Source organism: Nicotiana sylvestris, chromosome 6 (assembly GCF_000393655.2).
Source record: "Nicotiana sylvestris chromosome 6, ASM39365v2, whole genome shotgun sequence".
NCBI lineage: Eukaryota > Viridiplantae > Streptophyta > Magnoliopsida > Solanales > Solanaceae > Nicotiana > Nicotiana sylvestris.
In genome coordinates, this window is record NC_091062.1 from 36337283 (window position 1) to 36408768 (window position 71486).

Sequence of the window (71486 nt, forward strand, 5' to 3'; positions counted from 1 at the left end):
TTACCTTGTATTGTTTTGTCTCCGCTTTCTATTACTGCATTCCTTATTTATCCTATTTCGATTCTCATTGTAGACTTTATCTATATTGTTCCCTTTATCTTATCATTTATTATATTTATCTCAGTAGGGCCCTGACCTTCCTCGTCACTACCCAACCGAGGTTAGGTTTGACATTTACTGAGTATCGATGTGGTGTACTCATGCCTCTTCTGCGCATGTTTTTCATGTGCAGCTCCAGGTACGCACTATCCTCGTGGCGGAGACATCTGGCAGAGACTTTGAGGTATATCTACCATGTCCGCAGACCAGGAGTCTCCATCTCATTCCAGCCTTAGTATATGATTTTCCTTTCTTTCGGTTGTGTAGACATTCTGGAGTTAGAGCAGTATATTTAATTTCTATTAGCCTGTGTTTCCTGTGAGTTTCCTGGGTTTTAGATTTTGTGATATGAGTTGTATTATGCCAAGTGGCACTTATATACAGTTTTCTCTTGACAGTAAAGTTTTCGGTTGTTTGCTTTTACAAGTTAGTTTTGTTTTCCGCAAGTTGTATAAATTCCGCATTGTTAGGCTTACCTAGTTGTAGGGACTAGGTGCCATCACGACATGTTCACGGAGGGTGAACTGGGGTCGTGACACCACCACTGCAGCACCTATCATACTTCCAACAAAACTCCACTACTCATCCCGGAACTCCAAAACTCCATAAATGACCACTTTCACACCCATCATAACACCCCCATCCACATGGAGACCATGCCACACTCCACCCTACCCATTTCAAGTGCACCTGAGTCTGATGATAAAGACTTTCTCATCAGGAATATGGCTAAAGAACTCAAGAAATTGACTAGCCGGATTCAAGGCGTCGAAGAAAGCAAAGGAATTGAGGGGCTGAACTATGAAGATCTTTGCATACAGCCTAACATCGAACTGCCCGAGGGGTACAAACCTCCTAAGTTCGAGATGTTGGATGGTACAGGGGATTTGAGAGTACATTTGGGAACATATTATGACAAGTTATTCATGAGGAGTCTGAAAGGAGATGCTCTATCTTGGTACATTAGCCAAGATCCGAAAAAGTGGTCAAATTGGGTAGGCATGGCGTCCGATTTTATGGACAGGTTCAGGTTCAACACGGAGAATGCGCCGGATGTAATCTAAATTCAAAATCTAAAGAAGAAACCTACAGAAACGTTTCGCGAGTATGCTACTCGCTGGAGATCAGAAGCCGCTAAGGTCAGACCTGCTTTAGAGGAAGAACAAATAAACAAGTTTTTTGTCCAGGCTTAGGACCTGCAGTATTATGAAAGGCTGATGTTGATTGAGAACTACAAATTTTCTGACATCATCAAGTTGGGAGAAAGGATCGAAGAAGGCATCAAAAGCGGTATGGTTACGAACTTCGAGGCTTGGCAAGCTACCAATAAGGCCTTACAGTCTGGTGGTGCATCCAAGAAAAGGGATGTAGGGGCCGTAATGGTTGCACAGAGAACCAAATCTCCTATCAAATACCAAACCTATCCAATGTCTCCACTCACTTATCAGCCCACTCCAAACTACCAAGCACCCTCACCCTCTTACCAAACCCCATCACCCACTTATCAATCACCTCCACCTCCCACATATCGGCCTACTTCACCCAGATACTCCCAATCTGCACGTGTTTACCAAGCCTACCATGCTCAACCATCCCACTATCAATCACCTCCTACATGCCAAAACTTCCCAAGACCTCGACCAAATTTTGATCGTCGGCCTCCTAAATAGTATACAGCCATCGCTAAACCCATTGACCAGTTTTACGAAAGACTCAAAGTCGCTGGTTATGTCACCCCTATCCCTGCCATAACCCCTGAGAACCCTTCTCAATGGGTCAATCCAAACAAATCATGTGCATACCATTCCGGCATGAAGGGACATACCATCGACGAATGTCGTTCTCTAAAAGACAAGATCCAAGCTTTGATTGATAACAAGATTATTGTGGCAAAGGAGCCCACTCCGAATATTCTCAATAACCCTCTGCCAGACCATAAGAGTGGAGACGTTCACATGATTGAAATAGATAATGATTAGGATCCCGAGGGATTAGTCGGGTTGATTGTAGAAGGTGGACCCAAAGAAGCCAATAGTTACTCTTAATCCAATCATAGTCCAGATTCAGCCATCTGGGGACGCTAAGGTAAATATGTCCGTGCTATTTGAGTTTGAAACAACGTCATCTGCAAAGACACCAGTGCCAATTGAGGTGAAATTCGTGTCTCCAACAAATGCACCTACACCATTCGAAGTTATAGTTTTACCACCCAAGGGACATGCTCCGTTCGGGGTGAAGATAGCCACGCTGATCCCAGTGGAGATGTCGGCCGTGACACCATTCCATACAAAATCTATACCATGGGACTATACAGCCGAGGCAAGGAGGAAAGGCAAGGTTAGGTTCGAGGAAACTATTGTCGCACAAGGTATGACGAGAACGGGTAGGGTCTATACCCCAGAACATCTAGCCAAGTCAAGCAAGCAGGCCTCCAATCAGTCACCCAATATTGAGATAGGTCCAGATGACCTTTGGAGAAAGATACAGGCCAAGGAATACTTGGTCTTCGACCAGTTGAACAAAACACCGGCGCAGATCTCCATACTTGATTTGCTACAAAATTTTGAGGCACACAAAAATGCTCTATTGAAGGTGTTGAATGAGGCATACGTGCCAAGCAACATTACTGGCGGGGAAATGGCCAACATGATCGGACAGGTATTGGAAAGTCACAAAATTACTTTTCATGAAGATGAGCTACCGCCGGAAGGGTTAGGTCACAACAAAGCATTGCACATCACTGTGCAATGCGAAGACTACTTTATCGCCAGGATCCAGATTAATGGGGGTTCCAGCCTCAACATTTGTCCACTGGTAACACTAAAGAAATTGGGTAAAGTATTACACGAGATAAAGGATGGAGCTATCAACGTGAAAGCCTTCGATGGCTCCCAAAGATCCACCACTGGGGAGATTAGTATGTGTTTGCAAATGGGGCCAACTTGGTTCGATGTTGACTTCCAAGTAATAGACGTACCGGCATCTTACAATCTGCTGCTGGGACGACCATGAATTCATGTTGCTGGGGCTATGGTATCGACACTGCATCAGGCACTGAAATTCGAATGGAACCATCAAGAGGTAGTTATTCACGGCTACGGAAGCAGTCCTATATATACAGTCGCCAGACCATTCCGTCAATTAAAGGAAGAAGGAAGCTAGGAGGAGAAACTTACCATCACATCGAAAGGGTGAATACTGTTGACAAAGACAAATGGTGGGATAACAAGATCGTGAGTATACTGAATTGGTTTGGGTACGAACCTGGCAAAGGGCTCGGTAAAAACCTCCAAGGAATCGCTAAGCCCATAAAACTCAAGAAACATGGCACCACCTTCGGTCTGGGATATGAGTACACTTGGGAGAAATTCAACCACTGGTCGCCACCATGGCGCGGTCCTTATTATCCACTAGAGCAGTCGATATCACATTTGGAGCAGACTTTCAAACCGGCCGATGTTATCTACGGATCAGAAGAAGAGGAAGCACTGGTAGCTGTGGGGAACTTGTTCTTAAAGGACAATGACATGGATTGTTGTGTTGTTCTCGAGGAGGAGGGGAGGAAGGCTCTTCCATACAGGCCGTAAGCAGAGAGGCACGCCTCAATAACTGGACCATCAGGACAACCCGAGCCCGACGTGCCTCGGGGTAGCAAGGCTAAAACAAGCATCATGCACTATTTTTATTTACTAAATGATTTTCCTTTCGCATTTTAATTCCCGTAATAAGATCTCCAATAGTCAAAACAATTATGCAATTTCAAAACATTTTTGACTTTCCTTATGAATCGACACTTATTACTATTATTTTCTCTCATTACTTTACTTATATAGCATTACTATTACCTATCTTGATAAACCAATGACTGTGACGTGCAAGGAGACAACGCAACAAAAGGACACAGATTCAGAGGAAGATGAAATACCAGAAGAGGTTGTTAAAGAAGTTGAGAATTTTGAGAACAGGCCTAAGTCCAGCCTGGACGAGACCGAGATTGTTAACCTGGGAGATGCAGAGAACGTCAAAGAAACAAGAATCAGTGGCCACTTATCGCCATCAGAAAAGAAGGAATACACAAAATTTCTAAGGGAATACGAGGACATATTCACCTGGTCATATGACGATATGACTGGTCTGAGTACATCTATTGTGGCTCACAAACTGCCAACCAATCTAACATGTCCACCAATAAAGCAGAAGCTCAGAAAGTTCAAGCCTGATATGAGTCTGAAATCAAAAAAGAAGTTATTAAGCAGGTCAAAGCTAAAGTTCTCAGGGTAGTAAAATATCCAACATGGTTAGCCAACATCGTGACAGTACCAAAGAAGGACGGGAAGGTCAGAGTCTGTGTCAACTACCGGGATCTCAATCGGGCTAGTTCGAAAGACGACTTCCCCTTTCCAAACATACACATCCTGATCGACAATTGCGCTAAGCATGAATTGTAGTCATTTGTGGATTGTTTGGCTGGGTATCATCAGATCTAGATGGATGAAGAAGATGTTGATAAAACAGCTTTCATTATGCTGTGGGTAATGTATTGTTACAAGATGATGACGTTCGGCCTGAAGAATGCAGGGGCCACCTACATGAGGGCCATGACTACCATCTTCCACGATATGATACACAAAGAGATAGAGGTGTCCTTAGATGATGTTATTATCAAGTCCAAGAAAGCCACTGACCACATGGAAGATTTGAGGAAGTTCTTCAACAGATTATGGAGGTACAACCTGAAATTGAATCTCGCGAAGTGTGCATTTGAGGTTCCTGCAGGAAAACTACTTGGGTTTATTGTGAGTCGCCGAGGAATAGAACTGGATCCATCAAAGGTTAAATCTATTCAAGAATTGTTGCCGCCAAAGAACAAGAAGGACGTGATTAGTTTCTTGGGGAGACTTAACTACATTAGCCGGTTCATAGCACAATCTACAGTTATTTGTGAGCTGATCTATAAGATGCTAAATAAGGATGTCGCTACCAAATGGACTGATGATTGTCAAAGAGCTTTCGACAGAATCAAGGAATACCTGTCAACACCGCCAGTCTTAGTTATTACTTTAGTAAGAAATTCACCCCGTACGAGGCCCGGTATTCTCTGTTAGAGCGCACCTGCTATGCTTTGACTTGGGTAGCTCAGAAGCTAAGGCACTACTTCTATGCCTATACTACATACCTCATATCGAGGATGGATCCCTTAAAGTACATCTTTCAGAAGCCCAGGCCCACTGGCAAGCTAGCCAAGTGGTAGATCCTGTTAAGTGAGTTCGACATTGTTTACGTCACTCAGAAGGCAATCAAGGGACAGGCACTAGCAGATCACCTTGCTGAAAACCTCGTGGACAGAGAATACGAACCCCTAAAAATGTATTTTCTTGATGAAGAGGTATCATTCATAGGAGAAGACATTGTGGAATCCTATGACGGTTGGAGAATATTTTCCGATAGAGCAGCAAATTTCAAAGGAGTTGGCATAGGAGCAGTCCTAGTATCAGAAACAGGTCAACATTATCTGATGTCCGCCAAGCTCAGGTTTCCCTGCACCAACAACATGGCTGAGTATGAAGCCTGCATCCTAGGGCTCAAAATGGCCATTGACATGAACATTCAAGAGTTTCTAGTGATCGGAGATTCAGACCTACTTATACATCAGGTACGGGAATAATGGGCAACCAAGAACTCCAAGGTACTCTCGTATCTGCACTATGTACAGGAATTGAGAAAGAGGTTCACGAAGACGGAATTCCAACATGTTCCCAGAGTCCAGAATGAGTTCGCCAATGCATTGGCAACCCTGTCCTCTATGATACAACATCTAGATAAAAACTTCATTGATCCTATTCCGGTCAAGGTCCATGATCAGCCAGCCTATTGTGCTCAGGTTGAAGAAGAAGCAGACGGAAAGCCTTGGTTTCATGATATCAAGGAATACTTGGCAAAAGGAGAATACCCAGAACTTGCAAATCCTACCCAGAAACACACACTTAGGAGGTTATCCAATAATTTCTTTCATAGCGGAGGAATCCTGTATAGGAGGACTCCTGATTTGGGATTACCAAGGTGTGTTGACGCGAAAGAAGCATCCAAGCTATTAGAGGAGATTCATGAAGGGACCTGCTGTCCACATATGAACGGTTTCGTCTTAGCAAAAAAGATACTCTGCGCTGGTTACTTTTGGATGACTATGGAAACGGACTACATCCAGTATGTCCGTAAATGCCACCGCTGTCAGATACACGCATACATGATAAATTTACCACCAAACGAGCTTAATGCAACAAGTTCACCATGGTCGTTCGCCGCCTGGGGAATGGATATTATTGGACCAATCGAACCTGCCGCATCAAACGGGCACAGGTTTATCTTGGTAGAAATTGACTATTTTACCAAATGGATTGAAGCAGCATCTTATAGAGCAGTAACCAAGAAGGTCGTGGCAAACTTTGTCCGCGACGGCATTGTTTGTCGATTCGGGATTCCAGAGTCAATCATTACCGACAACGACTCCAACCTCAACAGTGACTTGATGAAAGCCATGTGTGAAACCTTCAAGATCAGACACAAGAATTCCAAAGCCTATAGACCTCAAATAAACGGAGCAGTAGAAGTCGCCAATAAGAATATCAAGAAGATGTTGATGAAAATAATAGAGAAGCATAAATAGTGGCATGAGAAATTATCGTTTGCTTTACTGGGATATCGCACCACAGTCCGCACATCAACCGGGGCAACCCCCTATATGATAGTTTACGGTACATTGGCCGTCATTCCTGCTGAGGTAGAAATTCCCTCCCTAAGGATCATACAGGAAGCTGAGCTCGACGATGCAGAGTGGGTAAAGAGTCGTTACAATCAACTGGCTCTTATCGATGGAAAAAGAATGAATGCAGTTTGCCATGGTCAACTTTATCAGAACAGGATGTCCAGAGCCTTCAATGAAAGAGTCAAGCCAAGACAGTTCACACCGGGGCAGCTAGTGTTAAAGAAAATCTTACCACATCAAGATGAAGCCAAAGGGAAATTCTCTCCCAACTAGCAAGGTCCGTACATGGTTCACCGGGTTCTAACAGGAGGAGCCCTCATACTTGCAGAAATGGACGGAGAAGTCTGGCCAAAGCCGATCAATTCAGATGTAGTCAATCATTGCTATGTGTAATCTTTATGCTTTCCTATATGATGTAAATTGAACTACGCCTGACCTGATTCCCATTTAAGAGGGGATACGTAGGCAGCCCTATGGGTTCGGTCACAATTCAATAAAACTTTTATTTCCCTCGCAATTGGAAACTGGGCAGAATTTTGAGAAGGACCCTTAAAATTCCGAAGCCAATTCCAGCCAATCATCGCTAGTAGCAGTCGAAAGCATCAATCCATTAAACTAGGGCAGAATTTTGAGGAGGACCCTCAAAATTCCGTAAGAAGAAGGGTTGCAATGTCTTGAACCACGTCGTAGTCGTTGGTTCATCAAAAGAAAACTATTCTTAATTATGTTTTATGTATGCCTTTACTAATCATGCATGTTTATTACCAAAATTGTCTTGTTTGGCAATGCTACACCAATGATACATGCAGTATCACCGGATCAAAGCCGAACAGGTCAAGTAGAGCCAGCGGGGATACGAACTAACCTCTCCCTTTACAAAACTCACAATTTTTTCTTTGGATGCAGGCACTTGAGTTGCAAAATCATCAAATATACTATACACTCACGAGACTCACATTGCATAGAAATACAACTCACAGAATCGTTGCACTTACTCATAGCTGCTATCCGCACGCAGTGTCCCCAACAGACACAGTATCCCCAGTGATCGCAATATCACAATCCGCTATCAGCTAAGAAAATTCTATTATCATTTGCCCTTTTTACTTCTTGCATAAGGCCATCATTCTGCCTTCCGCGGTTAAGCTCTACTTCCATCTGCATTTCTGCATTCTATAAGGCTACCATTTTGCCTTCCGAGGTTAAGCTCTACCTCCATATGCATTTCTGCATTGCATTAGGCTATCATTCTACCTTCTGAGGTTAAACTCTACCTCCATCTGCATTTCTGCATTGCATAAGGCTACCATTCTGCCTTCTGAGGTTAAGCTCTACCTCCATATGCATGGCTAAAAGATCGCCACCTTATTTACATTTGCTTGGCTGAAAGATCGCCACATACTGCATTTGTATGGTTGAAAGATCGCCACTTTATTATTTGTATGGCTGAAAGATCGCCACATTTACATTTGCATGGCTGAAAGATTGCCACCTTATTTACATTCGCATGGCTGAAAGATTGCCACATACTGCATTTGCATGGCTGAAAGATCGCCACTTTATTATTTGCATGGCTGAAAGATTGCCACCTTTACATTTGCATGGTTAAAAGATCACCACCTTATTTACATTTGCATGGCTGAAAGACCGCCACATACTGCTTTTGCATGGCTGAAAGATCGCCACTTTATTTTTGCATCGGTTGAAAGATCGCCACCTCTACATTTGCATGGCTGAAAGAGCACCATCTTTTGCATTGCATAGGCTGAAAGATCACCAAATACTGTATCTCATGGGCTGAAAGATCGCCAATCATCCAAAGGCATCATCGTTCGGAGGCACCATTTTCATAGCCTGAGGACCCCTTTTAATCTTTTGTATATCATTATTCAAAGGCATCATAGTTCGAAGGCATCATTATCATATCCCGATAGCATCATTTCACGGCCTGCAAATCCTCTATCATACGCATCATGGCCCAGGATGTCATGGTCTGAGGACATCATCCTAACCGTCTAAAGACAGCATTCATGGTCCTACGGAAACTTGCATCATGTTTAAATTTCCGCACAATGTAAGCTTGTATTGTTTATTTGCAGGTAAACCGGCGAGCAATGGCCATCTCAGCAGGAGAGATCCCGCTCTGGTTCCCGCAGCCCTATTAGACCTTAACCATTCATCCCAACCTGAATATTGCGTCCTTTCTTGAAAGCTCTCCATCGGCGTACTCCGTCGACGGATCCTGAACTACATATGTCGGCGTACTCCCTATTTTATCAAGAAAAGCCCAATAATTATTCCCAAAATTGTCATTTTGGCAATTCACTTATTATATTCCCGTATTTATATTAAAATATAGCTAACATAATTTTTGCATATTTTTACAAATTTATTTAGTATTTTTTAAGCTAAATTGCATATAATTGTAATATTAGCCTATTTTAAGATTTAATTGTGTTTATAATTATAAAATTGACTCCAGTATTTTTATTTTCATAATTATATATTATTAATAAATTTAGTACCTTTAATTTCCTCCCATAAATTATTTTACTATTTTTTATAAATTAAACAAGGGAAAAAGTGGCTATTTAAATGTTAGTCCATTTCATTTCAATTCTGGCTGGATTTGGCACCCCAATTAAATCCAATTTCAGATCTCATTATCCGACCCAATTCCTAAAATTACCCAACCCACGACCCTTTAAAATAACCCACCCGGCCACCCTTTTGATACGGCTCACACTCTTCCTTTCCTTTTTAATTCCCAATACCCCCCCCAAACCCTATTCATTTTCTCACCGGTAGCCGCCCCTGGATTCCCCCTCTCCCAAATTCTCTCTCAAAAACCCTAGTCGCCTCCCTCTATTTCCACCCTAAAACCACCGGAATCTATGGCTTCCAAGGCAACAGAAGTCTTATACCGACCTCCTATAACTCCTACACGCCAGGTTATTGAAGATTCAAGGCCTGACCGTGAAGAAGCTTGGTCCAGGCTTCATTTGATTCGAGTTCTATGGCCGTCTCTGGCCTTGCTCCGGCAAGCCATGGCTGTTCGAACCTGATCTCGACTTCTCCTGCTTAGATCAACGACTTTCCAAGCCTTTCTCTCCATTTGGGTTCCTCTAAAACCCTAGCTTTTGAGGTTTTTCTGATATTTTTAGATCTGTTCTAGATCCGTGTTTTCCCTGAGCTTTTAAATGGTTTCTCGAGATTTCTTTCAAAAACTATGCTTTCAAACCTTTATCTTTCCGATTAAGGGTTTTGTTGAGATGCTTCTCTGATTTTTGTTAAGTTTCTTGTGTGTTTCTTCTACTATTAGTTTCTTCTACTATGTTTCTCTCCTACTGTGTTCTTACGAGTTCTTCTACTGTGTTTCCCATGTGTTTCTTCTACCATGCTCTTATGAGTTCTTCTACTGTGTTTCGCATGTTGTTTTTTTACTATGTTTCTCATGAGTTTCTTTTACTGGAAGATACATGTTAAAGGGCTCACTTCCTTTCTGAGATTTCTGAACTTATTTCATTAGTATTTCTGCCTGATTTACTTATTTTTATCTCAACACTCGATTAATGGTAAAACCCCTAGAATTTGGGGGTTCAGCCGAGTTTGAGACCACTGGCTATGTGATTTGCTTGTTCTTCATCTCTGAACTTGTTTGATTTCAAAAACCCTAACTTTCTTTGGACCTATTTCGAGTTTCTGAAGATTGTGTCATCTGTTGCTCAACTGAGTCTTGAAATTTTTGTTTAAACCTTGGTTTCTTTATATGATTTTGATTCCCTTCTAAGCGTTTCTAAGGTCCTTCTACTGGACCCTTTGTATGCTATTTGATACACTCTCTTCTTCATTGCTGAGTTACCCTGTGATTACCATATTCCTATAGTCTACTACTTACTGCTTGTGCAATTGCATGACACTTTTTCTTCGTCCTAAATTCAGCCTCGCATGCCTAATACTTGTGTACTCTTTATATGTGTTGAACTTCCCCTCTAAATGGCTCTCAATTTTTTGAATGATTTCATACTTCCTTTTGTGTAAGTCTGATTGATTTCTTTCCTTGTTTGCTGATTGCCCTGTTACTTGGTTTGAGTCAAAAGCTTTCCTTAGCCTTTTTTACTTGGTTTATTCATGGACCAGTAGTTACAAATCTCTGATTCCTTGATTTACTGTGTACTAATTGATTCTTACCTTATTTGTTTTAACCGTGTATTTCAAAATTCTACCCTTAATTTAACTCCTATGTATTTACCCCTAATTGACTACTTTGCACAAGATGCTTATTTGATTTCTTTCCTTAAATAACTTTTGCCCATTACCGTTTAAGTTTGAATTCCTTAATTAAAGGAAATCTTATACTGATTGTTTTAATTTATACCCCAGTTCCATAATTATTTTTCTTACCTTATTTCTGCATGTTTTTCACACTATAAATACATGACTCTTTCATTAACATAACACCAACACTCGTAATTTTCTGAACTCATACTCACACTTAAAAGTATTCTCTTGTTACTTGTGGCCTATTTGCAAATCCTACTGCCTACTTCTCTCTCTATTTGCTTTCTTTGAACTGGTATGTTCTAATTAAGATTCAGCACCACAACAATGTGTTTGTTTAACATTCTTTCCTCCTGTCTGCCTATTGCTTGTGTTTAGTTCAATACTTATTTAGCATCCTCCTTCTGCCTGTTCTGCCTCTATTATGTATTCTAAGTATTTTTGACAATGATGGTTGTTTGCGGCATGACAACATTAAAACATTGATGTCTATGACTCAAACTCGATCCCCTGGGATTGTAACCTCATGCTACCATTGTATGTTGTATATTCTGTCGGCATAACAGCATTTCCTATTACTGCGTATGCCCAGAATCAATTAATGCCCAGGCACAAGGGCCCGCTGTAATCAGTTCCCAACCCTTGAATCCCTTTTGTGTGAAGTTATTATTTCTGTAGCACTCCTCTCCCTTTTCCTTTACTCCCCTAGTTCTTCAAGTTCTGTTTCTGCACTTGCACTCTCTCTTAGCCTTTAAGTTCTTCCCCCCTCTTGTGAGTCTTGCCTTGGGACCCATTGAGCTCCCTCTGAACTTGGACACTTGAGGGCTGGACCTTCCACACTACACTGACCCCCATTTTGATAATGCAATTTGGGTGTGAGCATTGCCCAGAGTCCCATTGAGGCTCTTAGGGAACTTTGACACACTCAAATGGGAGAAAGGCTTTGGATCATAGTCTCTTTGAGTTGGTCTATCTCATAACTCAAAGAGGAAGTCAAGAATCAGGCTTCCTCTGGTTGTATTTTTCCTTATAGTTTCTGATGTAATTTTATCTATTCCGGGTTGTAATAATTTGTAATAAACACTTGGGTATGGTTAGAGTAAAAGGGTGGATAACTATGTATGCAAAGGGTAGATTCCATGTCTATAGGTATTTTGAATTCTGCATATTCAAATGCATATAGAAATCACGCCTATAGGTCATTTTTAATTCTGCATATCCCAATCTCACATAGACACCATATCTATAGGTATTTTGAATTCTGCATATTCAAATACATATAGATATCATGCCTATAGGTCATTTTGAGTTCTGCATATCCAAATCTCACATAGATACCATGTCTATAGGTATTTCAAATTCTGCATACTCAAACGCATAGAATAGGTATTTCGAATTCTGCATACTCAAACGCATACAGACATCATGCCTATAGGTCGTTCTGAATTCTGCATATCCAATTCTCATATAGAAATCATGTCTATAGGTATTTTGAATTCTATATATTCAAATACACGTAGAAAGCATGCCTATAGGAACTTTTAATCAAATCCGAGTCGCTTCACGTATAGAGCCAAAATTGGTAATAACGGGTACTGTCAGTTGCAGAACTTGTAACCAATTCATTAAGACTTGCCTCTCTTTTAACAATCTGATTACCCTTATTTAGCGAGTTTAACCTGTATGTTTCAGACCCTACTATTTCATTGCTTTTCTGAATCTAGTAGATATTATGCCTATAGGATCCTTGTCCAACACTTAGGCAAGCCTTAGGGAATTAATCATAACTGAATCCGCTTCTGTTAATAATTACAGCCAGCAGACAGGCCTGATTCGGACTTCTTATCTGAGTTATGTAATAAACTAAAATCGCCTCATTAACCGTCCTTCTTCATCTATAATAATCAGACGTAAACAGTATGTGTAAGTCATGCTTATTACATGCTTCTTTATTCAAGGAGGTATATCTGAGCCTCTGCTTGTTATGTGTTTTCCCCAACTTGCAATACGTGTTTTGTATGTCGCCTTAGAGTTTTTACCTTTGAAACTACAAATAAGCCCAATATCCCTCCCTTTTAGAATTAGTAGTCCTAAATGCCTCTGGGACTGATAGGATTGGGACGGGTAATAGCATGTTATAAGTAAACGAGACCAACCCGCGCTTTAAATACCTTAACAGGGTGGGAAGGATAGATATGGATATGATGACCACGCGATAACGTCACATGTAGCCCCTCATTGAGGAGTGATTATCGGACGTTGTGTGGGGTGATCCATATTTTTAGCAAACCTAGGACCCCCTTCCTTTATTCTTATTTCTTTAACATTTCCATTCAATAATCCGCTTCCTCAAATTGCTCTTTTAAACTTTGTCTATTTTCATACCTTTATATGTGAAATCCCCTCTTATTTGAGCTTTATTTGTCTATATGTTAATTGTACCCTAAATTCACAATAATTGTCTGGCCGGGAACCACACTAGTGGATTCTGAGGGGTGCCTAACACCTTCCCCTTGGAATAATTTCAAGCCCTTACCCAATCTCTGGTTATTCAAATCCTCTTGGTTGTCTAATGCGCCCTAATTATTAGGTGGCGACTCCTCAAATCAAACCCGATTCCCAAAAGGAATGAGTTGTCCCTCCAAATGTCATAAGCCCGATTCCGCGAGGAAAAAGGGGGCGCAGTAGCAAGTTTTGATGAACAAGTGTTGAGGTCATAGAAAGTGATCACTACTAGCTCTCCAATACTGAATCTTCAAATGTTTCAGTAACAAAAACTTTAAGCTAGGAAACCTTTCTCAACTATTTCCCACTCCTTGCCTTTGTAGGAATTATTCGTTAGTTTAAGGGCCTCAAGCTTGGGCAACTTACTTACAATGCTCAAATTCATCAACCGCAAACAAGTCCCCTTAAAAGCTAACTTCTTAAGGTTTTGTGGAAAAGCATTTGCAGGAGGAGGGAGTAAAGGTGGAAATCTCTTCAATATTCCCCTACTTGGATAACCAACTCGGCGAGCTATCTCTTTTTTTTTAATATATTGTTTTGATCTGAAATTCAATTCTTGGAGCTAATCTAAGTAGCAAAGATCCTGAAAGACCTTGTCATTGCTTCTACATTTGTAGTCGTGGTGGACCCCACATACTAGCTATTCACTCATTTTTTGGGTCATAATCGTTATGTATGAGCATTAGTCTAAAGACTGATGAACCCTAACAGATACTGCAAATTTTTCAAAACCAAACTTTTCTCTGTAGACACAAGATAATAAAAGTAATTCCAGTCGAAACAGAGGTGCCTCAATTGCGGCATTGTCAAAATATCTGATGGTAATATGAAATGATCATTTTGCAAGACCTTAGGATTCGCAAGCTTAAGTATGAAAATTTGCAGATAATGTAGGCTAGATATTGATGGAGGAATGTCTACCGAAGAGGGAATCCAAGCCTGTATATAATGACTCAAAGCTAGGTATCTCAAGTGAATTAAATCAAGTATCCAACTGGGAAAAGTTAAACACGTCAATGAGGCAAGATCTAGTACTCATACTAGCTTGAAACGTAATAAGCTTGGCTTAAGGTATCTATAAAAGACGAAAATAGAACAGGTCTCACTACAATAACACCTAGTTATTTCTTCAGTACTGACATCTTTAATACCGATCCACCCTCGACTCTAAGAGAGAAAATGCATGGATTGTGCACATCTATTTTAATCATTCTTTCCGTTGATAACATTCACAAACTTTATGTTGCGAGCTTCTCTAAGGCAGAGTTCACGGGTCACATCATGCATTCCGCTACCTTGGTTTTCCAATAAAAATCAAATGGTGAATGAAAATTAAACTTCTATCTATAAGATCTTTTAGACATTCTTCTGCAACTTCTTCAATGTTTTTCGTCTCTTCTACCTTCAAAAATCCCTCCACAACCAACAATTCCATAAGTTCATTGACAAAAATCAATTTATCCTTGGGGAAGATTGCAAAATACAGAAAGCACGCTTTTAGGTGATGCGGCAGGTGATGGTAACTTAAATCCAACACTCTCATGCATTAGACATCAAGATCTATGCTTACCACTTAACTTACGTTCTTGGCTTCTCCACTCATTAATTTTTCACCGATTTTGGAGAAAAGTCAACCGATTTTGGAGAGAAGTCAGCAATAACAACAATAGCTAGAGGCAATCCTCTGCATTTTAATGCACTTAGTTTGCCAAGTTGTTCAAATCAGGGGAGAAATTATCCTTCACAAAGACCTTTTTTTACAATAAACTCCAACTTTCATCAAAATTCATGAGGCGCACTTGATAAGGAGGCTTACCTGAATTAGTATATTCATCCACCATCATATTCCGAGTAGTCATGAGTATTCGGCTTCCATTTTTCTAGTCTGATGAACATAGTTTTATATCATCCCAAGCTCCTGTAGTCCATATGACATCAATGACTATCAGGTACCTCCTACCTTTTAGAAGCTTCTGCAATTGGTTGGCTAGCTTTCCATCATCTTACTCATAATATTCAAGCATCTTTTCACTTATAGAAGAACGAAGGCCTAGAATTACATTTTTCGCACGATACACTTGTGATACAGTAGTTTTTGCACGAACGTCAAGTGAGACATAATGAATAGATCATTCTACATTTTTTTAGCCAAAGTTGTCTTGCCGATACACCCCCCTCCTTACAATTGAGACAACTTCTAATTCACTTGCTCCTCTAGCAAGTTGATCCTGCATCATCTCGAATTCATTTTCAAGGCCAACCATCATATTCGCATACTCCAAGGCATGTTGAAATGCACTGGCGAGGGTCATATTTTCTGCTTCTAGACCTTTTCTCTGCATCACCATCCACTTGTTCATGGCAGAATCAATGTGTCCAACCGCTTGTTTCAGGGCAAAACGAAGTTCCCAAAAATCTATTCTTTGTGTAATTGCAATTTCTGTTAAGGAAACTTTTCTTGATTCAGAGTCAACCACAAGTTCTATGCTACATCCAAGCTCTATCATTTCAGCTTCCAAGCTTGTCAATGCCTCAAGATCGCCTGTTATAGAACTGCAGGATTTCTCCAGAATAGCTCTCAAGGATTCAAGGTTTTCATAGAAGATTTGAATAGTAAGTCCGGTACATTCCATTGATTGCTTGATGGTGCTCATAAGAGAAGTAATAGCAGCATAAGCCATGTTTTAATCCTCGTATCTTTTGATGTTTTTGAGAATTTTCTATCAGTAAACAAAAAGAGCAAAGGTCCCTATTTTCCTAACTTAATTTGAAAAAAAACAGTTTCTATCAAAACATATCACTTAGGGAAGAAAAGAGGTAAACATGGAAACACGTTGTTCACACTACAAGTGGTCTTGACTTTAGAAACTACAAGACATTGGTGTCCAGCACTCTTTTATTGACTTTTGAGTTTCTTGAACAAGGTTTTGCTTTTCTCTTCCTTTTTTTCCTTTTGTTAAATGCTGAATCTTATATTTGTATGGCCCTCCCTTAAAATGCTATCTTCAAAGTTGGAAATATTTTGGAAGTTTTATGTGATGACCCTCCATGTCATCATGCCACATAGACGCCATTTGGCATATATTAATGCCATGTGGAAGCTTACATAAGAAAAAGGCTAGCATTTGTGAGAAGATTCTAGAGAGGGATGGACATTTCCTTAGGAAGAACCTAGATCCTTATGGATTTGCTAGAAAAGTCTTTGGAATCTTCTAGGCTTTTAGAGAATTCTAAAAAAAACCCTTATATTGTAAATATCAAGGACTTGTGTAATAATTAATATTTACACACTAGCCCCTAGGAGACTGATATATAAAGGGGGCCATTCATTTGTAATTCATCAAGCAAACAATTCAAGTTCTCTCTAACACAAAGCTTCCTTTAACAATTCTCTTGTGTTCTTTCTTCCATTCTCTTAGCGATCTTGAGTGTAGCAAGGTTGACTTGACATACCAAGAATGTGAGCAAGTTGTACAAGATCATGAGCGAGTTGTCAAGTGTCGCACGTGTACATAGTTAACAACTAAGGACATGACAACGTGGTATCAGAGCGAAGGTTTCAACTAAGGGAATGGCGAACGACGGAGAAATTAACGCTGCCAACACCCAAGCCAACGTCATCCAGGATGATGTTGGCAAGAGTGGCCGTAGTAAAAAGAGGAATGCCACCAACAAGATCCAGGAGGTGCCACCTGAGGTTGTGTCAAATGAAGGGCTTACATCCCAAGAACCATCTACCACTGAGGCGAGCAAGGATGAAGTGGAGGTCCTTCCAGAGGACGTCTCGCTCGGTAAAGAGTGGGTGATGAAGATGAACGCGGGGACGGACGTCGTGGAGATCTTTGGCCAACGCTTGGGGAAGGTGGAAGGCACCCTTAACGTTCTTGAGGGGCACACTCTTGAAGAGATTGAGAGCATCCGAAATGACTTGGAGGGATGTACACAGACTGAGATGGAACTAAGGCAAACCATCACTACCTTAGAGTGCAGACTTATGGAGGCTTTGAGTACTATCGATGCTATGAAGGAAAAGATAGAGTCACTCGAGGAGCATGTCAATGCTGGCATGACTGAGGTAGCCAGCAATGTTATGGTGACGAGGGAGGCCAAGATTGAGGCTCCCAAACCCCCGGTATTCAAAGGTGTTCGTGATACACAAGAAGTGGAAAACTTCCTTTGGCACTTGGAGAACTACTTCAGGCACGACAAAGTGAGGGACGACGAGGCCAAGATCAATACTGTGGTATTGTACCTCTCAGAGACTGCCATGCTATGGTGGAGAAGGAAGATGGCCGACGTGGATAAAGGCCTATATACTATTAGCACATGGATCAGTTCAAAGCAGAGTTCAAGCGATAGTTCTTTCCAAACAATGTCTTGTACGAGGCAAGGCACAAGCTTAGGGAATTGAAGCAAATAAGGAGCATACGTAACTATGTCAAGAAGTTCACTACCCTTATGCTTCAAATCCCCAACCTGACCAATGATGACTTGTTGTTCCACTTCATGGACGGGTTGCAAAATTGGGCTAAGCAGGAGTTACAATGCCAACAAGTCACTGATATAGACCAAGCCATAGTGGAGGCGAATCATTAATGGATTTCAGGCATGACAAGCATGACAAAGGCAATATCAAGGAGTCAAAGGTTAACAATGCCAAAGATGGGGGAGACTGTGGCAAAGTCAAGGAGATACAACAACATTACTCCAAGACTCAAGATTTCAAAAAGTCGAGTGGTCGTTAGGGCTAAGAAGAAGGGATGCTATATATGCAGAGGGCCACATGGATTCAGGAATTGTCCTGACCTTAAGAGCCTCAGTGTCATGGTATGTGAGCGAAAGGAGAAGCCACAAGGAGAGAGTTAGGAACCGCACAGTTGGGTATGATCGGATTATGTGGTGTTGTCGCAAAGCAAGCTATCCAACCTACGAAAATGGCAATCAGTACGTGGATCTCACCATCAACAACAAGCCCGCTCGTGCAATGGTGGACACAGGAGCAACTCATAGTTTCGTGACTGAGGCTGCCGCAAAGAGACTGGAATTGAAGCTTGCTCCAACCAACTCTCGCATCAAGACCGTGAATGTCGAGATACAGAATGCTCGTGGGGTAGCTAATGGAGTTGGTGTCAAATTGGGAACTTGGAAAGGTATGACAAACTTTACCGTAACCGCTATGGATATCTTTGACATCATACTGGGGCAAGAGTTCTTTAGACATTGTCATACTTTAATCGACCCCTACCTTTAATGTCTCTTGGTTATGGAGCGAGAAGGAGCTTGCATGGTACCTACAGTGACTATGCCACACGAACAGATCCAAGCACAACTCTCAGCTATGCAGGTTGTCAAGGGGGTCAATAAGGGGGAGTCGACGTTCGTGGAAACCATTGCAAGTCTAGAGGAAGACAAGAATTTTCAAGAGACAGTGCCGCCTTGAATAGAGAAGTTGCTTGAGGAGAACAAAGAGGTCATGCTCGAGGAGTTTCCTAAGCACTTGCTGCCTAGGCGAGAGGTGGATCACAAGATTGAGTTGGAGCCAGGGGCTAAGCCACCCGCATTGCCCCATATTGTATGGCACCGCCGAGCTGGAGGAGCTCAAGAAACAATTGAAAGAGTTGTTGTATGTTGGTCACATTCGCCCATCAAAGGCACCTTTCGGCGCACCAGTATTGTTCCAGGAGAAGAAGGATAGATTGTTGCGCTTGTGCATAGACTACCGAGCACTTAATAAGGTTACAGTGAAGAATAAGTACCCGATCTCGCTCATTGTTGATTTGTTCGATAGACTTGGGCAAGCCAAGTAATTTACCAAGGTGGATCTTCGAAAGGGCTACTACCAGGTTCGCATTGCGGAAGGGGATGAGCCAAAGACAGCATGTGTGATGATATATGGAGCCTTTAAGTGGTTGGCGATGCCTTTCGGCTTAACCAATGCACCGGCCACATTTTGCACCCTTATGAACAAGATTTTTCATCCCTACCTTGATCAGTTCGTGGTAGTCTACCTAGATGACATAGTCATCTACAGCAACACCTTGGAGGAACACATGGAGCACTTAAGGAAGGTTTTCCAAGTCTTGAGGGAGAACGAGCTATACATCAAGAGAGAGAAGTGCGAGTTTGCACAATCAAAGGTGCACTTATTGGGCCATGTCATTAGCAATGGCGAGCTATGCATGGACGAGGCTAAGGTACGTGCTACCCAAGAGTGGGAGGCACCCATAAAGGTAAATGAGTTGAGATCCTTCCTTGGACTTGTTAATTATTATCGTCAGTTCATCAGTGGATACTCAGCAAAGGCCGCACCATTGACTGAGTTGCTAAAGAATAACAAGCCATGGGTTTGGACAGAGCATTGTCAAAAGGCGTTTGAAGGCCTTAAGGCAGCTGTAATAGAGGAGCCAGTCTTGGCATTACCTGACTTTGCCAAGACTTTTGAGGTGCACACAGATGCTTCAGACTTTGCCATTGGGGGTGTCCTGATGCAGGATAAGCATCCCATAGCATTTGAGAGCCGCAAGTTAAATGAGACGGAGTGGCGGTACACGGTACAAGAGAAGGAAATGACTACCATTGTGCATTGTCTTCGTACATGGAGACATTATCTGTTGGGGTCGAGGTTCGTGGTCAAGACTGATAATGTGGCTACTAGCTACTTTCAGACACAGAAGAAGCTCTCACCAAAGCAGGATAGGTGGCAGGATTTCTTGGCCGAGTTTGATTATGCGCTGGAGTATAAGCCGAGCAAAGGTAACATTGTAGTTGATGCCTTGAGCCGGAAATCCGAGCTTGCTGCAATCACTTCAGCGAGATGGGATATTTGAGAGGCTATAAAAGAAGGCATGCAACATGATCCAGCAGCCAAACAACTTATCGAGTTAGCCAACCAGGGCAAGACGAGATGTTTTTGGGTAGAAGACGGCATATTGCTTACCACGGGTCTACGTGCCTAAGTTTGGAGACATTAGACGGCGGATCATAAGGGAGAGTCATGATACAATGTGGGCTGGTCATCCAGGCCAACGTCACACCAGGGCCTTGGTTGAGTCAGTCTACTATTGGCCACGCATACGAGATGATATAGAATGTTATGTGCAGACTTGTCTTGTATGTCAGCAGGACAAGGTTGAGCAACAAAAGCCCGGAGGACTTTTGGAGCCACTACCAGTTGCATAGCATCCATGGGAGAGCGTGACTATGGACTTTATCACTTTCCTACCAAGGTCCGACGGTTATGGTACTATTATGGTGGTCGTGGATAGATTTTCTAAATATGCCACCTTCATGCCCGCCTCACCAGGTTGCACAGCCAAGGAAGCCGCCAATCTATTCTTTAAGAACGTGGTGAAGTATTGGGGCTTACCAAGGCATATAATCAGTGATCGAGACCCCCGCTTTACTGGAAACATTTGGAGAGAGTTGTTTGACATACTTGGTACGGAGCTGCACTTTTCTACTAGTTTCCACCCATAGAACGGATGGACAAACAGAACGAGTCAATGCCTTACTAGAATGCTACTTGAGGCATTATGTAAGCGCGCATCAGAAAGATTGGGCAACGCTCATAGGCATCGTCCAATTCTCTAATAACTTGCAGCGGAGTGAGTCCACGGGACGGACACCATTTGAGCTAGCCACAGGCCAACAACCACAAACTCCATATTCCTTACCAGCTGCGTTCGAGTGAAAGAGTTTGGGGGCTTATCATATGGCCAAAGGATGGGAGGAGCAGCTCGACATTGCTAAGTCCTACTTGGATAAGGCAGCTAAGAAGATGAAGAAGTTTGCGGACCGTAAGCGGCGTCCCACATACTATAGAGTTGGGGACATGGTCATGGTGAAGTTTAACCAAGACAGTTCAAGGCACTACGGGGCATGCATCAGAATCTGATTCGCAAGTATGAGGGGCCATTTAAGATCGTCGCCAAGGTAGGCAAGATCTCATACAAACTTGACATGTTATCGTATCTTAAGATCTACCCTGTCTTCCATGCCAGCATGCTTAAGCCATATCATGAAGATAAGGATGATCCGAGTAGGGGCCAATCAAGTCGGGCGCCAATGACTATCACCGCCTCGCATGATCGGGAGATTGAGGCTATCATAGATTACCAGGCCAGGCGAAAACAAGGGCAAAAAGCCACTGCTATGTTCCTCGTCCATTGGAAAGGGCAATCACCGGAGGAAGCCACGTGGGAACGATATGAAGACTTGTGGCAATTCAAAGATAAGATCCGAGAGTTTATGCAGCAGCATTGCGACGCGGTCGTCGCAATATTGGGGGGGGGAGAGTGTGATGACCCGCCATGTCATCATGCCACATAGGCGCCATTTGGCATATATTAATGCCATTGTGGAAGCTTACATAAGAAGAAGGCTAGCATTTGTGAGAAGATTCTAGAGAGGTATGGACATTTCCTTATGAAGAACCTAGATCTTATGGATTTGCTAGAAAAGTCCTTGGAATCTTCTAGGCTTGTAGAGAATTCTAGAAAAAGCCCTTATCTTGTAAATATCACGGACTTGTGTAATAATTAATATTTACACACTAGCCCCTAGGAGACTAGTATATAAAGGGGGTCATTCATTTGTAATTCATCGAGCAAACAATTCAAGTTCTCTCTAATACAAAGCTTCCTTTAACAATTCTCTTGTGTTCTTTCTTCCATTCTCTTAGCGATCTTGAGTGTAGTAAGGCTGACTTGACATAGCAAAAACGTGAGCAAGTTGTGCAAGATCGTGAGCGAGTTGTCAAGTGTCGCACGTGTACTTAGTTAACAACTAAGGACGTGACAGTTGCGACTGAAAAATTGGACCATACTTAAGAAGCAACACAACGCTTCACTTCTCCACAATTTCTTATTTTGTAATCAGACGATTAGCAGAAAAAGGGGACTCAATCTATATACTTCTAGGATCCCAAGCTTACCGGCAAATATTCTATTCAGTAGCGAATTCAATATTTATACTTAATGAGTTCGATCTTTAAAAATTTTAATACCGACTCACTGTATTTTTAAGATAAAGAATTCAAAATATTTGTTAAAATTAACACACATATATTTGCTCAAAAATACTAAATTCGGATGAACCGGCTGCCTAAGTGTTGCATCCGCCATTGATCCAGGTTAAATGATTCACGAATAAAAATTGTGCGGAGAAAATGAACTTATATTTAACATTGACAAATTTAGGAGCTAAGAAAGCTGCAAAGAAATGCAACGCAGAAGGTTGATTATGAATGATTGAAAGAAATTTATGTTTCGAGCTTCTCTCAAGCAGAGTTGTGCTGCTAGAGGCTATCCTCTACCGCATTTTAATGCAATCTGTTTCCAATTTTTCAAATTCGGGAGAAAATAAATCTTTCTCAAAGACCTTTCTATGCAGTAAATTCCAAGTCTCATTAAAATTCAAGAGACGCATTTGATAAGGAGTCTTATCTAAGCTAACATATTCAGCCATCTCCATATTTCGAGCGGTCAGGAGTATTTGGCTCCTCTTGCTGAAGTTCGGGAAACATAGTTTTACATCATCCCAAGCTTTTTTAGTCCATATATCATCAATGACTTCCAAGTACCCCTTACTTTATAGAAGCTTTTGCAATTGATCCGCTAGTTGCCCATCATCTTTCTTCTTATAAAATTCATCAGTCTTGGCACTTATAGCATAAAGAAGGCATAAGAGTACATTTCTCACAATAATCTTGTGAAATAGTAGCTTTTGCATGATTGTCAAAATGAGACATAATGAGTGGATTATTCTAAATTTTGTCAGCCAATGTTGTCTTCTCCAACACCCCCCCCCCCCACCACCACCACCACCACCACCACCAACACCACCACCACCACAAAAAAAATCCCTACAATTGAGACAACTTCTAATTCACTTGCTCCTCTAGCAGTTGATCCTTCATGATCTCAAATTCATTTTCAAGGGCCATCCATCTATTCTGTCTCTAAAGCATTAGATGTATAGCCAAGGGTCAACTTTTGGGTTTTGAGATATTCATTATTATTCATGGTCTGCATTGCCATCCACTTCTTTATGGTGAATCAATGCGCCCTTCCTGTTTCAAGAGGAAATGAAGTTTCCAATCTTCGTGTAATTGCATTTTCGGCTACGAAAATTGATTCCAAGTAAGTCGTATCTTCTGTGGTGCATGCTAGCTCTAGGATTCAGCTTCCAAGCTTGCCAATGCCTCATGATCGCCTATTATTTTCCAAGGTTTCTCCTGAATAGCTCTTAAAGGTTCAAGCTTTTCATAGAGCAATTGCAGGGTATGTCCAGTTGACTGCATTGATTGCTCTACGGTTCTCATGTAGAGAGCTAGTAGCACATATATGTCAATGTCCTTGTCTGTCTAATGTGTGTGATGTAGTGTATCAATGAACAAAAAGGAGCAAAGGCCAATTACCAAAAAAAGGGATCAAAGGACCCTCATTTCTTTATAGAAAAGGCAGGTTCTATGAAAGCATTAAAATAATTATCGTTCCTTTGCTTCCAATACTGCGTAATTCACCCATCTGCTAGCCCATAGATGCCTCGCCTCCTTGTCTTCTTCCTTTTGCTGTCTTACTTCTCGCTTTGGCTCCTAAAGCAATTGAATATGAGAATCAGTTAGTTTCAAGAGGGAGGAGTCTTCAACCTTCACACTTGCTGTGAGTTCGAAACAATTTTAAGATCCCTCTCAGTGATTGAGTATCTCCAACTATTCCATATCAACTATGGAGAAAGATCATCCTAACGAGTCAATAACCTTGGTAATAGGGCAAACGAAAGAAAACGAGACCTTTCAATGAATTGAAAATAAAAAATTTGTGGAACACCAGATCTTCAATAGACGAGAAAGGTAGTCATTTCATCCAAGTTTCAGGTGAGTGACAGTTTACAAGTCATCTTCTCCTTTCAATTCATAGCAACTAATAAGCACTCATTCTTGGATGGTAACAAATTATGATGCAAGCCCAGAGGGGGGTCGAATGAATTGAAAAATCAGAATCCAGAACTTATACTGGATGCAGTTCATGCTAATTACCTTCATGGTTCTACAGCCATCTACAATCTTATCTAATATATTTCTTTTTCCCATCTTGTATAACCTTATACAACCTAAATTTGAATACAAAGAAACATTTTCTTACAATGTAACTAGTATTATCTCAGTTCCAAACGGAGAGATGTACTCGTGAACCAAGACAGTTAACCCACATGTTTGCTCTGAACTCCCTCCGAGCTACGACTGTGATTTTATGATTTGACACTAATAAATACTTATCAACTTCTAAGAGTCCTCCTGTTTCCATCTTTTGAAGTTGATTGTCTCGACGGGGTAAGCTTCCTAAATGAGGCATGCAGAATCATCACTGCAAATGCATCAATTAGCTATAAGCTCTTGAAATTAGGACTAAACCAAAAGATAAAACGATAGAGTAAGAATAACAAATTGGGCATGAAAGCCAACCCACCTGCATAACTGACAGCAATGGCTGAGATGAGAGCCATTTGAACGTTGGTACAGAATAGAATAACTGCAGTTGCTGTTGTAGAAAAGCAGACTCAGTTCTCGAATTTATAGAGTAGCAGAAAAGTTCTGCTTGGTAGAATAAATTAGTGCTTAAAATTGTCCATCGAAACAAAATCCAGCCAACATACACTTGAAAAGACTGAGAAGCGTTTTAAAAAACGAGAAGCGCAAAAACAGTAACAGGGACCTTCGGCTTAAAAAAAGGAACCTAAACGCACGATTCTTCAAAATAAAGCAGACAATTACCAAACACAAAAATGATCTAACATATATGAACTTATTGCAATTAAAGTTACTAATTCCGTACTAATCTGACCAAATTCAAATTAAACATCGAAATATGTAATTTCAACAAGACCCCAAAAACATAACTACAATCACAAATCATAATTATTTTTTTGGGGGACATCAAATAATTATTCAATTTCACTTAAATCAACCATAAAAAAATTCTGCAGTATTTAGCTTCATAATTAGTTTTTTAAGCAACTCTGCTAAGTGAGTGGAAGAGAAGTAAAAGAGAAGCCCAGAGTCAAGAAGAAGTAGAATAAGAGAACTGCACAATAGAAGAGAAGAGGGTCATTGATTGAAGAAGAAACACAAGCAAAAAAACAAATTAAAGAAAAAAACAGAATTTGTAAAATAAGTATTATAGACTCAAGAAGTAGAAGAAGACTGCGACTACAGAGAGAATGCTGAAATATACATGTGAGTAGTCCTTGTGCTGATAGCACGTACCTGGTGAAATTGTTGAGGTGCGCGCAAGATTGCCCGGACATCTTCGTTATAAAAATCATATATATATATATATATATATGTGTGTGTGTGTGTGTGTGTGTGTAAAGAGTAGTCCTCTTACCCAAGTAGCAAATGAACTCTATTTTCCCCTCTTTTTTTTCCTTTTTATCATCCTTTTAAGTAAAATCAACCTTCTGCCAAGTCAACCTTCAGCTATGAAGCGATAACACCTTTTTTTTGGTGGATAGGTAAACAAGGATTTGGCACACATCTCAGAATTTATCTTTTGTTAAATACCGTGTTAAGGGGATGGAAGAATTGAGCCAATTAACCTTTTCTATACCAAAAGCATCCTTCACATTGTTATGTAAGAGATACCAACATCTCGCCAACTTTGCAAGTACAACAAAAGATGATATAGCTTCCCATTTCATTTTTCCCTCTACTTTTAGTTTCTTACCAAAAACACCGAGAAAACCTTTCCCCACCTTTTTCCTTTTTAACTTTTAGGCTCATTGACACCAGTATATCTGAAGCTAAACAATTTAAAGCTATCTTCGCCATATTTTGCTCATGCACAATATTTGAGATCTGAGTAAAAGGTAAAAGGTGTGGGTACAACAAAAGATTATATGGAGATGTTATAAGTCGTCCTTTTTTATAAAGGTAATCTCCTGTGTAATATATGTGCACCTCGACTATTATAAATAAGCCTTCCCTTTTTACTTTGCCTCTTTGCTACCATCCAACCCCCCAAAAAAAAAAAAAAGGAAACTACGCCAAAATCCTTTTCCCACTTATTATACTTCAAGGCCCACCTGAACTAGTATATTTGTGGCCCAAAGCATTTAAAGCTGTTTCCACTATATTTTTCTTGTTTACAAAATTTTGACTAACAGAAGCCTTCCGTCCTTTTTCTTTTTTGAAATGGAGAAGCCTTCCATTTTTTACTTTCCCTCTTTTTCTTTAGATTTCCTAACCCAAACCAAAAAAGAAAAGAACTACTCAAATATCATTTTTCCACTTATTTAAAAGAAACTTTCAGGCCTAGACACTAATATATCTGCAGTCTAAAGCATTTAAAGACAGTATTTTGCTTGTTTACAACATTTGAGTAAAAGACACAAAGTTCCTTCCCCATCGTCCCTACAACATCTTAATCAACAAAATTTGGAGGGGGAGGGGGTACTAACTAGTTCAATCATCACGAGAACTTGAGGAACTTTTGAATGAAAAAACTGAGAGACTAACATTCTTCAATAATGAAAAAGAAACCGATTTTATAATCTATGCATTCGTTGTACAAGTACCTAATTTATGAACTTTTCATGCATTTTTTTAATGAATGTTAATTGTTTATAGAGACATTTTACTTGAATTAACATTCTCGCAAAAATTTCCAGTTAAAGGATACTTTTGGAGCAAGATAGAACAGGTTTGGAGAAGACCAACCATATATCCCTGCTCCCCTTGATGGACTCGTTAGTTAATTGCTCACATCTGGATCAATTACGTAGTACCATCTCATTACATACTTTTAGCTTAGTGGTTGGATTATTTTTCCTTGATCCTGACTTCTAGTGATCTTGGTGAAAGGTCTTAAGAGCATCCATTACATTGCAAATGCAATGCCTCTGGAACACCATTTTATCTCAACCAAAATTTGGCATAAGAGCCTCCAGTTTAGAGGAGTACGGTTTGCCATTTGGTAGAAGGAAAACAGATATGGACAATATTCAAAAGGTTGAAGAGAAGCTTAAAGATCAGGATCAGTTAACACATAGGATAAATCACAAGCCATATGATAAAACAGTCAAAGCTACGATCATATTATTCATCACCAATATACACAGATAGAATGCTGGGACCTGAATCATTTAAGAGAGTGGCACCCCATTTTTTCCTCTTTCTTTCTTTTTTTTTTTTTTGTCGGGGGGGGGGGGGGGGGGGGGGAAGCACGAAAGAATATCGACTCACCACACTGAGCAATGCGAATCAAGCTTTGTCTGATTACAGGGCGCTGCTCTAATCCCCAACGATCTCCACATAACTTTAATACATCCCAAAGCGCCAAACATAATATCAACCCTACAAGCGCAAGCAGCTTCTGGTACCTGTAACCCAAATTTATCAACATTCAACTAACAATCAAATTGCACTAAAATCAAGAAACCAAGCAACAGAAATTAAATCCTGCAGCTACATAATATTTGCTAAATTTGGACCAAGTACTATCTTCAAATCTCCAAGCCCTTAACATCTTTTTTGTTTGACAAGTACTCTGAAATCTAAAGGGCTTGAACATATCACCCAATAACTGAAACTTTGTCCTATGTGAAACCCTAGCTTTTAGATTACAATTGCTTCAGCTTTCAAATTTCAATTGGCACATATAAATATATACCAAAAACCGTATACATGTTCTTTATGTCATGCAAATGATATATTCTTGAGGAAGAAAGAAATTACGTAGAGTGCTTTATAACTTAAATTAAGAACTATCCAAATCCTTATCAAAAAGAACTATCTAAATCCACTATCCTCCGAGTGAGCCTCATTTAGCTCTCAGAGCCTAACAACGTCAAACTTCTCATACAAAGTCAATCGATCAATCAACCAACAACTCAATTCTAAACTAGTTGGAGTCAGTTATATGAATTCTCTATATTCCTTCTAATTCGTTCGGACCGGTTTCAGGTGTACTGCTTAAAACAAATCCAATATTCAACTTATCGCACAAGCACAAATTTTAACCATTATTAATAGTACAAATTACAATCGATAACATATACTTGTCAATGTCCACATACATGCTTAAAAAGTCAAGACACACAAATATACATACATAATGTGTGTGTATATGTGTATGTGTGTGTGTATGTGTAGAGAGAGAGAGAGAGCATACAGAGAGCAAGCGAAGAAGAGGAGGAAGAGAGAGGTATAATTGCGGGCATAGCGTTTCACATTCTCGTGGACTCTAAGCCGAGCCTGAGAAGGCGACGAAGGAAACGAGTATGAATCCAACGACCCGACGAACAGTCGAGTCCACGACGGCGTATCACCGGAAAAATCATCCGACGTGAGCTTCGCAAACGGATTAAGCGTAAAAAGCGACAGTAAGGTTCCAAGATATGAAAATATCTGAACAAAGACCCCGTTGGAGATTGAAACTGCGGCGGCGGCAGAATTAGTAACAGCAGCAGCGTCGGAAGAGGAAGCAGAGGCGGCGGCTGTGGTGGCGGTGGAAGAGTGGCGGTGGAGATCGGTAGTCCGTTGATCGAGAATTTCGAGGTAGCCGGTATCTCGGAGCCAGGATTCAAATACGGGCTCGGGTACACTTAGAGATAACGGGTTGGATGAGAATGCCATTTTCTTTCCCTCTTTAAGGAATTTGTTTTACGGTACTTATCTGTATCGTTTGGTGGGAAATCATATGAGTAACCAACAAAATCTTCGGGCTCCTCCTTGTTTTATCTAAATTTTTAGGGCGAATTTCGAATATTTTGTGGTGGGCGCTTTATTCGGAAAGTATCTTATGCTCTCTTTGAATTGAACTCTTACTTTTATTTTTATCTTTTACCATATAATATAAGATTTCAATTAGTTCAACTAACGTAGATTCAAGTCCCATAGAGTTCATTAAAAAAATACTTTATTTTTATGATAAAGAAAATGATTTCCTTTATTGGAATACTCACCTACGAGGAGCTATGACGTTATTCCTAATTAGTATCCGTATCCGCGCGTTGCACGGAAAATGTAAAATATAACATTTTAAAAGAAAATATTATTTGGAAATAAGGTACACGAAAAGGAAACACATTAATACATTCAAGTCATATGGAAATAGACTTCTCCCTTATAAATACAGCTAGTGAGAAAGGACCTAGAAGCTTTCTTGTGCAGACCATAGGCAATGGCAGCAGCTATAAGCTAAGTAATAATACACATAACATTCAGCTCATAAATTGTAGAAGCGAAAATTATAAATAGGGAACTAAATAAGCACATACAGATCTTTAGAACCTTATGAAAAGTGTGAATACAAATTCTTAAACCGAGTAAAAGCACTCAACCATTACAAAGTTGTACCTTTAGTCTTTCAACCTCATTATCAATAAGAAAATGGAGCAGATGTATGACTGTGACATAACCAATAATACTATATGGTTTCACTCCAAGTTCTTTTTTTGTCCCACCCTTTTTCAAATATTGTAAGCACCGCAGGAAAAAAATATATTTTAGTCATTGCTGAACTTTGTCCATAAGCAATCAACCGGGAAAAACGTCATAATTTAAGTTTTGAATTCAGTTATATTTGACCATTTTTGCAATCCACTATTAGTCAACATTCCCATAAGCCGACTTTTTATTGGCCACAAGTAATAACAGTGCCTAAATCCCAACTAAACCAAACGTATTGCTTTAAAATTAATTAGGAAACTTTTGAGGAAACATGTCATCTTTTCAAGAGAAAGAAATAATAATGTATAAGGCTCTAATTCATGGTCATCGACAAAGATTTTTTTTATCAGTAACACATGAATTCTTCAGCTTCTTGGTTTCTTTTAAAAACTTAAGTTACCAAGCTATATGATATTAGAGTATTATGGAAGAAATGAAAGCCAACTTTTACTAATTTGCTCAACATATGCTGAGAGAAGGTAGTGTAACAGAACATGTTATGCTCTTTGCAGATAAGTATATTTCAAGAACTATGACATCCTCGTTCTTCAAAGCTAGTCTGACCAATGTTGTATGCAGGTCATGTGTCAATAAAGATGTATGCCATAACAATGTATGGAGTTTGAATACCTTGTAAATTAAAGTATGGGCTAGCAGCACAATTCTTTCTCCTATACATCAAATAATCATAATTTTTAATCAAACTATAATAGATTGTCATCTTTTACTAAATGTAAGAAAGACTATTGAAAGAAATTACCGCTTTAATCAATAAAGTTAAAAATGCTGACGAATTTAATAAACTTTTTGACTCTATTGTAAATTATCTTATTATAAAAGGAACTTGACAAATAAAAGTTTCAACAGGTTGGGCAATAGCCCTTAAACATGTTTTCCCGAGGAACAATCGGTACTAAATTACCTGATCCTTCATTACTCACATTGCTTTGCATCTCCTCACTTTATACTTTCTTCTGCATCCCAAAAAATTACAATTAATGGTTAACTTTCTTTGTCCTCAAACTATAAGCTGAAATCGAGTAGAATAATAAAAATTGTGCATTCTTTTGTGAGGTTCAAATCGCAGCATTCTGCTTTACCTTTGGGAGTAAACAAAGTTTGACCCACTCTAAGTTTTGATGTATTTTAACATAGTCAGTTTAAGACATTGGAGTAAAATAAATTTAAAATATTCAGTTTTCATGAATATTGACTGCATTGGAACATGAAGATAAAGTGATAAGATATGAGAATCAACTGATTTTTGACATTCAAACTTAACTTGGAATGTGTAAAGGCTCTATTAAATAGAGGACGGAAAAAAAATTATTTGTAGTTGTATTTGAAACTACAGAGAAAATGCAGAAAAAGAATTTAGAAGGAACCTTATGAAAAGTGTGAATAGAATCTTTCGGATCGACATAACAAAATTTAAAAAATGCAGAAAATAAAAAAAAACAGAACACATTGCAATTACTTACTCATTTCCAATAGAATGATGAAAAATCCAACTTATAATCTGTTGCAATCCACATAACTGAACAGGAAAGAGAAAGAGAAAAAGAAAAAAGAATTATAACGAAAATAGTAACGACTTTAGAGCTCAGAATATTTATGCTTAACAAATGAAAAATCGAAGGTTTCGCTTCTGATTACCCGATTCTCTGAAGATTTCCAAAACATGAGATCTTTGTCAATACTCTATGAGAATATGCCGTCTTGTATGACAACTGACCGTATAGTACTGGAGAAAATTATATGAATAGCATCAAATATGGAGATTGAAGAAATGAAATTCAATTATGTGAAAATGCATATTTATACAGACAAAAAAAAATTGAAAGTTAGTGATTCCTACTTGGAAAAATCTTCAAGAAGTGTAATATGTTCCGCATCTGCTATGAGAACCAACAGTTTGACTGCTTCATGTCTAATAGTTGGATGGTTATTCACATCTTTAACAGACCTGAATAGTGCATCTGTAGAATTTTTAGTATGTAATTTCCCAATACATAATCCATTTCATGCTTTAGTAAAGCAATATTTGAACTTACAGATTCTTTAATTGGGAAAATTCTTCGTGTCCACCATTGTTCTAATATGAAAAAAGAGCAGCATAACACTCATACATGCCCAGTTCTTCACTCAAAAGAACGTAACTCTGGTCTTAGACAGATGAAGAAGCAGAAGGAGCAGCTGGTCTATGGATAGAAAGGGTGACAATACCATTGTTGAGGAACCGTTATCAATTACTATATTCTTCAACTCTTTGATTTGTCTTAGAGTCAGTTCACTTGTCTGTCAGAATTATTGAGCTGGAATTGTAGCCAAACTGCTTTATATCAGGGAAATATTAATTTATAAACCAATTACATGAAAAGTATGAAGAAGAAGAATAATGAAAAGGAAGTGTAAGACACTTACATTCCATATGTCATTAAGTTTTTCCAGTTGTGAGATCACATTAATAATTCGAGCACTAAATGGAGAAGGCATCATTAACAGAATGGTGACTTTGATCATAATTTTGTTGTTATAGTAAGAAAGAGCATAATCAAATAATAAAGTAGCATAAACTATAACACATAGCAGTAAACTATTGAGAAGCAATTATATTGTATCACATTATCCAATTGATGAATTACCACATTCAAACCACTTGCGTAAGTGACATTGAGTACTTCTTCACCAATGCGATGTAACAACTACTGTTAATCCATGTAATGGAAGTTACTGAACAATCTGTAAGTGCAACATTAATGAAATATTATTTTATATATCTAGAATTGTGTAACAGAAAAAGATTTGAAAAATACCGAAAACTAAAGCGTACCTATTCCATGTTTGAGGAATCATCTCAACAGCTAACTTCTCAGTTGGTTCATAAATCTCAGCAAGAAAAATAGTACTTAAACCTCAAAAAAGATATTAATGATCTTTCGAGTGTCAGACTAAATTTCGAAAAATTTCTTTAAATACTACATTTATAGCTTCAGTAGTTATTTTTCCATCGTCATCATAAACCAAAATTTTTAATCCCTTTCTAGTTTTCACCCGGGAAAGAGCAACATATAGTTGTCCGTGTGTAAACACGGGTTTCTTCAAAAATAATCCCACGTGAGACAATGACTGTCCTTGACTTTTGTTGATTGTCATGGCAAAAGATACAACGATTGGAAATTGTCTTCGCTGAAACTTAAATGGAATTCTAGCATCAGATGGAGTCAATGTCATTCTTGGAATAAATACTTTATGTCCAACCATTTGTCCTGATAAAACCTTCGCTTCAATGACTTGATTTCCAAGTTTGGTTATGATCAGCCTTGTTCCATTACATAATCCTGCTGTCTGGTCAATATTTCTTAATAACATTACCGGAATACCAACCTTTAGAGTAAGCGTGATTTGGAACTCCTGAACATTTAATAGTATTTAAGAATTCTGGTGTGTGTACATGTTCCAATGTTGAATAAGTATGGTCAGAGCTGCAGATTGTATCGGAACTCAAATATGATTTCTCAGAACTTTCATTAAGCGAAATCAGATATTCGTTGATTGATTCCACCATATCAAGAGTTAGAGCAAGAATGGCTCTTTGCTGGAGGAATCCTATATCACTGCAACGACTGTTAAAATCGGGATATGTACTTTCTACAATTGCAGATATTGGATCATCAGACTGTTTTATCAAAAGATCATTTGGTATTTGGACTTTTTCATAGCTATCAACAGAAGTACCAACCATACCGTCGCCAATTCCCAAAATCCAATCTGAAAAAACTCTCAACTCATCTAAATGCGTCCCTGTTTCATTACCTTGCAATCTCATATTCTTTGTTACCTTTAAGAGCTGACAGTGTGGCCACAAATAAGAAGAATTGAGAGATGCATTAACAATATCTTGCCTAGTGCCTTTTCGAATGACAGGTAATATTTGTCTGAATTCACCACCAAGAACAATTGTTTTACCTCTAAATGGGCAGTCTAAATTGGATACATCTTTAAACCTAAGAATATCTCTTAAAGTTTTATCAAGAGCTTCAAAACAATATTTATGCATCATGGGTGCCTCATCCCAAATAATCAACTTTGCCTTGACAATTAAATTTGCTAAAGGAGTACCTTGCTTAATATTACATGTTGAATCTTCAGTTAGATTTAGAGGAATCACAAATCTTGAATGAGCTGTTCGACCACCTGGTAACAACAGAGATGCAATCCCGCTAGATGCAACAGTTAACTCAATATCTCCTCTAGATCTTATGGCAGAAGACAAAGTTCTCCAAATAAAAGTCTTGCATGTTCCTCCAAAACCATATAAAAAGAAAAATCCACCCTTGTCTTCATTCACAGCTCTTATTATTTTTTCATAAACTGACTTTTGCTCATCTGTCAAATTCTTTACTAATTATTGATGTTCCTCCGCCAAAGCGCGTTTATTATAACGCAATGCATCCCATATTAATCTATTACTGTTGTCAACTTCTTCCATATTATAAACAAGCCTTGGCATTGTTGGAAAATCCTGAAAACTTCTTCCACAACCTTTCAAAAAAACTTCAAGCTTTTGCAAACAATGATTTTTCAATTCATGATTTGTTAGCTCAACTTCTGTAATAACATAAAAATATAAAATAATTAAATACAATTAAATGTTAAAGTTTAGTTTAGCAATATGAAATTAATAATAAGATTAACGAAACCGTAAAATGTTTAATAGTATTTTACATGAATAAAGATTAACGAAACCGTAAAATGTTTAATAGTATTTTACATGAATTAAAAGCACATGTAACGTACAAAGAATATGAAGGAATAAGATAGTCCAAACCTTGTGCTTAATTTTATTTTAAAAAAATAACTAAAGTGCAGAATGCATAAGAGCGATTATAGGCTTTCCCGAAACTTAAGGGCATTAAATATAATGTATTAATTGGGTATTAGTATTTATGTCTGGAAAGTGTATCAATCAGTAACAATATTATTCCTATGATCTAAACACGACACTATAGTAAAAAGACATAAACATAACAAAATATTGTTTACGGAACCTTAAGTCTTGGAATGAATTTTGTATGAACTTTAATATATATATATATATATATATAAAGCAATGAACAATCAGATTAATATGAATGAAGTAATTAAAAATAAAATTAATCAATAAAGTTAAGAAAATCAACCATCCTTTAGAAGTATCATATCATATTGAAATTGCAAGCATTTTATACGTACCTGGGCGATCCAATATTGTTCTTTCTTCATGAAGGATATCTTCTGATAGTAAATGCCATGTTGCTTGCCAAACTCTTTCTGGCAGTGATATTGAATTTGATAAAAGTAGCATAGCAAATAATTGCCTAAGATATGATGTCATTCCCCAATTACTTGCTTCCATTATAGCATCCACGTATTCCTTATCATCATCTAATAAACCCAAAGCATAACATGCATCTCTAAAATTCTCATGATCACAACCGTTGATTCTTTTGAGTTCGTCATAGCTCTTTGGACCTTTAATGACATTCAAAAATAATCTAAGGTAATATTGCTCGCCGGATCCAGGTGGAACAAAGAAGATTCTCCCAATAGAAAATGCAGATGTTCTTCTTTTTTCCCATCTTTTCAGGTTTTGTTTCCACACAAACTTTAGAGGAAATTCTGCATAAGTCAATTTTCTTACTTCAGGAAATGTCTTATTAGCTTCAAACCAGCTTAAAACATAGATTCCTTAACGGTTGGTCTGTTGACAACTGCATCAATTGGATCATCATCCGAAAATATGACAGTTTGATTATTTGGCAGGTGAAAAGATAGCCTTTCTACCGATGGTTCTCTGTGGTGTATTGAGAATTTAAAAATTCTCCAAGCAGCTTCACAAGGTGATATGTATCGGCAATCACAATACATATTTATTTCATCAACGACCCCTGAGTCTTCCTTATTTACACTTTGAGAAAAAGCTGTGATAACACGATCATTTCCTTTATTAACATACTTAAATAAGTAGTTAATAGATCGTGATTGATTACACCACTCCGCGTTAATATGTGCACCATACTTCAATAATAAAAATCTATTGTGTGGTACAACATACCTATTATCCAACTCAATACCTACTCTCTTTGCAGTTCTACCATCATCTCTTCTTCTATAAATTGGATACTCATCTTCATCAATTGTGGTTGATGACACAATTTTTTTTGGAAAGTGCTTTGTACATCTACCATTCTGCATGCAAGGAGAAGATTTTCTAGCAGCACCACAAGGGCCATGCATCATGAAATTTGTAACGGCATTATAATAATGAGGATCTACTTTTTTATCTGGTAATTCTGTTGAAATTATTCCATCAATATCTGCGACATTTGGGTATTTATTCCGAAGAAAAAGCAAGATGTGTGCATGAGGCAAGCCTCGCTTTTGGAATTCAACTGTATAAATCACTGAAATACAGAATTAATTAGATAACTAAGTTTTTATATTATTTATTTTTAATATTAGTATATAATAAAATTAATGTAACAATGTAATAATTTTTTAGAACATAAAAAGTATACCTGCTTTTACTTCTCCAAAAACTTTATTGTCACGTAGATCCTTTATCATGCGATCCAGCTTGATTTTGAAAACCCTTGTTAAAATGTTGGGACGATCTTCTGGAGATAATCCCCTACTCTCCACAAATCTAATAATCTCTGGCCATTTTGGGTTGCAGGTAAATGTGATGAACAGATCAGGGTACCCGGCCCATTTGCAAATTGCCATGGCATCTTGATAAATTTGCAACATGTAACGTGCACCCCCCATAAAGCTGGAAGAGAGTATAACTCTTTGTCCTTGAGAAGAAGGTTCTATGTCTCCATGTAAAACAGCATCTTGTAACCCTTTATAAAAGTGTGCTCTCAATTGTTTTTGATGAAGCCTAATGAACCTCAATCGAGAAGATTCCATCATTGTATAACCATCTACTAAGAATTGCTGAAATAATCTTCTAGTTGACACAATTGTTGGAACTTCATCCTTCCTTTCTTGAATTTTATACGATAAGTACTCACGCGTGCTAACGCATTTCCTTCCACCGGTAGAATCATCAATATCATTTAAAGGAATATCTTCTCGATATCCGTCTTCACCATATGGAAATAATAATGGATATTGCAAACCTAAGTATGATGCATTTAATTCATTTATCCTTTGTAGTTGTCCAGATTGGCTTTCAACTATGATATCTCTATCAGACCTTGTTTGTTCAAAATCTCCAATGATCAAAGCAGCTACCTCTGAAACTGTTGGTAAATTATATCTTCTTCCATCCGAGCATCTTTTCCCTATTAATCTAAGTCTAACATTTGAGGTTCGGTCTTCTTGAAATTGATCTCTTATTATTCTAAATGACTTTGCAAGAACATTGTTGTCATCAAGCGTAACGACCCGACCGGTCGTTTTGAACTTTTGTACTTTGATCTCCAGTTCCTGGGCATGACTTGCCCCGTGAAACGTATTATGACTGATGTAGATCGTTGGTTTTAGTTTTTAGGAAAATTCAGAATGAATTTGAAGGAACAATCTCAGTTGAAAGTTTTGAATTTGAAAGGTTTGACTAAGAGTTGACTTATTTTTATATGAGCTCGGATCGGAAATTTTATGATTTGGATAGCTTCGTTGGGTGATTTATGACTTAGGAGCGCGATCAGAATGCATTTTGGAAGTCCGTGGAAGGATTTGGTTTGAATTGACAAAGTTAATATTTTAGCAAATTCCGGTTGATAGGTGAGATTTTGATCCGAGTGTCAGAATGGAATTCCGAGAGTTGCTGTAGCTTCGTTATGTCATTTGTGATGTGTGTGCAAAATTTCAGGCCATTTGGACGTCGTTTTGTCGACTTTTTGATCGAATTCGGATTTCGGAAGTTTTGGAATTCTTAGGCTTGAATCCGAGGGTGATTTGATGTTTTAATGTTGTTTTGAGCGTTCTGAAGGTTGGAACAAGTTTGAATTATGTTATGGGGTATGTTGGCATGTTTGGTCGGGGTCCCATGGGCTCGGATATGTTTTGGAAGAGTTTTTGGAAGATTTTGCCGTTTTGAGCATAAGCATGCAATGATCCAAAGGTCCATTTTTAGTTCTAGAGATCGAAATTTATTTTTGAGACTTTCGGAATTTTGATAATGAATTATAGGACTGATCTGGAAAGTTTGGTCTAATTTCATCAAGTCGCGATTGGGTTTTTGACACGAAACATGAGTTAATTATTTAACGAGCGAAATGGGTATTGAACTGAGCAAATGAGCTCTGAATTGAGTTTCGACTGAAGGGCTATGTTCTTATTATTATTTGTGACTCATAGGAACAAGAATCATCGAATTCCAAGTTCGTATGATGGAGTTACAGCCTTTTTAGTGAAAAGAAAAGTTGTTGCAATTTTCTGGGCAGTTTCTGCGTTTTTCGCACGTGTGAACAGTAACCGCACCTGCGTGAATAGTATCCGTGTACAGTACCATGTATAGTAAACATGAACAGTATCCGTGTACAATACCGTGTACATTACATATGAACAGTACCCCGTATACAGTACCCATGAACAATACCGTGAACAGTACCCATGAACAGTAAAATGCGTGAACAGTAACCAGAGAAAATAACGGGGTAAGTGTTCTTAACTTAATTTTGGTTAGATTACCTGAATCTATTACTAGTTTTGGCATTTAATTGGTGATTTTAGTTGGGAAAATCTCGAAAACTCTCTTGGTTTAATTTGAAGATTTGAGGGTCGAATTGATGTCGGATTTTAGTAAAATTGGTATGGTTGGACTCGTGGTTGGATGAGGTTTCATATTCCGTAATTTTTGTCGGGTTCCGAGACGTAGGCCCCACTGGCGAATTTTGAGTGCAATTTCGAATTTTTAATGGAAAATGTAGAATTTCATATGGAATTAATCCTATAATTTTTATTAACTGAATCGAATTATTGTGGCTAGATTCGAGACATTCGGAGGTCGATTTGGGAGATAAAGGCATTGTGAGCTAGAGGATTAGCCGGTTCGAGGTGAGTAATGATTGTAAATGATGTCTTGAGGGTTTGAAACCCCGAATTTGCACATCGTAGTGCTATATTGAGGTGAGACACACGCTAGATGATGAGCGCGGAGTCTTTTACTACCGGGAATTGTGACTTGGTCCATCCCGATTGATGATTTTACCGCATATTTGAGTGAAACTTATTTGTTATTATCATGATTTGGGCTGATTGTCATACTTGGGCTTCGTGCCAATTATTTGAATCCTTTGGGAATTTTTATCACATTTTCTCACTGTTTTGACTTATATTTAAACTCAGTCTTGTTGATAATTATTGTTTTACAAACTCAACCGCTTTTATGCAGATTTGAAAATTCAAATGATATTTCTAAATAGTATTTTGGGCTGAGAACTACTGTTTTACAAATGCCCGAGGGGCTTATGATGATTTCCGGACTGAGTGAGGCCGAGGGCCGTATGTGAGGATATGCTGAGTGATATGAGGCCGAAGGCCTGAGATATTATTTATGCCACGAGGTGGCTTGAGTGATGTGAGGCCGAGGGCCTGAGATACTATTTATGCCACGAGGTGGCTTGAGTGATGTGAGGCCGAGGGCCTGAGATACTTTATATGCCACGAGGTGGCTTGATATAGCGCTTGGGTCGTAAGGGGCCCCTCCAGAGTCTACACACCCACAGTGAGTGCGGGTACCCATTGTTCTGAGTGATTGATACTATGCCCGCGGGGCTGATATAAGTGATTGTGAGGTAGCCCGAGGGGCTGATACTATTCTGAGAGTGAGCCCAAGGGGCTGTTACTGATCTGATATTGAGCCCGAGGGGCTGGCACTGTTCTTATATTGAGCCCGAGGGGCTGGTTTTGTTGATATTATGCCCAAGGGGCGGTTTGTTGTACATGTTTTTCCCGAGGGGCTGTTTATATTTCTATCATTTTTGTTACTCACTTGTAAACTACTTGCTTTACTTGTTGGGAATAAAAAGGGGTTTTCACTTGATTTCTCACTGTTTTACTGTTTAAAGTGATTTTACTGCTTCAATATGGAATACCTTGTGTTTTTGCGTGATTTCTTGCCTTCAGTCTTTATTTATTATTATTACTCACTGAGTCGGAGTACTCACATTACTCCCTGCACCTTGTGTGCAGATTCAGGTATGTTTTGGCTGATCGGAGGTAGAGTCATCAGGGTTTAGCAAGGTAGCTGCCGGCGTTCGCAGCACTGCTTTTCTCTCTCCTCATTTCATTAGTCTGTATTTGTACACTCCAGGCTTTCAGTTGTATTTATACCCTAGTAGATGCTCGTGACTTGTGACGCCCCGGTTAGGGCTGTGTCGGGTTGTGCTTCCATTAATTATATCATTAACTCATATTTAAACTGTTTATTAATGTTTAACTATTTTTGAAAAGGCGATATGGGTTTGTTGGCTGGCCTTGTCTTCACGAGAAGCGCCATCACGATCGGAGCGGGGTTTGGGTCGTGACATCAAGCATTTGCTTCAAGTCATTCACAATTTCAGTATGAAGTTCATTGTTCATTTCAATGCGACTGTAAGAATAAAATATTGAATTCACCTAACAATGTATGTCTTATAAAAAATAAAATTTTAAATTATTTTTAGTAAGCAATTGTCTATGCTAACCTGATAGCATTAATTCTATTGTTCACCTCATTTTCTGTATCATAGATATATAATTGTGTAAATTTTGGAGAAGATCCCTCTGGAGGCAATAAACTTCCAATCTGATAATAATTTTGTCCAGACAATCTGAATGTTCTGGGTCCCTTTGTTTTGTTGACAGAGACATCAACCTTTCCTCCCATTGATGTAAATGAAAATATTGAATTATATGTTCGAATATTCTCTCTGAAATGTTTGCTTTTTGCACCTTCATAAAATTAAATTTGATTAAAGCAGATATATATAGATATGCAAAAATTATTGTGTTATAATTTTAATTAAATGAATTTATCTATTATAACCTGATCCAAACAATAAATCCTTCAAAATGGAAGGAGGCTCCTTTGGATTTGGTAGCTTGATTTTTCCACGACCACAACACAAAGTGAAAACTGGTTTTTTATTTTTATACTTCTTGTCAACTCTTTCCTCGAACCAAAAATATGCCCCACAATATTCACATTCATAATTGGCATCTCCTATATCCCATATCAGAGTAAAATAAAGAGGTAAGGTCAAAGTACTTATTATATAGAAAGTAAAATTATATTGTATATGTAAATTCGATAAACGTCATACTTACCTTCATTGGTCATCCAACTCTGTACTTCATCACCTATAAATAATAAGTAGATCTTAAAATTAGAAATTAAATATATTAGGAATTGTTAATTCATTTTAACACTATCGAACATTGATGAGTTTGTATGTGAATACCTTCAAACACATCGCCATCTTCATTTTCATCATGAATTTGTACGTTGGATTGCATATGACCTTGATGCATAAATTAAAAATTAATAAACTTGTATGTATGACTATGAGTTGCATTGTTCTTTAAATGACATACCTGGTATATCACCATCAATACTGACATCTTCAAATTGTAAAAAGAAATATTAATAGTTAGCCTTTTTTCAATTTCATATTCATCAAAAAGTATAAGTTTGTTGCAATACTGAGTTTGAAATAATAAGAGTTCGTTTAACATAATGAAAATTAAGTATAATCAAAACAAAAAACTCATGCAGAACTATAATTCAAAAACTATAACAAACATGTTGTAGTTAATAAAATAAATAGAATCAAATAAATGGCAGCAAATTAAATTAAATTTTTTAAATTATTTTGTTGGCCAGAATGTTCCGCGTATAAGGTATAAGTATATAAATTAATAACTTCATTATTTATGTCGACGTTTATTTTAGCCGCACAAATATTGACTTCCTCAAATTTTAAAAATAAGTTATAATAAATTAAACATAAATATTTACCTTGAAATAATGGTATCTCATTTAAATCTGGTAGAAGATGTTCTTTCTGCAAATTTGAACTCGACAAACCATACTGCAAATAATGCTCTTGCATCGAATTTGGATATTGTGCTTGAGAATGAGATGATGAAACTTGTCCATAACTCTTTATGGGAGTACTACGAAATCGAGGGAAATTTAGACGATTTGTTATGTCCGTTAATGATTCTTTTGTTTTCCCTTTTTGAGAAGCATTCCCTATGATAGTAGTATCAACAAATTCTGTAAATCATAAAATAAAAACAAAAAATTAATTGTTAAAATGGAAAAAGATAGGACAACTATCAAACCAATATTTATATCCTAAAATTCTATATAAAAGAAGTTAATAGGTAGCATTTTTTATATTTCATGTTGGTCAAGAAAAAGTATAAGTTTATTGCAATATTGACCTAGAAAAAATAACTCTATAGTTGCGTTTAGCATTTTATATCTGGATTTTGGTGTTAACAGTATCACAATTACTTTTAACATCATTCCATTAAGTTAAACTGAAGGTAGTACTTTAGCAAATTTATGGAATTAAAGATGCTGAAGCGTATATATAGAGGTCAAATACAAACCGAATCCCATCGATAAGGGATAACTTTGGCTAAAAACTCGCATTACAAACATTAACTAATCTTACTTCGCCTATTATTAATCATACTTCCAATGAACCCCCTATCAAACAACATTTTATATTACATGACTAACAACACTTCATTTCAAAATATTCTAAAGGTTAAGCCTAATCAAGCAAAGAAATATTCAAAAAAAATAAACATCCCAAAGCGAAGACAAATCGGTTAATGAAATTTTCAAAAGTAGAGCGACAAAAAGAAAATTCATACAAAATAATAATATAATTATAACATACATGTTGTACTTAAGAAAATAAACAGAACCAAAAAAACGGCAGCAAATAAGGCTTTTATTTTTAAATTATTCTACTGTCCATTACGCATTAGAGATAAAAGTATATAAATTACTAACTTTTTTATTTTTGTGGAGATTCAGTATAGCGGCACAAAAGTTTGACTTCCTCAAATTTTCAAAATAAGCTATATTAAAGTTAACACAAATATTTATCTTGCAGTAATGGTAGCTCATTTAAATCGGTTTGCAAATTTGAAGTCGACAAATCATATCGCAAATATTGTTCTTGCATTGAAATTGGAAAGGTTAATATATAAGAATTGATGGGCTGATTGGAATTGTGATTTTTCTCTAATTGCAACTGAGTAAAGCAGGTATAAAAGCGACTAATAAAGACGACAGATCATCAAAAGTACTTAAAAACTGCATAAGATGTGTGGGATGGTTACATAGCAAAAATGATAAAACATATGACATAATATATTTAAATTTATGCAATGATATATCAAAAAATGCATATTTGTAAGAAAGACAATACACAGCAGAATACAGAATGCATAAATTACTACTATGGTGTAAGGATCATAAATTACATCGATATATATGACACATATTTTCTGAAATATACTTAAATTTGACCATCTAATGCATCTATGAAACTGAACAAAGAATAGAACAAAACGATTTAGTAAGAGACCAAAGTGACGTCCAACTGTTTAAAGAATTGTAAAATTACTCATGATTTATATAATATTTAAAGTTCATACCCTTCGAGGAAAATTTAGGCCGTTTTTGCTTCCGTATGCATATTCGATTTTTTCTTGCGAGTTTTTTATCTTCTTCCATATCAAAGTGCCGTAAAAACTGAATTTGTTGCGAGAAATTGTAGAGTTTTTTGGAAAAGTAAAGTGGAATTTTGTAGGGTTACTGACAACCCCTCAGTCTGCTGATTCCGAAGCAAAACAAACTCTATTTCTTGTGATTGTGTAACTCAATATCCAAAAGTTCTGAAGCAACCACAACAGGCTTGACTGCAACACTATTTTAGAAGAAAAACTACTGTAGATAAACGAAGGAGCATGAGAGCGCTGGCTACGTATCAAAAATATTGACAGGTGTTGAGGTACGCAGTAGTCCGAAAGTTGGGGTGAGAAACTGAATTTGGTTTGAGAAGTTGAAGAGTTTCCAAAAAAAGCTTAAAGAGAGAGCAGTTGACGATAAGAGGGCACTGATGCGCCTCTTTTTCCTTTATATTTCTGTTTTTGTATTTTTTATCATTTTTAATGAAGTAGTATTTTAGTTTACTATAACTCCCACAGATAATTTTTTAAATTCTACTGGAAATAATTAAAAATTGAAGTACAACCGGAAACTTAATTTTTATATTATCGATATCAAAGAGCTGTAATAATCTACACCAAAGTCCTCTCCCCTGTTGCATATTTTAAAGGCGGAGTAGAAAAGAATGACATGGTGTAGATTATTATAATCTCTTGATTGTAGCGAAGAATGCGCCACTACTTCCAACTTGCACATGTCCTATCCAGAAAAAGGTCAAAAGACACTTTTTCTAGATATAGTTCTAAAATGATTGTTTCATGCCTTTGAGCTAGACTTTTGATCATACCTCGTGTCTAATTTGCTTGTTATGTACGGCAAACGGAACTCCCTTTCTTTGTCTGGACTTATCGCCAGCTTTTCCATCCTGAGCTGTCAGCTCATTTCAGGAAAGGAAGATGCTGCAAATAATTTTGCCAGAGGGCATTATACAGGTAGTTATCCTGGAGAATTCAGGAGCCATTTCTTTGTTTGTGAATAACTTTTGTTAGATGCACCTAATTTTTGGTTGTATTAACTTTCTTCACAGTTGGGAATGAGATTGTCGATCTATGCCTTGATCGAATAAGAAAATTGGCTGACAATTGCACGGGTTTGCAAGGTTTTTTGGTGTTTAATGTTGTTGGTGGTGGTACTGGTTCTGGATTGGGGTCATTGTTGTTGGAACATCTATTTGTCGATTATGAAAAAAAGTCTAAGCTTGGATTTACTATCTATCCTTCTCCCCAGGTGCAGAGTCATGCTTTAGCAATGCACTATTACATTTGTTTATCATAACAATACAGCACAAGATTAAGACTTTGATTTTAGATGAGGCTTCTCCATATAGGTTGTTAGAGTAGTAGCTTTCGTGATAAATGACATTATGGCTAACTCCTTGGTATTATCTTTAGCTCATGTTCCATAATGTTTGATTATGTTTATAACTAACAGCATATGTAAGCTTTGACACTAATCTATAGGTTATTTCTCTACTTGCTAACTTGAGTTTTCTTGTTAATTTTCAGGCGTACCCTAATTCATAAATAGAGAGAGTTCCTGTAATTACCATTGCTATGAAATTGCTTCAGAATATACTAATACACTACCTTAGGTTTTGAATAGAATAATCAGAAGTTTCACAATTTTTATAGACATGTCCTTTGAAGATTATTTTCACAAACATGAAGCAGAAGAAACAGGGTAAAAAGTTAAATTTAATTTCCCATTAATAGTTCAGTAGACAAAACTTCAGCTACAGTAAAAATATAATTAACAGAACCTTATTGGTCACACAAAACTACTGGAACAACAACTCATCGCTGAGTTTAGAACTATCAAATATATCTTGTACTAAGATTGAGTTGAATAAATTCTTCGAAAATCAGAACTTCACCAACACATTCATTGAACAATCGATTTGTTCAAATAACTAACATGTTGCATAAAAAATATTAACAAAAAGAGTGAAGTCACTGTTGATTAAACTACTAATTCATAAACATGAATTTAGAACAATATTTAGACAATTTTACTCCCTAATGAACTTGCCCAAATAATAAAAATTTGTCATTCATAAACCTACATAGCAAAGAAACTATATAATTAAATAGCTAAGGTCATTTCAATAGAGTAATTCATGGATTCTTCTCTTTTTTAATCACTCGGCGAACCTTGTTGCTAGAGAGTTGACAATTCAAGTCGTCATCTGCTATTACTGTTGGTGCCTTATTGGCAGATCTACTCCTCTTGTCATACTTCTTCAATGGAGATAGTTTTGCGTTGCAATCATCACCATCTTCTAACACGGACGATCCACTTTCTGATATGCTTTTCTTGATGGGAGTTTGTAAAATAGATTTCATCTTACTTTCGGCCACAAAATCCTACAGAAATAAAAAGAATCTATAAAGAGGAGCTGGAGAGCGATACTACCTTTGGTTGCATAATGATTAGTAATACCTTTTTACTAAATAATTAATAATGTTATAATTGTTTTAATTTCATGAAATTACCCCATAAACCTTCTCTTCACCCGAGATTTGTCCCTCAGGTATTTCCAAAGGATCCTGTTAAAAAGTAAAACAAAACAAAATAAACATTCATGTTATGAAGGTTGTAGGATTTATATTTATTCTTTTTCATAAATGTATCAGTAGCTTAATTTGTAAGTGAAGATATTTTACTGTGATAGTGTCTTCAAATGAGCTGTGGGCATATTCCTTTAGAAGATCGTCATCATCAGTAACCTTAACAACTTTGTAGACTTCGTATTGTGACTCAATATTGGTTTGCTTAACAATAACCTTAAACATGAATTTTTTATTAAGAATATCGTCCAATTCACTTGGATAAGAACAATCAGCATCCGCATCAGAAGTCTACACCAAATTTCATAGATCAGAAATATTATAATTGACAACTACACTTAAATTAAGTTTATTATTATACCTACACTAATCCTTTCTTCAATTCTTTCGCGGACTTTCCTATAAGCTGTTGAGCTTCGCGATTCCAAAGCAATAATGAGATAAAGGCAGTTCTATCCATAACACGAACTTGAAGTCGATACCTGCAATTAAATTTTGATTAACCTTATGTATTTCCTTTTTATGTGTTTTAAATCTATATAATAGAATAATTACCTGTGACCAACAGAACAATCTTCTTCGTTGCATTTTTTACAAAAAAAATTTATTTCCAACTTTTTCAACCTTTCTAGTACACTTGTTGCATCCCAAATATGACCATCCTCGTTGAAGTTCCAAATTCACCAACTTTGCAGCAATCCAGTAGTTACACTCCTATTTAACAAAAAAATAGCGTAGTAAATGCAAAACATAAAACAAAAGGTAAGTAAATTTTTAAAACCATATTTAACTCACTTGTATGCACTGAACTAAATCCCCAATAGTTTTAACCAATACAATTCCTTTGGCTAACTCATCTCTAATAGAGTAACTTTGCTGTGAACTTGTCTGAGTAAGCGACTCATAGTTTGATTGGAGCGCTGCATCTAATCTGCATAAGTCAAAAACTTTAAGTTTTAAATAATAATATTATATTTATAGTATATATAAATAAGAATTATACCCTTAGCAAACGTGGATTTAAAATCGATAAATTGCGGAAAAGTAGGATTTATCCATATTTTTGAAGCATACCAACAGCTACGCACTGAGTAATTACCTATGAATAAAATTTAAAAATTACAAATTGAAAACTATAAATTATTTTGAAACTGTTTATCAAATATAAATGTAACTATTGGAAAACCTCGATATTTTTGAGCTTTCATAAGTTGAAGAACAACAATCAAAGGATTAGCAGTAGATGCATTCGAGTGAGGTTGAATTTGATCCACAAGTTCACTCCATAAGGTTGCTGAAATCATGTTCCTCCTATATGTTTCACGGAAAAACCTCAATAAAAAAAATCCTTTTTACTACAAAGTATAGTTTCTATTTGTGAATGACTTACTTATCATCTTCAAGTTCAATATTCATAAAGATACTTTTGTTGTCTCCTTGCTTGTAGGTCTGAACAGTTTCATAGGTCACAACCTGACCAACAACATCTATAAATATAGAAGTTAATCACAAAATTTTAATAAACGTAGTATTAGAATTAAATGAAAAAGAAGAATTAGCGAATAATTTTGCCTCATCGACATCATGTTGATTCGTGAATTTATCAAAAGGACGCAAGTTAAAGATATCCATATGTAGGATCAGTAGTTTCCTCAACTATTGTCCTCTGCGTAAATGTCAGCCTCAAATTGTGTGTTGTAGTCTTTAATTTCAAATTATTTGGCCCGACAACAAAGTAGGTCATGCGATATAAGCCGAGTTCCTGTATCTTATTCTTAAAGAACTTTATAACACACTTCCCAATTGAGGCATGTATACGATCACCCTAGAAAATCATATTAATTGTTAGGATGTATTAGATTGGTAAAAATTGTTAATGCTGGATGTAAGCACGTGATTTTTGCCCTATGAAAGAATTACTCCCAAAAAATTTCAAAATAAAACAGTTTTTTCTTTGTGTGCAAATTTTGTTATTTTTGTGGTATTTTTGTATAATTATTTGTATTTTTATGAGTGCATGTTTATTTGTTTTAATTAATAAAAATATAAAATATATCACATTTTTCATTTAGTATTTAATTAAGTTTGTTTTATAAAAAAATGAAAGTCACAAAAATAAGAATATTTTGCATTGTTAGCATTTAATGTCAAATTATGCAATTTTTGTTTTAATTGGTGTTTAATTGTGTATGATAATTTTTGTTAGGAGTTTAATTAGTATTTTTGGAGTTAATTTAGTTTGTAGCTCAATTTAGAATTTTAGTTTTATCAAAAAAAAATAAAAAAAAAATAAAAAGAAAGAAAAGAGGGCTACAAAACGTTAATATTTGAATTGAGTCTACTATAGCTATTTTGACTATTTTACCTTATTTCATCGCAAAAAAAAAAATTACAAAAAAACTATATATGTAAATTTTAGCTTATGTATTTCTCATAAACTTGAAAAAATACAAAAATAGTACCTTATTTTTTATACTTTATATAATTTCGAAAATTATAAAAAAATGTAGTTTTATTAATGTTTTGCAGTCATTTTAAACTTAAAAATATAGAAATGGTACTTTATATTTTTATCGTTGTATAATTTCGAAAATTACAAAAAAAAAAAAAGTTATTAACGTTTTGTAGCCATTTTAATATTGAAAAATACAAAAAAAAAGTACTTTATATTTTATCTTTATATAAAAACGAAAATGACAAAAAATAGTTTTATTTATGCTTTGTAGCTATTTTAATCTTGAAAAAATACTTAAAAAAAAATAATAATAGTTTTGTTTTAAATGTTAGTCTTATTTTGGTAGTTATTTTGCTTGCATAAGATTAATTGAATAACATCGTGTTTTATTCTCGGGTCCGGGCAAAAGAATAATATTTGGGTTCAAACTACCCGTTTTTAGGCCTAATTTTCGGATCTGACCTATAATGATCCGAGTCCACCACACATGGGGGACACGCGTGGGGAACACGGACGGAACACCACACACGGGGAACCCCACCACGCATGGGGGACACAAGTCTTGGACCCCTACACACGTGGGGTACATGTTCTTTGCAAGCTACAAAATACACGGATGGGGATTTGAAAAGGGGGATTTGGAAAAAATTTTAAAAAAAGCAAAATTTTGGAAAAGAGAAAAGAGAAAGTTGAAAAGTTTGAAAAAGGAGGGGACAAAACGTGAAAAGGGGGAGGAAAAAGACAAAAGGGGGGATGGAAAGAATTTTAAAAGCAAAAAAAAGGGATTGAAAAAGTTTGAAAAGGGGGCGGACAGAACATGAGAAGGGAAGGGATTGAAAGAATTTTTAAAAGCAAAAATTTTGAGAAAAGAAAAAAGGGGACAAAACGTGAAAAAATTGAGAGGAGAAAGAAAAAAAAAGCTACTGTTCATCTTCTTCTTCATTTTGAAGAAGAAGAAAACTGAAGAAAACCCTCACGCCATAGCCCATGGTCTCCTCTTCTTTCATGTCAAAACGACCATAACCAGCCTCCCCGTCGCTTCCTCGCGCACAGCAGTGAACCAAATAGTCCGTTCGACCTCCAATATGTTCAACTCCGAGTTCGATTTGGGTTCGTTCAAGTGTCAGATTTTTCTTTCAAGATTATTTAGTTCATTTGATTTATTTTCTTTTATGGTTTTTGGTTTTAAGTGTTGTTTGTAATCTTGTTTGGTTCATTCTATTTTTCGGATTATTGATTCTTTGTTTAAAGTGTTATTTTTGTAATCTTGTTTTGTTCATTAATTCTCCTTCTTCTTCAAGACCTTTTTATTTGGTCAAGGTTTTTCTTCTGTTTGTTTGAGTTATAAGCTACATTCGATTTGAACAACTTCGTCGAATAGTTAGTTTGTGACTGCTTTGTTTGGACGAATGCAGCATGAATCACTTTGTTGGTCTGTTTTGATGCTTGAATCTTTTGTGTGAATTTGACTTAAGGATTGGTTGTAGCTGTGTAGTGATTTGGTGTAGTTGTAAATCAGAGAGGTTTAAATACATATTGCTAAGAGTGAGGGCAAGGCAATAATAATAGAGGATTTTTCAGGGGTATTTTTGGGTGTTAAAAGATTTAAAATGATTAGTGTTAGTAGCCTGCCAGTTAATATTCAGTGTATAATTAATGAATTATTTAATGAAAAGGGAATTAGTAGTGCAGAATACACCCTGTCTGGTATCTTTAAGGGTGGAAAATCAGAAAATAAGCATGAGATTAATGATAAAAGTGTATAGATGCACATGAGAGGGAATATACAGGCTGAAAGTGAAAAACTTTGAATAAATAATGTTTAGTTCTAGCCTATAAATAAGGGGAGTTGATATAGAGAAGGAGGACTGGAAAAAAAAAAGGATGGAGACTGGAAGTTGAGAGAACAGAAATTTTCAGAACTTAAAAGTGAGAGATAGGCTAATTTTTCAGAACTAAAAATCAGTCTTTGAGAGCTAAAAACTGAAAGTGAGGTTCTTTTCTTTACTGCTGAAATCAGAACTTTGTTACTGCCATCTGTTGGATTGCGTTTAGTACTACTGATTTTCAGTCAAGCTTTCTGGGGTTTTCAGTTTGGTTCTGACCATTGTTACATTGGTTATTGCTGTTTTGTTGCTGTTATTTGTTGTGGGATTCTGTTGCTGTGCTACTGCTGTACATTGTTGCTCCTGACCTCTTTTCTCTATTTATAGTTCGAATTCCAGGTACACATTCGAATCTTGTAGTGATAAAGCTTTGAAGTTGAAATGCAGCAATAAAATCGAACCGCTTCAATAAAGCAGATAGTAGACAATCTGGTCTATTTAGTTTTTTTATGAACTGTTTTATTTTTTATTTTTTTATTTTTTTGTATAATTGGATTGAAAAGAGAAGGAATCGTATAAATGGTCATGCGCTGATATAACATGAACCTTTCAATTTTATTAGATTAATGGGGTAAATCATGATAAGTAGCATATCTCTAGTTAGTTGTTTGTTTCCATGCATATATTCAAGTAGTCCATAAATGAGATAGAGTACTTAGTCAAAACCCAATTAGTATTTCGTTTAGATGGTTAAAACTAATTTCCATTAGTCCTCTTAAGTGATTATACTCTCATCAGTATTGGCATTAATTCATGTTACAAATAATCTCACATAGATAGATTGTGGACTTGATAAAAATGTAAAAATAAGGTGGTTGGGTAGTGTCAACATTATAGCTCCAATAATAATAATAAAAGTAAATAAATAAATAAATAAATAAAGGTCGTAGTCGATAATTTTATGTATTAATAATTAAGTATACTTACACTAATGTAGAGTAGTTTCAATAAAGTATAGTTAAATTGCGAATCCATTAGGGTTAATGAATTAGTCTATAGCTTTGATCATTTAGTTAACCTCACCACAGTTAAAAATGGCTAATTGTAGTAACGTTAGTCAATCTTGTACGTTTTTTATATACATAATTCCATTTTTAGTAATATTAGCTTATGGAATAAGGCGCGAAACAATTTTTTTATTTTTACAAGTTCAAGTATAATTTTCGTTAGCTGTTGTAATCTATTAATTAAATAAGTTACGGTTTTTTTTTAGCATGTAATTAACTAGGATTTTTTTTTATTTAGAGACAAATAAAAATAGAAATGTAGTTACTTTCCTTTTAAAAATAAATAAATAAATAAGTGAGACGAGCTTCGTCAAATAAAAAAATAATAAAAAAAATTTGCAGGACCCTCAGTAAAGGTTTAAGAATTTTTTTTAGTCGGGAAGGGCCGTTTAGCAAATTTCACGGCCCTACCCAAAATAATAATACGCTAGTCGCTTTAGGCGCGTATTTAATAATGTTATCTCCTTAAACTCGGGTGCACATTTATGTGACCCAAATCCAAATCTCAACGAAATCGAAATGTGTCTCTAATCACGGGTACATTGATTGTGACGTGGTCTGAGATGCATTTCCATGACGTTGCAAATTCTTTTTAATAATGAATGAGACGAGCCTCGACAAACAAAAAATGCACAAGCTGCGGGGCCCTCTAAATGTATATATTAAAATACTTAGAATTCGAGGACAGGCCGTTTAGCGAATTTTACGGCCTTCCCCAAAATAACAAGACGCTAGTTGCTTTAGGCGCGCCTTTAATAATTTATTTTCCTTAACTCGGGTGCACATTTATGTGACCCAAATCCAAATCTCAACCGAGTCGAGATATGCCAAACAACTACGGGTGCATTGATGTAACGTGGTTCGAGATATGTTTCCACGACGTTGCAATTCTCGTAAAATAATAACAATAAGTAAGAAAGCGGTAAAAAGATAAAATTTTGCACATAAGTTCATATTTGTATAAAATCAGATAATCAAGCCGAATATAACAGTTGAGCGACCGTGCTAGAACCACGGAACTCGGGAATGCCTAACACCTTCTCCCGGGTTAACAGAATTCCTTATCCGGATTTCTGGTGCGCAGACTGTAATATGGAGTCATTCTTTTCCTCGATTCGGGATTAAAATTGGTGACTTGGGACACCCTAAATCTCCCAAGTGGCGACTCTGAAATAAATAAACAAATCCCGTTTCGATTGTCCTTTAATTGGAAAAACTCACTTGCACCCTCGCGGGGGTGGAAAAAGGAGGTGTGACAGCTCTGGCGACTCCGCTGGGGACTAAAGACCCAGAACCACTGGTTCAGGGTTAGAAATTCGAGCTTGGAATAATTGTTCTATTTGGCTTTATTTATTATCTGATATTCTTATATGTGATTCATGTGCAAAATGATGTGTGTTACCGCTTTGATATTATTTGACTGTATATATAAACTGCGCCGAAACCCTTCTCTTCTTACCTCCGGGGAGAAGCTCGCTGGTCGAGACTCCCTATTCTGTTAGTGTCATACCCAAGTAGAAAGAGGCTCGGATAAGTTACAAAGCCGGACGACCCCGCGGGTCCCCGGTACGTAGCCCCCTCCTCAACTCGAGTTGTCCGCTCGTGTAAGCCAGGTCTAGAACAAAGCCCAGTTTGAAGCTTAGTAAAACATAACTTCATGCCGGATCCCTAGTAGGAAAGCGCTTATTTGCATCACGTTGCATTTGACTTAGGGGGCTCAACACAGGGGTTGGGTCCGTCTAGGAATAGCAACCTGGAACAAAAAAAGACCATCATGTGGCATTTTATCTGTTATCGCATTAATTTGCTTCAAATTTGCATATTGACCGGCAGGTGGTAACGGGAATTTTGAAAAATAAAAAAAAATGAAAAAAGGAATTTCAAAATTTCTCGCTTAAAAGGTAGTGTCCAAATATTTTTGAAAAACCGTGATAAATTTCTTACCCGAACTACGTCGGTTTGATTCCCACCGGATGTGGGATACGTAGGCAACCCTTATCGGGTCCAACTCCCCGATTTTGTTTTACCAATAATTATATATATATATATATATATATATACCCATGTATGTATATACACATATTATTTCTTTCAAAAAAATGTTTGGAGTCAAAATAAAAAAATAAAGAATTTTTCCTTGTCTAAAATCACCTTAATAAATGTGCAGAATGAGCACAAGTAGGAGTTCATCTGAGGCCATTATAAACAAAGTTCCTCTGGGCTTACGCATGTGGTGGAATGACTTGGGAGAATCAGGGCAAGATACGGTCAAAATATACTTGGGAAATTTGGTTGGATTGCTGGACATCGATCCACGAGGGGACGTTATCAGGGCTCTAATTTCATTTTGGGACTCGGCTCACAACGTATTTCACTTCTCAGATTTCGAACTCACCCCGACACTGGAGGAGTTGGCAGGGTACATTGGATGTCCTAACATCCCTATGAAAGAGCAGTATCTCATTGCACCAAGGACCGTAACCATACACAAATTCCTGGACATCGTAAAGATCCACAGAACGGTACATAACCCAGAGTTATCAAAAGGGTTTTGTAGTTTTGCATTTCTGTACGACAGGTACGGTCATCTGGGAGGGTTCAACAATCCTGAGAATAAGATTTGCAGTGGGGAAAGCCGTTTGAAATGGGAATGGCATAGATGTATTACTTTCATGATAGCCTTTCTAGGTTTTCTGGTGTTCCCTAGAAAGGATGGGAAAATTAACATACAAATCGCTGGGGTCGTTAGCACTTTGCTCAAGCAAGAAAACAGCACTCTAGCACCAATGATAATAGCAGATATTTTCCGCGCACTCACTATTTGCAAAACCGGAGGGGTTTTCTTCGAAGGATGTAACATACTACTGCAAATGTGGATGATAGAGCATCTATGTCATCGCCCTCAATTGCTGAAATATGGGTCATCACAAAAGACTTGTATAGAAGAGTTTCCCACCAGGATCGACGGTTTCAGATTGCCGGAAGGGGTCGCCGAATGGGTCACGCTACTGCGCTCTATTTCAGCAAACCAGATAGAGTGGGCATTCGAATGGCTACCCATAGAGGAAGTCATACACATGTCAGCTACCAAATCTTATTTACTGTTGATGGGTCTCCAAAGTATCCAGCCCTACGCACCATGCAGAGTATTGAGACAGTTGGGACGATACCAAATAATCCCAAAAGAAGAGGATCTCAGTAGTCAGGTGATCGAAATCGGGCCTGGTGGGCAGTTCCCTGAGGCGGTCGTTCGGCGAATCTGGAATGAATGTCAAACCCTGAAGGTAGATACTTGTGTACGAGACAGGGCCAAGGGCGAAGTGTCGCCAAAATACCTCACGTGGTACCGAAGAGAGCTTGAGCACCAGAGACCAACTAAGAGAGCTCACATCCAAGACTTTGAGGAATCATCACATGCACAATAGGGCTGGTTAAAAAGAGAGGAAGGCTACCGGGCTGAAATCGGGAAGCTAAAACAACAAGTTGAAAGGCTTGTATTTGAGAACAACGTGCAAATCGCCTCCGAGCGGGTTGAGAAGAACAAGTTAGCCCAAGAAAACCAGATGCTAAAGGCCCGCATTCACCAAGCCAGTAAGAGTAACATCGACCGACAGAAGCGTTGCTCCGACGAAAGATTGATAGCAAGTTTGAGAAATCAGGTCATCCAAAGCCAAGAAAAATTAGAACAATCAGAAGCTTGCGTAGCAAGGATGAAGGTCAGATGGGCAAAATGCACAATGGCCCGGAGGCAGCGTCTGCAACAGGTCATAAGGGACTATGAAATGAGCATCGGGATATTAAGGAAAACGAACTCCACTCTTCATGATCGGATCATCAAACAAGCACGAGATGCCCAGGCCGACAGAAGACACTGTTACGATGCAATGACCTGCATGGAAAGACAAATGGAGTTGTTCCAGGATCGACTTACCGACAATGCTCAGGCACTGGGATTGAAGAACCGACGAATCAGACAATTGTTCGTTGAAAGGGACAACATTCGAGGAAGGATCGACGAAATTGGGCATTACATCTACATGAAATGCCTAGCATGTGAGCAAATACCTCGGAAGACCCTCCTTATTTCCATCATGGGCTGCGTCCACCGGATTATGAACGAGTTGAAAAGCTTGCAGAGAGACCTCACACCAAGGGCCGCGGAAAGGCCGAATGATGCCTCGCGGGCCCCTAAGTTGGAAAATTAATCTTTGGTCGAGTCCTGTTTATTTGACTTTGTTGCTTTCCCATATGTTGTTTTCTTTTCTTTTAGTCAAATCGGGTTAAGAACTGTGGAGTCTGTACCATTGCTGTTCCTTGTTTGAAGTAATTTGTAATAGCAAAATTTTGAGAATGAATTTAATGATTCCAAAAGAATTTTGTGTTTCTTTACTTTATGGCAGAACTACGCCTGGTCTGATTCGCGCGGGGACGTGATACGTAGGCAATCCCCATAAGATTCGACCGCCTTTAATAAAGAAAGAAAAAGAAAAATAATAAATACAAGAATAAAATAAAATACAGGGTTTCCCAAAGTGCTTTAAAAGGACAAATGAGCAAACCGGGATGACGCATGTTGTTTGAAGCAAAGCATGTTAGAAATGGTTAACTGCCTAGGAGCATTGCATCCTCGATGTGTTGTTATCAAATCTGTTAAGCTCTAACGCTAACAAAGTTTGTTGTTGTCTGCATTCCAGACAGTTAATTGTTAAAGAATTCTGGCAACACTCCCTTACCAAACCAGATCCAAAGGACCAGTAGCAACAAGCATGACTACTTCAGAGAATAGTACCGAGGGAGAAAGGCCGATGAGCCAGTTGTTAAAAGAAGCGATGGAAAAGATTGAAAGGATGGGACTAGAGATGAATGCAATGCAGCTAGCTTTAGCCAAGGCACAAAAGAACCCTGAGCCACTGGGGAACATGCCGGAATACCATTACTCCGGCCCTTCAACAAGCCTCACAAATCCCCGTTATCATCAAGAAAGAAGCCCCCACGATTCCCAAGCTCCACCACCGCATCAACCTCTCCCAACACCAAATGTTCCCACTTTTGCGGGACCCACATCAGCCACCCTGCAGAGAACGGCCAGCGAGCCATTGTTTCAGGCTCCCGATACGCAATACTATCCCCCTGAGCCTACATTCCATGCCCTCGAACCACATGCCTACAATCCACATTTGGAGGTACCGGCAGAAATTGAAAAACCGGTTAAAGCCCTAGAACAAGATGAGGTATTGAGGAAATTCAAAAGCCTGGAGCAGTCCTTCAGGAACCTGTACGGATTGGGCAACCAGGTCAGCGTGGCCTACAAAGATCTATGCCCTTTCCCGGATGTCCAACTCTCGGCTGGGTTCAAGATGCCTAAGTTTGATTTATATGAAGGGCACGGTGATCCCATGGCGCATTTGTAGGGATTCTATAGCAAAATGAGAGGGGCAGGTGACAAAGATGAGCTGCTGATAGCTTATTTCGGCCAAAGTCTGAGCGGATCGGCACTAGAATGGTATACCAGGCAGGATTCCAGCAGATGGTACACTTGGGATGATCTGGCGCAGGCTTTCGCAGGTCATTTCCAATACAATCTCGAGATAGTCCCTGACCGTCTCACATTATTGAGGACCGGGAAGAAGCCCGGGGAAAGTTTTCGCGAGTACGAGTTCCGCTGGAGAGAACAAGCAGCTAGAGTGGATCCTCCCATGAGAGAGGGAGAAATGGTGGACTACTTCTTGCAAACACTGGATCCAACCTACTTTGGTCACTTGGTGACGACGGTTGGAAAATCCTTCAACGAGGTAGTAAAGATAGGGGTCATGATAGAGGAGGGTCTGAGGTCTGACAAAATCCTGAATTACTCGGCACTCAAGGCCACAACCCAGGCTATTCAGAGCGGCACGGGAGGTGCGCTGGGAAGAAGGAAGAAAGAAGAAATTGCCACGATTGAGGCAAGCAGTTGGCCCAGGTCTGGCAAACCCCACTACAACCAACCTAGGCCCCACGGGCCAAACTACCCATACAGCCCAACACAGCACTATTACCCACCTCGAGAACCATATTTCTCCATACACCAAGCCCAGACATACACTCAACCTCTGGTTCGCCCGCAATGGCGCGCGCCGGCTCCCCAGAACACATATGCACCACCACAAAACACCTATCCTCCACCGAGGGCATATAGAAACCCTCCAGGGGCAGGCTTTCGGGGAAATCCGGATGCTAGGAATGACAGGCTGCGGAAACACAGAACTTTCACCGAGTTGGGAGAAACCTACACCGCTTTGTTCCACAAATTGAGGCAATTGGGTTTGGTTAGTCCTGTCCAGACTCGAGAACCAAATCCCCCACCCCAGAATTTGGACCGATCAGTAAGCTGTGAGTACTGCTCAGGGATGCTGGGGCATGATACCGAAAAGTGTTGGAAGTTGAGGCATGCCATACAGGATCTTATTGATACCAATAAGATCGAGGTCCAGACACCGGAGGCTCCTAACATCAACCAGAACCCACTGCCAGCGCACCACAAGACTCACATGATTGAGTTGGTGTATGAGGGAGGAGTGTTGAGAAAACCCTCACAAACAGTGATGATGATCCAGGCCGCTCTGAAAGAAGGACCGACCAGTGGAGGAACGGGGGTACAGTCCCAGGGAGAAGGCATCAAGCCGGTAGTGATATTGGGAAAGAGCCCGTCCGCCATAACAAGCAAACCCGAGCCAAACAAGTTGGTAATATCAGGGGCTCCGCCCACACCTGCGGTTGTGTTGAAAGGGGTATACAGGGAACTGGTCACCATAAAGCCTGTAGTTCAGCTGCCGATGATTGATAGCAAGGCTGTGCCTTGGAAATACGAGAAGGCAGTGGTGATGTACAAAGGAAAACAAGTGGAGGAAGTTAGTTGTGAAGCGCAAGGGCTGACTCGATCAGGTCGGTGTTTTGCTCCGGTGGAGCTGAGAAGAACCAACCCCGCTACAACCAAGAAACCTGTGTCCGAAGAAGAGGCTGAGGAGTTCTTGAGGAAGATGAAAATACAGGACTACTCCGTGGTCGAACAGCTGAGGAAAACACCGGCCCAGATCTCGCTGCTGTCATTACTAATCCATTCTGAGGAGCATCGTCGGGCCCTGATGAAAATATTAAACGAAGCTCATGTACCCAACGAGATTTCTGTAAACCACCTGGAAACCATTGCCAACAAGATTTTTGATGTGAACAGGGTAACATTCTCAGATGATGATCTGCCAGTGGAAGGTACGGAGCACAATAAAGCTCTCTACCTAACTGTCAAATGCGAAAACTCGGTAGTTGCTCGGGTATTGGTGGATAATGGTTCGAGTGCCAATATTTGTCCATTATCCACTCTGAACCAGTTAAAGATCGACCACGGAAGAATCCATAAGAATAGCATCTGTGTCCGGGGATTTGACGGAAATGGAACAACCACTGTGGGGGATGTTGTGCTTGAATTGACCATCGGTCCGGTCCAGTTTACCATGGAATTCCAGGTATTAGAAGCCACAGTATCTTATAACATGCTGCTAGGACGACCATGGATCCACGCAGCCAAAGCAGTGCCTTCCACCCTACATCAGATGGTCAAGTTCGAGTGGGATAGACAAGAGGTCGTACTACACGGCGAGGACACGTCATGCACCATGGGTGGCGCCATTGTGCCATTCATAGAGACCGATGATGACAAAGGTCCTTGGGTCTACCAGATTTTCGATACAATGTCGGCAAACAAGATTTCTGAGGGTGAGATCCTTCATTACCCTAGGGTAGCTTCTGCAACAATCATGATGGTCTCGGAAATGCTGGGCAACGGGTTCGTGCCGGGAAAAGGCCTGGGAGTTGAGCTTCAGGGGATTGTCCAACCTGTCTCCCTGCCCAAAAACTTGGAAAACTTCGGTTTGGGGTTCAAACCAACCGCGGCAGATAGGAAGCAAACGCGAAAAATGAAGAAGAGAGTTTGGTTTCTGCCCAAGCCGGTGCCACGTCTCTCAAGGTCTTTTGTCAGAGCAAGCGCCAAGGGGCCGCCAGTCCCAAATATTCTAGGACCATTGATTGGTATGGATAGGGACCTGAATCAGAGTTTCGAGAGGCTATTCGTTGATGTCAGTATGGTAGAAGCTGGAGAGAGTTCCAGCAGGGCGGAGATACAATTTGTGGGGCCTGAGGCCAAGACCAACAATTGGACGGTTACTCCTCTTCCTGTCCAAGGGGAGTCTTGGTAGTAGGCTTTGATTTATGTTTTTTGTTTGTTTTATTTTGTTCAGATTATTCCAGGGTGTAATCCAAATTTTACTTTTGTTTTGTAAAAGTGTGAACCCTTTTATCCCGCAAGTTTAATAAAGTTCTCTTATTTTGTCTCATTTTAATTTTGTCTTGTTCTTTTTCTTTCTGAACAGTTCTCTTTTTACTGGTTCTAATGACATGGCATGCATAGAGGATCTTCGACCTAGTCTAATAAATCAATCTGCATCCGACTTAATGATACAAGAGGTCGTTTGTGACGATGAATCTGAATATGACGAGATAAAGCCTTCGAAGAGATAAACCGAGAATTGTGCCAATTTGAAGAAAAACCCAAACCTAACCTAAATGATACTGAGGCTGTGAATCTAGGAGACGCTGATAATGTCCGAGAAACCAAGATCAGCATCCATATTGAGCCGAATGTCAGGGAAGAATTGATCAAAACCCTCGTGGAATTCAAAGATGTTTTTGCATGGTCATATGATGATATGCCGGGATTAAGCACCAATTTAGTGGTTCACAAATTGCCCACTGACCCGGCATACCCTCCGGTCAAGCAAAAGCTAAGGAAATTTAAAACAGAAATGAGTGTAAAGATCAAAGAAGAGGTGATTAAGCAGTTGCAGGCGAAGGTCATTCGGGTCACTCGATATCCCGAGTGGTTGGCCAATGTGGTACCAGTTCCAAAGAAGGATGGGAAAATTAGGGTATGCGTCGACTACCACAACCTCAACAAAGCAAGTCCCAAGGATAATTTTCCATTGCCCAACATCCATATCTTGATCGATAATTGCGCTGGGCGCGAGATCGGATCCTTTGTGGATTGCTATGCGGGTTATCATCAGATCCTAATGGACGAGGAAGATGCGGAAAAGGCAGCATTTATCATGCCTTGGGGAACTTACTGCTATCGGGTAATGCCGTTTGGACTGAAGAATGCCGGGGCAACGTACATGCGAGCGATGACTGTTGTGTTTCACGACATGATACACAAAGAAATTGAGGTGTACGTAGATGATGTGATCATAAAGTCTTGGCGTCAGGAAGACCATGTAGTAGACCTAAGGAGATTCTTCCAAAGACTCCGAAGGTATGATATCAAGCTTAACCCGGCCAAATGCGCTTTCGGGGTTCCATCAGGAAAGTTGTTAGGATTCATCGTCAGTCGATGGGGTATTGAGCTGGACCCATCTAAGATCGAATCCATCCGAGATTTGCCACTGCCAAAGAACAAAACAGAGGTAATGAGTCTGTTGGGTAGACTCAATTACATCAGCAGGTTCATCGCTCAACTCACAGCAACTTGTGAGCCCATATTTCGGCTGTTGAAAAAGGATGTTGCGGTAAGTTGGACGGCAGAGTGTCAAGAGGCTTTCGACCAAATCAAAGGGTATCTGTCTAATCCACCCGTGTTGGTCCCGCCTAATCCAGGGAAGCCCTTAATTCTTTATCTGACGGTCCTGGAAAATTCATTTGGTTGTGTACTGGGGCAACACGATGACACAGGAAGGAAGGAGCAAGCCATTTACTATCTTAGTAAGAAATTCACAGTATATGAGGTCAAGTACACTCAATTCGAGAAAACATGCTGCGCCCTAACTTGGGTAGCTCAGAAGTTGAAACACTACCTGTCCTCGTATACTACTTATCTCATATCCCGTTTGGACCCATTGAAGTATATCTTTCAGAAACCTATGCCCACAGGGAGGTTGGCAAAATGGCAAATTCTACTCACAGAGTTTGATATCGTCTATGTGATGAGGACAGCCATGAAAGCCCAAGCGTTGGCCGACCATTTGGCAGAGAATCCCGTTGATGAAAAATACGAGCCTTTAAGAACGTATTTTCCCGATGAAGAAGTAATGCATACAAATGAGCTGGAGTTACCCGAGGAACCGGGTTGGAAGCTTTTCTTCGATGGAGCTGCAAACGCGAAAGGGGTTGGAATAGGAGCAGTACTCATTTCTGAAACAGGACGCCATTATCCTGTTACGGCTCAACTACGCTTCTATTGCACCAATAATATGGCCGAGTATGAAGCTTGCATTTTGGGTCTGCGATTGGCTGCGGACATGGATGTCCAAGACGTTTTGGTCTTGGGAGACTCGGACCTCTTGGTACATCAGATTCAGGGCGAATGGGAAACACGGGACTTGAAACTCATACCTTATCGACAATGCTTGCACGATCTGAGCAAGCAATTTCGATCGGTAAAATTCAAACATATCCCGAGAGTTCATAACGAGGTTGCGGATGCATTGGCCACCTTAGCATCAATGTTGCACCACCCTGACAAAATGTATGTTGACCCTCTGCACATCCAGGTTCGTGATCAGCACGCTTATTGCAACGCGGTGGAAGAGGAAGCAGATGGCGAGCCCTGGTTTCATGATATCAAGGAGTACCTCAGAATGGGGATATATCCGGAACAGACCACTGGAGACCAAAAAAGAGCCCTTCGGCGTTTGTCGAATGGTTTCTTCCTCAGCGAAGGAGTTTTGTACAGAAGAACTCCGGATTTGGGATTGTTAAGATCCATAGACGCCGGTCAAGCCACGACGGTCATGGCAGAGGTACATGCTGGAGTTTGCGGACCACATATGAGCGGATATGTATTGGCAAGGAAGATCCTTCGAGCAGGGTATTATTGGCTTACCATGGAGTAGGACTGTATCTCTTTCGTGAGAAAATGCCATCAGTGTCAGATACATGGAGATCTGATTCATTCTCCGCCAACAGAGTTACATACGATGTCAGCACCCTGGCCGTTTGTTGCATGGGGCATGGATGTCATTGGACCTATCGAGCCGGCAACATCCAACGATCATAGGTTCATTCTAGTAACCATTGACTACTTCACCAAATAGGTTGAGGCTAAAACCTTCAAGTCGGTAACTAAAAAGGCAGTGGTGGATTTTGTGCACTCCCATATCATCTGCAGATTTGGGATCCCAAAAGTAATCATCACGGACAACGGTGCAAATCTTAACAGCAGCCTGATGAGAGAGGTATGCCAACAATTCAAGATTACACACCGCAATTCCACCCCATATCTTCCCAAGTCGAATGGAGCGGTCGAAGCAGCCAATAAGAACATCAAAAAGATACTGCGGAAGATGGTGGAAGGGTCCAGACAATGGCATGAGAGATTACCCTTTGCTTTGTTGGGTTATCGCACTACCATCCGGACCTCCATAGGTGCAACTCCTTATTTGTTGGTGTACAGAACCGAGGCCGTAATACCGGCGGAGGTCGAAATTCCATCCCTCCAGATTGTCGTTGAAGCCGAAATTGATGATGATGAATGGGTCAAAGCTCGACTAGAACAGTTGAGCTTGATAGACGAGAAAAGATTGGCAGCAGTGTGCCATGGTCAGCTGTATCAGAAGAGAATGGCAAGAGCATACAATAAGAAAGTACGCCCCAGGAAGTTTGAAGTAGGGCAGCAAGTATTGAAGCGGATCCTCCCGCATCAAGTCGAAGCAAAAGTCAAGTTCGCCCCAAACTGGCAAGGGCCTTATATCGTGACCAGAGTGTTGTCCAACGGTGCCTTGTGTCTGACGGATATCGAGGGAAGATATGTCGACATGGCTATCAATTCGGATGCAGTCAAAAGATATTATGCGTAATTTCTTTGATTATGGTAGTTATTGGTTCGTTTGTTTGTATTTGGTATTTATTGGATAATGAAATGACGGAGGTAATTCTTTCTTCTATCCAAACACTTTTTACCCTTGTTTCCCCCTTTTGAGCCTTAAGTTATTCTTTCATATCCCTCTTTTGGAGTCACTAATGGAAAAAATATGAAAAGAAAAAAAAAAAAAAAAATTGTAAAAGAAAATGAAAAAAAAAGTAGATAAAAATCACAAGAAAAAACAAAACCGTTGGGAACTACGTTTGACCTGATTCCTCAAAAAGGATACGTAGGCACCTCACGGCTCGGTCATAGTGTGCATAGTGTGCATAGTGTACATAGTGTACATAGTGTGCATAATAGGCACAGTGTGCGTAACGCACGTAGCTCAACATAGTGTAAAAAAATAATAAAATCCCCCAAGCAAGAAAACTGGGGCAGAGGTTATGTTTTAAAGTTCCAACAAAGGTTTGATTCCAAAAGTTGTAGCGGATCACCCATCAAAGTTATTTCATTTTTTGAAAGCCTTTCTTTTAGCCCCACACCAAAACCAACATCGACGTCCAAAAGACCTCCCGATCAATATCCAAGAGGTGCCAAGTCAGGCAAATAAAGCCGAAAATAATACACTGATCCCCGGCAAAGAAGAGGATCATAAAATTGGAAATGAATTGATAGTCCAAAGGAATCTCCAGAAGAGAGGGTCATATCGACAGCACTCCAATGCTCCGCTGAAGAAATAAAATGAGAGAGTCTTGACGGTGTAAACCTTCGCAGGCACCACAAGGCGACGAAAGATGAGAGATATAAAACGAGAGAGTCTTATCGGTGAAAACCTTCACAGGCACCATAAGGCGCCGGGAGCTGAGAGAAAAGAGAGAGTCTCATTAGTGAAAACCCCTCGAAGGGCACTATGAGGCGACAAGACAGATCAACAAAAAGGGTCCGCGTTCACAAAGAAATGGACACCCATTCATCCCCAGCAAGTAAGGTCATCAGGCAAGTTGATTGATACAAATAGACTGGGTCGGGAATCTATGTTGCACGTCATGATCATAAGGACCAGTCAGGTCATCCAGATAAGTTTCTTTCTCTTTTCCTTTTTCCGCCAAGTATTGGTTCAGGAAGATTTTTCTCCTTTTCTATCTTTTTCTTTCCTTTCTAAAAATTCGTTTTGAAAAGGATTTTTCAAAGTTTACTACCAGAGGCCGAAGGGTTACAAAAGCAAAATGCAAAAGGGATAGGCCAAAAGCCGAGAATAAGACAAAAGGCGTCGGTTGCAAAGTCAAAAGACGAATTGCGTAGAAAGTTAAGGGTGACGTAAAGAGAGTGGAAAATGACGGGTGAAGGACCTGTGGACCAAGTTCCGAGAAGGTTCCCTGTAGAATGTCGATGAATCACGGACCCAAGTCCGGAGTGGTCAGACTCCACGGGAAAGGGAAATTAATCCGATGCAAGATAACCCTAACAGTCCTAAAGGTTATCCCCGGGCAATGAAGTTCTATGCCTTGCGGTTTCGGGAGGGAAGCAGACTCCCACAATTTGTTCTGTAAAGAGAAAGCAGGAAAAGAAAAGAAAAAAAAACCATCCCCAGCAAGCGACTTTATCCGCCAACCAGTTGGGAGCACAGAGCAAGGAAAAGAAAGGAAAAAATCATCCCCCAGCGGGAGGGACACCGCTGCCTACCCTGATTAAAACTAACTAAATCCTTTTGTCTGCTGCAGGAAAATAAAGGTTGATGATGGCAGCAAGACGCGATGCCAGGGAAATCACCAAAACCAGGGCAGAAAATTTTCTGCCGTTGTCAAAAGAATTTCTCGGAGGAACGAGGAAACAAATTGGAATACATTTCTGTTCTAGGTCGCCCACCAGTATAATGAGGGAATACATTTTCTGTTCTAGGTCGCCCACCAGTATAATGCGGGAATACATTTCTGTTCTAGGTCACCCACCAGTATAATGCGGGAATACATTTATGTTCTAGGTTGCCCACCAGTATAATGCGGGAATACATTTATGTTCTAGGTCGCCCACCAGTATAATGCGGGAATACATTTCAAATTCTAGGTCACCCACCAGTATAATGCGGGAATACATTTATGTTCTAGGTCGCCCACCAGTATAATGCGGAAATACATTATGTTCTAGGTCGCCCACCAGTATAATGCGGGAATACATTTATGTTCTAGGTCACCCACCAGTATAATGAGGGAATACATGTATGTTCTAGGTTGCCCACCAGTATAATGCGGGAATACATTTATGTTCTAGGTCGCCCACCAGTATAATGCGGGAATACATTTCAAATTCTAGGTCACCCACCAGTATAATGCGGGAATACATTTATGTTCTAGGTCGCCCACCAGTATAATACGGGAATACATTATGTTCTAGGTCGCCCACCAGTATAATGCGGGAATACATTTCTGTTCTAGGTCGCCCACCAGTATAATGCGGGAATACATTTCTGTTCTAGGTCGCCCACCAGTATAATGCGGGAATACATTTCTGTTCTAGGTCGCCCACCAGTATAATGCGGGAATACATTTCTGTCTTTTCATTTCAAGTTCTAGGTCGCCCACCAGTATAATGCGGGAATACATTTTCTATTCTAGGTCGCCCACCAGTATAATGCGGGAATACATTTCTGTTCTAGGTCGCCCACCAGTATAATGCGGGAATACATTTCTGTTCTAGGTCGTCCACCAGTATAATGCGGGAATACATTTCTGTCTTTTCATTTCTGTTCTAGGTCGCCCACCAGTATAATGCGGGAATACATTTCTGTCTTTTCATTTCTGTTCTATGTTGCCCACCAGTATAATGCGGGCATACATTTCATATTTTTGCATTCAGGCGCCCACCTGTATAACGAGAGAAATACTTTTGAGTCTTGTACTGCAGATCTTGAAATCAGCAACCCACCAGAAGGTAGAAGGTTACAACAGGAATCCCCAGCAGGAAACAATAAAAATCCCCAGCACCGGAAAGCAGAAGGTTGCAACAAGAGGTCCCAGCACAAGTTCAAGCGCATGAGTCAAATGGAAGAAAAGACGCGTCTTGAAAGAAGCGGCCTGTGAACATTAAATTATGCCCAGCATAACAGATCTGATGAAGAGAGTTGTATCCCCAGAGGAACCGCCAAAAAGCTTAATGAAGGAAGCCATATCCCCAGCGGACCGAGCAAAATGATGAAAACTGGTAATCAGAAAAGCAAAGGGCCAGAAATTCATGAAAAAAAAGGCACCGGAGGAAACACAAGCCGACAAGAAAGCAAGGCAACAAGAACAAATTGCAGTCTAGCCTAGTTTCTTGTTTTCTTTTAAGCACGATGTAACAAGGAGATCGGTAAGCAGTGGTAATAGCATGCAACAGCAAGTAACATTGCAGTCCCACGGTAGTCCCAGCTACCAAAACTTCCCGAACTACATTAATCTGATTCCCCTATAGCCAGGGATATGTAGGAAACCTTTGAAGCAAAGGTTCGGTTAAATCTTTTTTTTTTAAAAAAAATGCTTCACACGGAGTACTCGGATGGGCAAAAATCACTCACTTTATCTTTGCACGAAAACCCTTCGTGTCTTCGAGCAAAGAGGGGCAGCTGTAAGCACGTGATTTTTGCCCTATGAAAGAATTACTCCCAAAAAATTTCAAAATAAAACAGTTTTTTCTTTGTGTGCAATTTTTGTTATTTTTGTGGTATTTTTGTATAATTATTTGTATTTTTATGAGTGCATGTTTATTTGTTTTAATTAATAAAAATATAAAATATATCACATTTTTCATTTAGTATTTAATTAAGTTTGTTTTATAAAAAAAATGAAAGTCACAAAAATAGGAATATTTTGCATTGTTAGCATTTAATGTCAAATTATGCAATTTTTGTTTTAATTGGTGTTTAATTGTGTATGATAATTTTTATTAGGAGTTTAATTAGTATTTTTGGAGTTAATTTAGTTTGTAGCTCAATTTAGAATTTTAGTTTTATCAAAAAAAAAAAAGAGGGCTACAAAACGTTAATATTTGAATTGAGTCTAATATAGCTATTTTGACTATTTTACCTTATTTCATCGCAAAAAAAGAGGGCTACAAAACGTTAATATTTGAATTGAGTCTAATATAGCTATTTTGTTTTAAATGTTAGTCTTATTTTGGTAGTTATTTTGCTTGCATAGGATTAATTGAATAACATCGTATTTTATTCTCGGGTCCGGGCAAAAGAATAATATTTGGGTTCAAACTACCCATTTTTAGGCCTAATTTTCGGATCTGACCTATAATGATCCGAATCCACCACACATGGGGGACATGCGTGGGGAACACGGACGGAACACCACATACAGGGAACCCCACCACGCATGGGGGACACAAGTCTTGGACCCCTACACACGTGGGGTCCATGTTCTTTGCAAGCTACAAAATACACGGATGGGGATTTGAAAAGGGGGATTTGGAAAAAATTTTAAAAAAAGCAAAATTTTGGAAAAGAGAAAAGAGAAAGTTGAAAAGTTTGAAAAAGGAGGGGACAAAACGTGAAAAGGGGGGATGGAAAGAATTTTAAAAGCAAAAAAAAGGGATTGAAAAAGTTTGAAAAGGGGGCGGACAGAACGTGAGAAGGGAAGGGATTGAAAGAATTTTTAAAAGCAAAAATTTTGAGAAAAGAAAAAAGGGGACAAAACGTGAAAAAATTGAGAGGAGAAAGAAAGAAAAAAAAGCTATTGTATGAAGAAGAAGAAAACTGAAGAAAACCCTCACGCCATAGCCCATGGTCTCCTCCTCTTTCATGTCAAAACGACCATAACCAGCCTCCCCGTCGCTTCCTCGCGCACAGCAGTGAACCAAACAGTCCGTTCGACCTCCAATATGTTCAACTCCGAGTTCGACTTGGGTTCGTTCAAGTGTCAGATTTTTCTTTCAAGATTATTTAGTTCATTTGATTTATTTTCTGTTATGGTTTTTGGTTTTAAGTGTTGTTTGTAATCTTGTTTGGTTCCTTCTATTTTTCGGATTATTGGTTCTTTGTTTAAAGTGTTATTTTTGTAATCTTGTTTTGTTCATTAATTCTCCTTCTTCTTCAAGACCTTTTTATTTGGTCAAGGTTTTTCTTCTGTTTGTTTGAGTTATAAGCTACATTCGATTTGAACAACTTCGTCGAATAGTTAGTTTGTGACTGCTTTGTTTGGACGAATGCAGCATGAATCACTTTGTTGGTCTGTTTTGATGCTTGAATCTTTTGTGTGAATTTGACTTAAGGATTGGTTGTAGCTGTGTAGTGATTTGGTGTAGTTGTAAATCAGAGAGGTTTAAATACATATTGCTAAGAGTGAGGGCAAGGCAATAATAATAGGGGATTTTTCAGGGATATTTTTGGGTGTTAAAAGATTTAAAATGATTAGTGTTAGTAGCCTGCCAGTTAATATTCAGTGTATAATTAATGAATTATTTAATGAAAAGGGAATTAGTAGTGCAGAATACACCCTGTCTGGTATCTTTAAGGGTGAAAAATCAGAAAATAAGCATGAGATTAATGATAAAAGTGTATAGATGCACATGAGAGGGAATATACAGGCTGAAAGTGAAAAACTTTGAATAAATAATGTTTAGTTCTAGCCTATAAATAAGGGGAGTTGATATAGAGAAGGAGGACTGGAAAAAAAAAAGGATGGAGACTGGAAGTTGAGAGAACAGAAATTTTCAGAACTTAAAAGTGAGAGATAGGCTAATTTTTCAGAACTAAAAATCAGTCTTTGAGAGCTAAAAACTGAAAGTGAGGTTCTTTTCTTTACTGCTGAAATCAGAACTTTGTTACTGCCATCTGTTGGATTGCGTTTAGTACTACTGATTTTCAGTCAAGCTTTCTGGGGTTTTCAGTTTGGTTCTGACCATTGTTACATTGGTTATTGCTGTTTTGTTGCTGTTATTTGTTGTGGGATTCTGTTGCTGTGCTACTGCTGTACATTGTTGCTCCTGACCTCTTTTCTCTATTTATAGTTCGAATTCCAGGTACACATTCGAATCTTGTAGTGATAAAGCTTTGAAGTTGAAATGCAGCAATAAAATCGAACCGCTTCAATAAAGCAGATAGTAGACAATCTGGTCTATTTAGTTTTTTTATGAACTGTTTTATTTTTTATTTTTTTATTTTTTTTGTATAATTGGATTGAAAAGAGAAGGAATCGTATAAATGGTCATGCGCTGATATAACATGAACCTTTCAATTTTATTAGATTAATGGGGTAAATCATGATAAGTAGCATATCTCTAGTTAGTTGTTTGTTTCCATGCATATATTCAAGTAGTCCATAAATGAGATAGAGTACTTAGTCAAAACCCAATTAGTATTTCGTTTAGATGGTTAAAACTAATTTCCATTAGTCCTCTTAAGTGATTATACTCTCATCAGTATTGGCATTAATTCATGTTACAAATAATCTCACATAGATAGATTGTGGACTTGATAAAAATGTAAAAATAAGGTGGTTGGGTAGTGTCAACATTATAGCTCCAATAATAATAATAAAAGTAAATAAATAAATAAAGGTCGTAGTCGATAATTTTATGTATTAATAATTAAGTATACTTACACTAATGTAGAGTAGTTTCAATAAAGTATAGTTAAATTGCGAATCCATTAGGGTTAATGAATTAGTCTATAGCTTTGATCATTTAGTTAACCTCACCACAGTTAAAAATGGCTAATTGTAGTAACGTTAGTCAATCTTGTACGTTTTTTATATACATAATTCCATTTTAGTAATATTAGCTTATGGAATAAGGCGCGAAACAATTTTTCATTTTTACAAGTTCAAGTATAATTTTCGTTAGCATCTGTTGTAATCTATTAATTAAATAAGTTACGGTTTTTTTTAGCATGTAATTAACTAGGATTTTTCTTTATTTAGAGACAAATAAAAATAGAAATGTAGTTACTTTCCTTTTAAAAATAAATAAATAAATAAGTGAGACGAGCTTCGTCAAATAAAAAAATAATAAAAAAAATTTGCAGGACCCTCAGTAAAGGTTTAAGAATTTTTTTTAGTCGGGAAGGGCCGTTTAGCAAATTTCACGGCCCTACCCAAAATAATAATACGCTAGTCGCTTTAGGCGCATATTTAATAATGTAATCTCCTTAAACTCGGGTGCACATTTATGTGACCCAAATCCAAATCTCAACGAAATCGAAATGTGTCTCTAATCACGAGTACATTGATTGTGACGTGGTCTGAGATGCATTTCCATGACGTTGCAAATTCTTTTTAATAATGAATGAGACGAGCCTCGACAAACAAAAAATGCACAAGCTGCGGGGCCCTCTAAATGTATATATTAAAATACTTAGAATTCGAGGACAGGCCGTTTAGCGAATTTTACGGCCTTCCCCAAAATAACAAGACGCTAGTTGCTTTAGGCGCGCCTTTAATAATTTATTTTCCTTAACTCGGGTGCACATTTATGTGACCCAAATCCAAATCTCAACCGAGTCGAGATATGCCAAACAACTACGGGTGCATTGATGTAACGTGGTTCGAGATATGTTTCCACGACGTTGCAATTCTCGTAAAATAATAACAATAAGTAAGAAAGCGGTAAAAAGATAAAATTTTGCACATAAGTTCATATTTGTATAAAATCAGATAATCAAGCCGAATATAACAGTTGAGCGACCGTGCTAGAACCACGGAACTCGGGAATGCCTAACACCTTCTCCCGGGTTAACAGAATTCCTTATCCGGATTTCTGGTGCGCAGACTGTAATATGGAGTCATTCTTTTCCTCGATTCGGGATTAAAATTGGTGACTTGGGACACCCTAAATCTCTCAAGTGGCAACTCTGAAATAAATAAACAAATCCCGTTTCGA

The 71486-nt window shown here is 38.6% G+C and overlaps 5 protein-coding genes and 1 long non-coding RNA gene across 7 annotated transcripts; 1 reads left to right on the forward strand and 5 right to left on the reverse strand.

Annotated features, from left to right (window-relative positions):
- Positions 1-24008: 24008 nt before the first annotated feature.
- On the reverse strand, positions 24009-29438 carry LOC104222774 (PRA1 family protein H). 2 transcript variants are annotated; one of them, XM_009774067.2, is made up of 4 exons: positions 28819-29434; positions 27891-28027; positions 25117-25188; positions 24484-25014 (listed from the first exon to the last, which is right to left on the reverse strand). In XM_009774067.2, exons 1-4 carry the CDS (start codon positions 29280-29282, stop codon positions 24926-24928), a joined length of 762 nt encoding a protein of 253 aa, XP_009772369.1. In that variant the 5' UTR covers positions 29283-29434; the 3' UTR covers positions 24484-24925. The 2 variants fall into 2 exon arrangements, with proteins under 2 accessions (XP_009772372.1, XP_009772369.1); XM_009774070.2 differs by lacking the exons at positions 24484-25014; positions 25117-25188 and adding an exon at positions 24009-24242 and having other exon boundaries at positions 28819-29438.
- A 1555-nt stretch (positions 29439-30993) lies between these two features.
- Positions 30994-32412, reverse strand: LOC104222773 (uncharacterized). Its single transcript, XR_709985.2, has 5 exons — positions 32153-32412; positions 31957-32077; positions 31755-31842; positions 31580-31635; positions 30994-31072 (listed from the first exon to the last, which is right to left on the reverse strand). It is a non-coding gene; the product is annotated as an uncharacterized lncRNA (long non-coding RNA).
- A 632-nt stretch (positions 32413-33044) lies between these two features.
- LOC138870483 (uncharacterized) lies at positions 33045-34161 on the reverse strand. Its single transcript, XM_070148291.1, has 2 exons — positions 33553-34161; positions 33045-33446 (listed from the first exon to the last, which is right to left on the reverse strand). The coding sequence occupies exons 1-2, from the start codon at positions 34159-34161 to the stop codon at positions 33045-33047; spliced, it is 1011 nt and encodes a 336-aa protein (XP_070004392.1).
- A 1652-nt stretch (positions 34162-35813) lies between these two features.
- Positions 35814-42213, reverse strand: LOC104218829 (uncharacterized). The gene is made up of 8 exons (XM_070148292.1): positions 42091-42213; positions 41534-41593; positions 41400-41432; positions 41119-41295; positions 40778-41024; positions 36659-37488; positions 36196-36544; positions 35814-35934 (listed from the first exon to the last, which is right to left on the reverse strand). The coding sequence occupies exons 1-8, from the start codon at positions 42182-42184 to the stop codon at positions 35814-35816; spliced, it is 1911 nt and encodes a 636-aa protein (XP_070004393.1). The 5' UTR covers positions 42185-42213.
- Positions 42214-44586: 2373 nt separating this feature from the next.
- Positions 44587-45401, forward strand: LOC104218828 (tubulin alpha-2 chain-like). The gene is made up of 3 exons (XM_070150380.1): positions 44587-44759; positions 44855-45054; positions 45333-45401. Exons 1-3 carry the CDS (start codon positions 44636-44638, stop codon positions 45348-45350), a joined length of 342 nt encoding a protein of 113 aa, XP_070006481.1. The 5' UTR covers positions 44587-44635; the 3' UTR covers positions 45351-45401.
- Positions 45402-45941: 540 nt separating this feature from the next.
- On the reverse strand, positions 45942-55770 carry LOC138870484 (uncharacterized). The gene is made up of 9 exons (XM_070148293.1): positions 55674-55770; positions 47785-47881; positions 47581-47705; positions 47409-47493; positions 47190-47325; positions 47019-47108; positions 46491-46685; positions 46320-46373; positions 45942-46190 (listed from the first exon to the last, which is right to left on the reverse strand). Exons 1-9 carry the CDS (start codon positions 55768-55770, stop codon positions 45942-45944), a joined length of 1128 nt encoding a protein of 375 aa, XP_070004394.1.
- Between the last annotated feature and the right edge of the window lie 15716 nt (positions 55771-71486).

What these genes read in the sequence shown, in the direction of transcription:
- LOC138870484 (XM_070148293.1), bottom strand. Translation starts at nt 55,770, where the DNA reads ATGCCCAATTTCGTCGATCCTTCCTCGAATGTTGTCCCTTTCAACGAA. An exon ending in CCAGTGCCTGAGCATTGTCG is followed by an intron (nt 47,882 to 55,673) that starts GTAAGTCGATCC and finishes CTATATTTATAG; the next exon opens with ATGTTGTTGGTCAGGTTGTG. An exon ending in GTGAAGAGAAGGTTTATGGG is followed by an intron (nt 46,191 to 46,319) that starts GTAATTTCATGA and finishes TTATTTCTGTAG; the next exon opens with GATTTTGTGGCCGAAAGTAA.
- LOC104218828 (XM_070150380.1), top strand. Translation starts at nt 44,636, where the DNA reads ATGTACGGCAAACGGAACTCCCTTTCTTTGTCTGGACTTATCGCCAGC. An exon ending in TGCCAGAGGGCATTATACAG is followed by an intron (nt 44,760 to 44,854) that starts GTAGTTATCCTG and finishes CTTTCTTCACAG; the next exon opens with TTGGGAATGAGATTGTCGAT.
- LOC138870483 (XM_070148291.1), bottom strand. Translation starts at nt 34,161, where the DNA reads ATGATGCATAAATATTGTTTTGAAGCTCTTGATAAAACTTTAAGAGAT. An exon ending in CTTATTCAACATTGGAACAT is followed by an intron (nt 33,447 to 33,552) that starts GTACACACACCA and finishes AATATTGACCAG; the next exon opens with ACAGCAGGATTATGTAATGG.
- LOC104222774 (XM_009774067.2), bottom strand. Translation starts at nt 29,282, where the DNA reads ATGGCATTCTCATCCAACCCGTTATCTCTAAGTGTACCCGAGCCCGTA. An exon ending in CTCTTCTTCGCTTGCTCTCT is followed by an intron (nt 28,028 to 28,818) that starts GTATGCTCTCTC and finishes TTTGGGTTACAG; the next exon opens with GTACCAGAAGCTGCTTGCGC. An exon ending in CATTGCTGTCAGTTATGCAG is followed by an intron (nt 25,015 to 25,116) that starts GTGGGTTGGCTT and finishes ATGCATTTGCAG; the next exon opens with TGATGATTCTGCATGCCTCA.
- LOC104218829 (XM_070148292.1), bottom strand. Translation starts at nt 42,184, where the DNA reads ATGCAAGAGCATTATTTGCAGTATGGTTTGTCGAGTTCAAATTTGCAG. An exon ending in AGATGGCGATGTGTTTGAAG is followed by an intron (nt 41,433 to 41,533) that starts GTATTCACATAC and finishes TATTATTTATAG; the next exon opens with GTGATGAAGTACAGAGTTGG. An exon ending in GGTATTGAGTTGGATAATAG is followed by an intron (nt 35,935 to 36,195) that starts GTATGTTGTACC and finishes AATACACCACAG; the next exon opens with AGAACCATCGGTAGAAAGGC.